This window comes from Nuphar pumila, chromosome 16, assembly GCF_984573655.1.
Source record: "Nuphar pumila chromosome 16, dmNupPumi1.hap1.1, whole genome shotgun sequence".
Classification (NCBI taxonomy): domain Eukaryota; kingdom Viridiplantae; phylum Streptophyta; class Magnoliopsida; order Nymphaeales; family Nymphaeaceae; genus Nuphar; species Nuphar pumila.
This window is the reverse complement of record NC_143264.1, coordinates 84811971-84884059: the sequence shown is the minus strand read 5'-3', so window position 1 is coordinate 84884059 and position 72089 is coordinate 84811971. Positions and strand designations below refer to the sequence as shown.

General features: G+C 38.4%; 1 protein-coding gene across 1 annotated transcript; it reads right to left on the bottom strand.

The window, feature by feature from the left end:
- Positions 1–21882: 21882 nt before the first annotated feature.
- LOC149813934 (putative LRR receptor-like serine/threonine-protein kinase At1g05700) lies at positions 21883–37814 on the bottom strand. The gene is made up of 15 exons (XM_089991229.1): positions 37657–37814; positions 36772–37386; positions 36639–36660; positions 34682–35148; positions 34432–34564; positions 34286–34357; positions 34181–34252; positions 33965–34045; positions 32215–32384; positions 31875–32089; positions 31648–31795; positions 28506–28547; positions 28168–28357; positions 27303–27435; positions 21883–22209 (listed from the first exon to the last, which is right to left on the bottom strand). The coding sequence occupies exons 1-15, from the start codon at positions 37724–37726 to the stop codon at positions 21883–21885; spliced, it is 2757 nt and encodes a 918-aa protein (XP_089847355.1). The 5' UTR covers positions 37727–37814.
- Positions 37815–72089: the final 34275 nt, after the last annotated feature.

Genomic DNA, 72089 nt, shown 5'->3' with positions numbered 1-72089 from the left:
GAGATATTTCAATTATCGGCTAATATGTAATGAAGATGTCAAACATGGGGTGAAGAGCTTTGATATCAGGAATGCACTTGTTGGAAACATGGGAGATATATTCGGTATTCTCGTAAAATTGATAGAAGCTCTCGTCTCCTCAATCACACGGGAGATGTTTCAGCTCATGAGTCCTAAAGGATAATCATCGGCAGCCTTGGGGGCTCAAGAAGGACAATAGATATTTTTAGCAAATCGTTGACAGAGAAAGCAGCTACAAAACATGAGTCACTACAACTGGTGGAAGCTTTGAGCGTGGCCATAACCGGACCTTCATTAAGCTAAAAAGGGGCTCTCAAGCGTGCAGGAATTAGCCTGTTGCTGGTGATTTCTATCTTCATACGTATGAGATGGACATTCTAGCTAAGATTCATGATGTTATTGCATATTAATTAAGGCTGCTGAAGAGGTATGTTCTCCATCGTTGTACTCATTTCATTAGATTATATATCCACTTCCTCCATGTATCACTGCAAACACAATGTTTCAGCATCCATTTATTGCTATTGCCCACTTTCACTCACGCAGCATCATTTCTTCACTTACCACAGTACTGCACCAGCATCCCATACACCATCTCCTGTACTTGCTTAGCATTGTGCAACACACATACCTCCACTTCTTTAACTTCAGCAGATCCATTACCACATAGTCAACATAGTGTATACATCAAATTTTGAAACATCTGTATGCTGCTACCAAATTAGCATCATATCTGTCTCCACCTGCGTAGCCTGCCCCTATAGTAGCTTTCTGCTACCACTGCATCCTGTTAGTAATCAGTGAAAATTTGTCTTAGCACTTTGTTAACATTTGCTGAAAGCCACCCCACAAAAGGCATGTTGTTTACTAACTGAAAATCCAAAAATGCATCATTTGCTATAATCCATACAACCATTTGCTGAATGTAGCTGGAATGAACTCCTTGCTTGTTGTGAGCTTAGGTTCACTTGGCTCATGAAATATGCCCTTCAAGCCATTTTCAGGTTGATGCATTCATGGAAAATGGCATAGCAGCTGCTAACCTGATCTGCCAGCACACATTGTGAATTACTCATAACCAGTTGCAATTGCAGGTTGATGTGGACTGACTTACAAACTGTTTATTTGATGGTCCCTTTGATGTCTTCAGCGTGGACAAAATCTGAAATATGTTATCAGCATCAATTGAAGTTGTTTTGTTGGGGATACCAGTTGTTGCGCGTATCTTTCTGAAATACAGATTGGATGGAATGATATTCTTGTTTGAGGCTTCTGGTCAATACTAGAGAGGAGTTAGGCTTGACATTGTTGTTTTCGGCATCTGCCCTTCAGGAAATAGATAATGAAGAGACTGACCATATTAGAACCAATTCGTGTTTATAAACAGATGTCCTAAGCATGGGCAACCCAACCAATTGTCCATTACTTGTGCTCTACAGACCACACTTCATCTTTCTTTCCCTAAAAGGAAGACGATTTTTCTATGGATGGGCCCCATCCCATTAGGGAGGCTACCTGGTTAACGGTTGTTTCAAGTGGGAAGCTGACCAGGACCATAGGCTGTCATCTCCCGCAATGCAGGCTGCATTATTTCCACCACCAGGAATCAGAAGATTCAAGAGAAACAGAAATCCCTTAGATTCAAGCTATGTTTATCTTGGTACATTCACTTCAGTCCATTCTTTATATCTGTGACCATCTCACAGAACTTGTAGCAATGACAAATTATTGCTGTAATGCTTCATCGATGCAGTGTCATGACACTACCGTGGCATTTATTCACATTTGGTACAACATCTAAATGCTCTTCATTATGTATGCTGTCATTCCAATACACAGTTACATGCACACAACAACCCTCAGCCTGTCAACACTCGACATCTTCATATATCAGCTCATCTGTGCATCAATCATTGGCATGATGTATATTTGTTGTTTATTGTCATCATATATGCATTCTCTCACTAGCACAATATGCCATTTTAGCATCCATTTATTTATCAGCTCAATGCATTATACATTTTCCCATAAACATTCAGCATACGCATTTTCTCATCAGTATATGCACTTCAGTTTCAGTATAGCATCTTGACTCCTTGCTACATCTTACCTCTTGCTTCATGCTAACTCAGTTTTGCAGGGAATATGTAGAAAAGTCATTTTTTGGATTTGTATTTTCAATGTTGTAATAAGTTAGGACTTAAATGAGAATTTATATTCCTAGCTTTTAGATAGAATGTATTAGCATTGTAAATATCATAAATGGCTCATTTTCATACTTTTTGCCTTTATTTCTCAAAATTCTCACAATGGCAACACGAATGGCACGTGCACCATTTCGTAGAAGGTAATTAATTCTAAGTTGATGATTTACATCAATGGCCATAGTCAGGATGTAAACAAGACTTAGTGTTTTTATCTTTTATAAAATAACACTGGATCCACACTGGATCCTTTTAAAAAAAAATCATCATATTTTCTTCAAATATTTTCCTCTTTTATCTGAATTTAATCTAAAATTAATTCAATATATATACCAATGGCCATAGTCAGGGTATATTGAGAGTTAATTTCATTTTAAAATCTATAAAAGCACCAAAAATATTTTATTCTTCACTTGAATTTAAATGTAGTTATCATATGATATATTCAATGACCATAGTCAGGGATATATTATATCTTCAACTTCATTCTTAATTCATTTAAAGAATGGAATAGTTTTTCAAAAACCAATTTCAAATTCTTTAAATTCATTCATCATTTAGGATAGAATTGCATCATATTCTCAAAATTCTTTTCAAAAGCCCAAGTGATTGTTCTTTTCTTCAAATTCTATTTCGAGTTCATCAATTTTATCTCATCTTCGAAGTCCAAATTTCGACTTTGAAATCCAATTCAAAGTTCAATTTAACTTTGAAATTCTTGATTCATTTTTCTAAATTCCAAATTCAAGTTTCAAATTCAAAGTCCAATTTGACTTGGAAATTCGTTCTCAAATCAATTTTGAAATTCCAAAATCCAAAGTTAGATCCTAATCTCAACTTGGATCCAGATTTTGAAGTACCAATCTCCACCTTTTGGAATCTCAGATTGCAGATCCAAATTCCATTTAGGATCCAGAACCCAATCCTACTTTGGATCTCAGACTTCAGATCCAAATCCATCGTAGGATCCAGAATCCAACTCCATCTTAGATCTCAGATTCAGATCCAAAAATCCATTCTAGGATCCGGAACCCAATTCTACTTTGGATCTCAGACTTCAGATCCAAATCCATTTTAGGATCCAGAACCCAATTCTACTTTGGATCTCAGACTTCAGATCCAATTCCATTTAGGATATGATATCCAATTCCATCTCGGATCTCAAAATTCAGATTCAACTCCCATTTTGGATTCTGAATCTAGAATTCAATTTTAAATCTCAAATCTATTTTCCAGACTTTGGATTCAAAATTCCATCTTGAATCCCAGATGTCAAATCAACTCCTATTCTCAATTCCAATTCTCAAATCCAATTCCATTTTCATTTCAGATTTCAATTCTTATTTCCGGGTTCTAAATCCCAAAATTCAACTTTGAACTCTATTTAGAATCCAGACTTTGGATTCAATCTTGAAAATTCCAACCCTCAAATCAAATTCTCTTTCTTAGATTTCCCACATTTCATTCTGATTTCAAGTTTCAAAAGTTAGAATTCAATTCCATTTCATCTCTATTTTTTATTCAAAATCCATTCATGACTTTGAAGTTTCCTTTCTTCTCTTTTATCTCAGTTTCGAGATCATTTTTCTCAAAAAACCAAATTTATTTTCCCAAGCTTCGATTATTCTAAAAACTTAGAACTTTAAATCTTAAAGTTCTGAGTTAAAAACCATTTCTTCACTCTATCAATCAGATTCATCTCAGAAACACTTGGGAATTGTTTAAAACATTTTTCAAAAAGAGCATCCATCTCTGCATTTTCACAAGCATGATTCTTTGTGCATCTAGACTTAGGATAAATCCTTAGATAATTTCTTAGCAAAGCAAAAGGCATAAATTCGACCCTTGGTTCGATTACCCCTGGTAAAGGCGCCAAGAACGGTCGAACCTCGTACCGACGAGCGGATCCCGTCTCCCAGTTTTCCCGCAAATATTTCAAAAAACGGAGGCGAGTTATCTCAAATATTTTTTCAAAATTAAGGTCAAGTGAGACCCGCAAAAGAATTCCTCTTCTCTTCTCTTCTTTCTTTTTCTCTTCTCTCTTCTTTTCTCTCTTTTATTTTTCTCCCTTCAAAAAGGAGGAAAATAGAGGTTAGAAAGGAAAAGAGAAGGAAGAGAGAGAATATTACGAGAGGAAAAATTTTGCGATGACCACACTAGTCTATGTGTCATTTAGCCATTTACTTTGTTGCTTTAGATTAGGTTCATTGCATATAATTTATTTTATTATATTTTGTTTATAAATACTAACAATTTGGTTCTCTTGTAGGATATTGGAGATGATCAGCGTAGAGGAGCTGATGGAGGCATGGAGGGAGGGGCAGATCGAGAAAATGAAGAGGATGATGCCCCGAATCTTGGCGAGGATTAGATTCATGTGTTTAATTTGTTTGACATACTTGTAACTAATTATAACTTGGCAATGACTGTATTTGGTTGTTAAAGTTGTTTAACTTAGAACTTGTGTGAAATTTGTTTCACCTGTATATGTATTTTTTATGTGTACTTCATTTTTTATAAGCAGATTATATGAATTATATAATGAGAAATTTTCTCGAGTTTCATATTTTAAAAAAAAAGTTTATTTTTTTTAAAATTAGCGATGGATTAACGACAGATATTATCCATCGCTAATCCGTCGCCAATTTAAATCAGTCGATGGTTTGCGATGGAATTTAAGTCGTCGCTAATGTCAGTCGCTAAATTGGCGGCGAACATTGGCGACAAATACGTATCCCTCGCTACAGATTAGCGATGGATTAAATTTCGTCGCATAACCAAATCAGTCTCTATTTAGCGATGGATTAGCGATAAATATTATCCGCCACTAAGCCGTCGCTAATTAGCGACGGATAGACGACAGATAAATTCTATCGTAGTTTAGCGACAAACGCTATCCGTCGCTAAGCCATCGCAAATCCGTCACTAAACACGTTAGCGACATATTAGCAACGGATAGCGTCCATCGCTAATATGCATTTTTCTTGTAGTGTGTCGAGAATAGTAGGAAAGGGTACTTAAGTCTTTACAACCGCACCGGATTCCGATGCTAAGTGATGCCGACACACATGGGGATACGAGCTCCACGAGCTCTTATACGTGGCGCTCATTCGGACCCCCGAACATTCACTGTGGCTAACAACGTCTTCGAAGCAGAACACACACCACCCTGCCATTTATTAAGAAAGTTTACAAAAAATCATCCCCAAGATAATTAAAAAAACTATAAAATCAAATAAGATATATTACACCAAGACACTCCAATTGTTTTATTTTTAGAGAACACTAGTATCGTCCAATACCCACTAGCATAGCGTGCATACAAGATCAACAACCCCTGGAGCAATGAACAACCAAGAAAGTTGATGGGCTACTTTTACCTTGCGGAAACAGAACCATACAACACAGAAGCCTGAGTATGTCCATCAACTATATAAAGTTGTTACTATAGGAAGAGCTAGATGCTTCTGATTTCTGTTGGGTACTACTATTTGAAGTTCCAGAAATCAACACTTCATTGCACAGCGCAATGACTTCCCTTAGTTCACTTACTACCCTGTTCATATTTGGCCTTTTGATCCCCTTATCTTGAGTGCACTCTAGTGCCAAGTCTGCTACCTTCCAGAATGAACTGGCAATATACCTCCCATTAAGGTTTGGATCTGCAACGCTCGCATGGTCGCCCTTCAGAAGGTTTGGAAGCACCTGCATAAAACAATTAAGAGATGATTAACCTAAGTGCTTTCCATCGAGAATCATAAATCAAACATCCACATAAATCATCAGAACATGAGCATATGAAAAGTTCAGAAATCATTCATCAAAACTTGAAAGTTTGCACTATATTAAAGCATTTGAAAAAGACAAATAAACCACATCTACTTCCACTTAAAAATTTCCCAAGAAAATTCTATTTCTAGTTTATACAATCTTAAATTCTTATAAAATATAGTTTACTATGAAAAGGCTATGCAATTTCGCAAATATATAACTTTGTGAGGATATCTATGCTTATTGCATTTAGAGTTTCATGCCAAGAAGGGAGCATTTCATTAAAAGCACTGCAAATTTTACATAGCATAGAACAACACTAATGTAACTGAACCACATAACCAATCATTCTTGTGATAATGGTTTCTCTTAGTAGGATCTAAAATTAAATAAACCTTGGAAAAGTCTCAGTGGCCTTTTGAAATAAATAATCATAAAAGCTTGAAATTGCCACTATATTATGGATTTTATGGGACTTTTTACAATAGGATGCAGTTTTTTATTTTATTTTTTTCACTTTTGGAAACAAACTAAGAACACATATTTCCAAAGTACCAAAGTCCACACAACATATAGATTCAGGAGAATAATGTGCTTATTTCAACAAGATTAAAAACTAAGAGTAATTCTACCAGAGAAAGAGTAGCAGAAAATTAAATAGAAACAAAAAATTTGTAAAGTTCATAAAAATTAAGAAATCACAAAAAAAAAGGTAAAAAAAAAAAAGAAATAGTCATGGAACCAGAGTTGTCAGTCGAGAAAGCGGGAGCGTGAAGTGATACAGAAAGCAAAAGCGGAAAGTGAGGCACTTCTAAAATTTTAGAAAACGGAAAGCGCAGGGCGACTTAGAAGCAAACCAGGAAGCATCTCCGAAGTGAATCGGAAGTGAAGAAGGAAATGGCCTAGGATTCGAGTGGAAAACAAAAATATAATTATATATTTTTAATTTATCAAAAAATAAGATTTATGTTATCATTAACAAAATAAAACATGAGTATCTAAGGCAAAAAATAATATATATTGCAATTATCTAACAAATACATCATATTGCAACTTTTAAGCATTTAAAAAATAATACATCAAGAAAAAATCATAATTCACATTTCTATTGTAACTATTTAATAAATGCATGCAAGCATTTAGTAAATAATGCATTAAGAAAACTAATAAATTTGATTAAAAAGAGTATATTTTTCAACGAAAGAATCAAATGACTTGTTATTTGATGTTGTTAATCTTGTGATATCTGCAAAATAAAAAATGAGAAATCAATAAACTCAAAGATTACACAGAGATATGGTTAAATTTTTAAGCTAAGAGTACCTTCAGCCTCGAAGAATGAGGAGGAGCCAATGTACACCCCAAGTATCCCTTAGTGGGTTAGTGAGGTTCCACTGATGTATATAATAGTCTGTGTTTTTATTTTTGTTGTGTCATGTAATACATGTCGATTATGACATAGTTGTTATTGGGATTCCTAGGTTGTATTAAGAAAGAACTCACGAAAAAAAAACTTTAATTGATGGTCTCTTTGTTTTTGTAAAGATGTTGCTTGCCATAATGAATAATAGTTTTGTGATGAGTGTGTTCCCTTGCATATTATTAATGCATATTAAATATGTGTGTATGTGTAAGCTTACCTAATATGTAAATGCAATATGAGGACTTACCAAGGTATATCCAACCAATCAAAGGACTCTCAGGCGAAAAGGCGCTAAGCTACACCCTCACGTACGGAACAAGCTGGTGGTGGCCCAACAATGGGGGGGGGGGGGGGGGGGTTACTACAAGCCCCAACATATCGGTCAGCCCGTAAGCTTCTTGAAGCATGTTCCATCACAGTATAGGGGCTAAAGGTGGAGGAGCACCATCTACATCACATAGGCAAGGGCATGCTAGTGAGGAGAGTGGCATGCTTCGTGGTTATACCACTGAGATAATTATATACAAGTTGCTATAGAATACAAATTGCAGTTGAGCCAAAACTAGGCGATGTCAAAAAATAGTTCTTGGGCGGAAAAGTTCAAGAATATAAGGGTACCAATATTCAATGAAACTCCAAGTGGATAAGTGACAGAGAAATGTATCATGCAAGCGAAAAAGACATTGGATGCAATTCAGTACCCAGAAGATCAAAAAGCTTAGGTTGTGGCCTTCAACCTGATTGGTGTTGCAGAGTACTGGTGGCGATCCATCAGGGATGTCTTGGGTGATAAAGAATTTGTCACTTTGAGTGTCTTTCGAAACAAATTCTATCAAAATGTTTTGTCAAGAATTGAGAGGATGAAAAAGAAAAATAAATTTCAAAAGCTATATCACACTACAAGAAAATCGTGGATTAGCGACGGACTATATCCATCGCTAATCCGTCGCTAAACTGTTTAGCGACGGATTAGCGATGGATAGAGGCCATCGTGAATGTTTGCTCGCTAATTAGCGAAAAAACTTATCTGTCGTTAATTCCATCGCTAATTTGCGACAGCTTAGTGACAGACATTATCCGTCGCTAAATTTAAAAAAAAAAAAATTGATCCCTGGGCGGTATTCCGGCAGCAATAAGCCGGACTTATACCGCGCCCGACAGGCATTGCACAGAATGATCGCTCTACCTCATCGCCGGACTTGTATTGTCCTCCGTGAACTGGTGCTCTCCGGCGTCACCGTCCTCCGTGAACCGGCGTCGTCGTCCTCCGTGAACCGGCGTCGCCGTCCTCCGTAAACTGTCCTCCATGAACCGGTGCTCTCCGGCGTCACCGTCCTCCGTGAACCGGCGTCGTCATCCTCCGTGAACCGGCGTCGTCGTCCTCCGTCAACCGGCGTCGCCGTCCTCCGTGAACCGGCATTCTCTCCGGCGTCCTTCGTGAATCGGCGTCGTCATCCTCCGTGAACCGGCATTGCCGTCCTCCGTGAACCGGCGTCGCCGTCCTCCGTGCTCTCCGGCGTCGCCGTCCTCCAGCGATCACTCTGCATCATCGCCGTCCACCATGAACTGACTTGCACAGTGATCACTCTGCATCATCGAAGTCGGTTTAAATCGAGCATGGTCGATTTAAATTTTGAACGGGGAGAGAGGGAAAATTTCGCGCTCGGTTTAAATCGAAAATTAGCGAGGGATTTAGCGAGGGAATTTTTCCGTCGCTAATCCGTCGCTAATTAGCGACAGAAAAATTCCCTCGCTAAAATGTTTTCTTGTATTGAGAATTAGCGACAAAAAATTTTATTGTCGTTAATCCGTCGCTAATTAGCGACGAATTAGCGATGAAACAACTTTCATCGCTAATCCGTCGCTACTTAGTGACGGATTCATGAAGAAAGTTTTCTCTAGCTAATCTGTCGCAAATTTGCGTCGCAAATTTCCGTCGCTAATTAACAGTTTTCTTGTAGTGTCAAGAAAATATGAGTGTGATAGCCTACACCGCTAAGTTAAACTCTATGTCCTTGTTTACCAAGGCTTCAATGTCTATTGAGAAAAAAATATAAGTTGTATGAGCGATGACTGATGCCTAAAATTCTAAAGTTGGTAGGACCGTTGCAAAAGAGGAAGTTCCAAAAGCTAGTCGAGATGACATCCCATTATGAGTTTTGGAATACATGCACATTGAAAGTAAGGGCAAAAGAGAAACCTAAGTTCAGCGGGGACAATCTAGTTCATTGTCCCATGATTTCTATAAGAAAAAGAAAACAATAACAAGTTTTAGAAGGCAAGGAGAGGAGGTGGTAGAGGAAATGGCAATAAGTAGAAGGTGAGAAGATCTGAACAACAGGAAGCTATAAAAGGCCTGGACATTAGAGACCACCGCAAAAGGACAGTGGCAACTGTAGGACTTGCGGTCTCAAGCACGAAGGCCGTTGCTGAAAAAATATTTATTGTGAAAACCCTGAGTTTTTTTATTTTTAAATATATTTTATTTATAATTTCTTATAAAAAATAAAATTTTTATATTTTTAATTTATTTTTTATTCCCAAAATTTTGCTGAAAAAAACCTGACATTTATGAAAATTTTCAAAATCTCCCGTTTTTTTTTTGCCGAACGCGATTTTGCAGTTTTTAATTTTTGTCACTGTGGCACCAAGTAAGTTGCCCACTTGTGTGGAACCACAGTGTCATCCCACACCCTTTTGACCAACTGGAGGAGCGCTGATTCACGTAGCCACCATCTATCAAACCTAAAGGAAGAGTTTTTTTCTTTAAACCAGACCCCCCCAATAAACAATTAATGCGCCATGGTCAGAGATGGTTTTAGGAGAAGTATTACTGCTTATATCCAAGAATGAAGGGGACACGAGCATCCAATCTAGCAGAGTCTTGACCTGGGCCCTAAGGATGGATCGCTCTGAGTCGTTGCCGAAGTCTTCACGTTCACTAGCAGAGGACAAAAGGCGCAGGTGTATAAAAAGACGATAACATTCCTGTCTCGCTGTCGTGCAAAAATGTGGATCGTTTTGGCCTTTAAGCGAAAGTTTTCCAAAAACAAACAAACAATGACGCTCCTATCGTAACAATGCGTAAATGACCCGTCATGCATACACGCCCCCATAAGATTGAAAGGCAAGTCAGATGTGCCATGTCCGTGTGCTTGCATCCACAATATTCACAGCGAAAAAATTATACAAAAACCGGCAACTTGTCAACTATTCACATAAAGGATTAACAATGTCGTCTACTACATTTACGGTGTTCACGTGTGTTGAACTTAGTAATGTACCAAGTCGTAAGCGTATCTTTGTGATATGGTTTTCCACACACACACACACATATAATGATTTTTTTTTTCAAAAACACAACTAAATATCGAGTGATAACCAATAAAACTAGGTTTTCAAAATTCTTTAGAACACACTACAAAACACCTAAGGAATTACCAAAAAGTTACATCGATTTTTTTATTATTGTTTAAAAATAAATGTGTTGGAAAACCTGACTCAGTCAACCCGATCCAGCTAAGTCAGGGAGGGACCTCCCTCTTCCCCACGTTCTTAGTGGAGGAAAAGGGGAAATCCCATTTAATAGCATTGAAGAGAGAGCGTGGTGTATGCTCTCCCCCGATGATTCACTGAATCTCACGTCTGTGTTCGGGGGTCTGAATGAGCACCACGTATATAAGCACATGGGGCTCGTATTCCCGTGTATGTTGACATCAATTAGCATTGGAGTTTGGTGCGGTTGCAAAGACTTAAGTACTCTTTCTTGCTATTCTTGTCATAAAACGATGGTTTGAGAAAATGACAAAAATGCCCTTTATTCAAAAAAGAAAAACAAACGGTAACAAACATGTCCTCCATCCAGAAAGTCGAGGTTGATGTTGACTCTTCAAAGTCTACACAGCGAAACGAACCTTAATCGTTTCGCCGATGGTGATCCGGCGAAACGATGGTGAGTCGGCGATCCGATGGTGAGCCAACGATCCGATGGTGATCCGGCTTAACGAACCTGAGCCATTAAAAATGTCTGTTTGAACTTTTTATCGTCATCTTCTTCTTCTTCCTTCTCCGTAAAAGACTGTAAAACCCTCTCATTCTCTCTCCCTTCCCTTTCTGCTTCTGTGCACATCCAGCAGACGATCCTACATTGCTCCATCAAACATTGATTGACCTGCACACTAACTGTAGCATCGTTCAACTTGATGAGTTGTGGAGCCTGATTCAGAGTTTTTGCCCTTACAGGAGGGGGGTTTGGGGGCTCTTCCCAGCGTGGGTAGCATCATTCAACTTGATGAGTTGTGGAGCCTGATTCAGAGTTTTTGCCCTTACAGGAAGGGGGTCTGGGGGCTCCCCCCGACGCGGGATTTTTTTGGGGCCTTTATATGATCTCTTTTATAAATTGCTACTCTCTTATCTGATTTTCACTATAAATCGCTATGGTGAGACTCGTCAACACTATAAATCGCTGTGGGGCTCGTTGGAGACCCGAAAACACTACAAATCGTTGTAGGGAGACCCGACAACACTACAAATCGTTGTTGGAAGACTGAACAACACTATAAATCGCTGTGGAGCTCGTGGGAAACCCGAAAACACTATAAATCATAAATCGCTACTCTCTGATCTGATTTCTATTGTAAATCACTACTCTATGGTCTGATTTTTACTGCAAATCGCTACTCTCTGATCTGATTTCTACTATAAATCGCTACTCACTGGTCTGATTTTTACTGTAAATCGCTACTCTCTTATCTGATTTTTACTGTAAATCGCTACACTCTAATCTGATTTCTACTGTAAATCGCTACTCTCTAGTCTGATTTCTACTGTAAATCGATGTTCTCTGATTTGATTTCTACTGTAAATCGCTACTCTTTGATATGATTTCTATTGTAAATCGCTACTCTATGGTCTGATTTCTACTGTAAATCGCTACTTTCTAATCTGATTTCTACTGTAAATCGCTACTCTATGATCTGATTTCTACTATAAATCGCTACTCTCTGATCTGATTTCTACTGTAAATCGCTACTCTCTGATCTGATTTTTACTATAAATCACTACTCTCTGATCTGATTTATAGTGTTGTTCAGTCTTTCAACAATGATTTGCAGTATTTTTGGGTCTCCAACGAGCCCCACAGCGATTTATAGTGTTGTTCGATCTTCCAACAATGATTTGTGGTGTTGTCGGGTCTTCCTACAACGATTTGTAGTATTTTCAGGTCTCCAACAAGCCCCACAACAACTTATAGTGTTGACGAGTCTCACCATAAAGATTTATAGTGAAAATCAGATAAGAGAGTAGCGATTTATAAAAGAGATCATATAAAGGCCTCAAAAAAATTTGGACCCGTGCCGGGGGGAGCCCCTGGACCCCCCTATTGTAAGGGCAAGAACTCTGAATCAAGCTCCACAACTCATCAAGTTGAATGATGCTACCCACGCTGGGAAGAGCCCCCAAACCCTCCTCCTGTAAGGGCAAAAACTATGCTACCCATGCTGGGAGGAGCCCCCAAACCCCCCTCCTGTAAGGGCAAAAACTATGCTACCCACACAGGGAGGAGCCCCCAAACCCCCCTCCTGTAAGGGCAAAAACTATGCTACCCACACAGGGAGGAGCCCCCAAACCCCCCTCCTGTAAGGGAAAAAACTCTGAATCAGGCTTCACAACTCGTCAAGTTGAATGATGCTACCCACGCTGGGAAGAGCCTCCAAACCCCCCTCCTATAAGGGCAAAAACTCTGAATCAAGCTCCACAACTGATCAAGTTGAACGATGCTACAATCAGTGTGCAGGTCAGTCGGTGCTTGATGGAGCAGTGTAGGATCGTCTGCTGGATGTGCACAGAAGCAGAAAGAGAAGGGAGAGAGAGAGAGGGCTGATGTTCATGGCCTTTTCCAAGGGGGATTCCTTTCTCGAATGATCCTACAGTGCAGGGTCTGGGTCATAAATAACCATCTTCAGGGTACTTAAGTCTTTGCAACCACTCCTTTTCTAGAATCGTCATTTTTTTTGGCACCAGTGGAGGAAAGGGTACTTAAGTCTTTGCAATCGCATCAAACTCCAACACTAAGTGATGCTGACAAACATGGGGATACGAGACGCACATGCTTATATACGTGGTGCTTTTTGGGACCCCCGATCATGAGATGCCCTGTTGGGGGGGTAACATATAACCTGCTTCGCATTGAAGAGGGTCCCTCCCTCTCTCCACAAAGCATGGAGGGGAGAGGGGGTTACATGTGGGCCTCTCACCCTCCGATTTTTTATGAAAAAGAGAAAGAGACGGAGCTTGGAGGAAGAAGGAGAGAAAGGAGTCGAACATCGTCCGGCGTAAAGTAAACCCCTTCCCTGTTGTTTTTTTCATGTTTAGAGGGAGGGAAGAGGGACAGATGCTGCCCCTGCAGGGAAGAGAGAGAGAGAGTGACGAGGGGTGACCCTTATCCCTACCGTCCTCTGTGAGGCAAGAGGAAGGGCGGGTTGCCACTCGCCGAAGGTGAGAAAGAGAGGCAAGTTGCTGCCCACTGGAGGTAAGAGAGAGGGGGCCAAGAGACAGTGGGTTGCCCCTGTTTTTACCCGACTCACTCAACCTCTGCTGCCGACAACCACCGTTGTTAGCGGTGCTACCGCGAGGAAAGGAAGGAGGCAGGAGGGCACCCCTGCCTCAACCACCGTGGGATTCAGACCAGAGGGAAAGAGGGGGGCCACAGGCTGAAACAATGGCCTTCGTCTCAAGTTTCTAAGATACCGGTGAACCGATTTTGAACTGGATCGAGTCGGCCAGATGACTCGATTTGGATGCAACCCAGACTGAGTCAAGGTGGTCTGAATCGGGCCAACTCGGTTTGGGTTACACCCAAACCTAGTTGGGTCTTTAAGGTTAAATAATAATAATAATAATAAATATATATTTTATGTATAAAAAATAGAGACGAGGACCCACTACAAGAAAATCGTGGATTAGCGACAGAATCTATCCATCGTTAATCCCTCGATAAACTGTTTAACAATGGATTGGCGACAGATTAGCGATAGATAGCATCTATCGTAAATTTTTGGTCGCTAATTAGCAATAGAACTTATTTGTCGCTACTTCTATCGCTAATTTACGACAGATTAGCGACAGACATAATCCAGCGCGAGTCCGTTGCTAAATAAGTATAGATTTGGTTTTGCGATGGACATTATCCGTCACTAATTCATCGCTAAATTTAAATTGCGACGAAAGCCGAACGATCTGAAAGAGAAGTATACCGTTCAGTGCTTTAATCGAACAACTTTTGGGTCGGTTTAAATTTTGCACAGGGAGAGAGGAAAAATTTTGTGCCCTAGATGGGTCAGTTTAAATTGAAAAGTAGCGATGGAATTTTTTCGTCGTTAATTAGGGATGGATTAGAGACTGAAAAATTCCCTCGCTAATTCCGTCGCTAATTAGCGACAAAAAAATTCTCTCGCTAATTAACATTTTTTCTTGTAATGTTTGGCAACAGAAAAATGTCGTCGCTAATCCGTTGTGACTTAACGACAGATTAGCGATGACAAACTTTCCGTCGCTAGTCCGTCGCAACTTAATGATGGATTAGCGACGACAAACTTTCTGTCGCTAAGTTGCGAAGGAGTTTGAGACATAATTTTTTCGTCGCAAATCCGTCGCTAATTAGCGATGGATTCATGACAATTTTTTCCGTCGCTAATTTTGCAAATATTTCGAATGTTAGCGACAGAGAGTTTTCTCACGCTACTCCGTCATAAATTTTCGTCGCTAATTAGCATTTTTCTTGTAGTGACCATCTCGGTTTTCTATCTTGAATCAGGTCTGGGTCCAATTTAGACCAAACCCATACTGATTTGAGTTTGATAACAATATAGACCAAACCAAAACTAGACCAAGTTGGGTCAGAAGTTGTATATATATATATATATATATATATATATATATATGTGTGTGTGTGTGTGTGTGTGTGTGTGTGTGTTATGAAGAAAAAGGAAGACAATAGCTATCTCGGTTTTCTATTATAGTAAAATGACTATTTTGTCTTTGTTATACCTATTTCAGTAAAACAAGCATAACTTTTCACCACGATGTCAGATTCAGGTGATTTTTAGACCAATAGAGGAATCTATTAGTTAATGCCAATATGCCAGCCACTATGAATTTGAATAAAAGTCTAACAGAATGGATTAGAGAGTGTGTTACACGAAACATGATAAGGTTGGGCATTAGTTTGAGAATTTAGGCAATTTGATTTAAAGGAACATTTACAAATGACTTCCTAGATAATAAATCACCAGTTTTACATATAATGGCATTTGGTTAGGAATAATGGCTATCATGAACCCACTTCTGTAGATAAACAATGAGGGATCAACAATGCTTGAGAAAAATCTAAGAGATAGGATAAAAGTGCCAAACCGATCATATTAGGCTCGAGGAGCCTTCTTTAGCCCATATAAAGCTTTCTTTAATTTACAAATAAAGTCTAGACGTTTAGGATCTTGAAATCCTGGGGGTTGTTCAAGAAACACTGCTTCATTCAGATGACCATGTAAAAAAATATTCTTAACACCTAACTAACGAATATCCCAATTATGAGCCAAACCAACAGTGAGAACAATATGTATAGTGGCTAGCTTTATAATTGGATGAAAGTTTTTATGCAGTCAACATTCAGAATTTGATCAAATCCCTTAGCTACAAGATGTGCTTTTAATCGTTCTATCAAACCATCACTTTTTAATTTCATTTTATGGACCCATTTAATTCGGATTATATGCATTCCAAGCTCTTTATGCATAAGATCCCATGTATCTTTGATATCTAGAGCATAAATCACATCACACCACCCTTTGTGAGCAAGAGTACATTTGAGACTCTTAGGTTCTAGAGGAACGAATAAGGCAACAAAGTATTTGGGATTGGGCTTCACTATTCCATCCCTCATATGAGTGACCATATGATGAACTCTAAAATCAGAACCATGATTGTTAGAGCTGCCTTCTTCACTCCCTTCATCAGTGAATAACTACCAACTATGACTGTCATCAACATTTGAGTCTCTAATCTGAATTCCCTGAGTTAGAATGCTAGCAGAGACATTTGATCAAACACAATATGAGCATATTCTCTTTGTATGACCAACTATTCATCACACACAAACTCACCATGACGTTGCTCTAGAGTGACACAAGTCAAGTTCCTTGGATCCTATTGGTCATTAGACTCAGCTATGGTGATTTGAATCCTCTCTAATCAAATGATCCGACCAATCTTTCAAACTTATTAACTCACTCGTTTATTGGTTTTCTGAGAATAGTAACCCCATTTTTTTATAAGAAAAGTCATTTTAATTAAATACGACATGTCTTTATGTATAAACTTTGCCAGTAGGAGGAAATAAACAACGATAACCCTTGTGATGATCACTATAACCTAGAAATACACATGGCAATGTCTTCGAGTAAAATTTATTTATGGCATAGTCTATAAGATAGGGAAAACATAACATCCTAAAACTCTCAAACTTGTATAGTCAGGCCTTTTGTTAAACACAATCTCATATGGTGTTTTCATTGATAAATTTGGAGTTGGCAAGCAATTGATTATCGAAACTGTAGTTAAAAAAGCTTCAACCTAAAAATGAACTGGAATCTGAGCATGGAAAAACATAGTCAACCCTAGTTCAATGATAGATCTATGCTTTCGTTTAGCCATTCCATTTTGTTCTGTGGCTTTTGGGCAACTTTTGTAGTGAACAATCACATTCGATTTCAAATATGTTCTAAGTTCAACACTTCCAAACTCACCCCCTTTATTTGTTTAAAATATTTTATTTGCTTTTCAAGCTGAGTTTGGACATATTTATGAAATTTAATAAATTTTATACATAATTCAGATTTATGTCTAAGAGGGAATATCCAAGAAAATCGAGAATATTCATCAATAAAAAATGCATACAATCTGAATTTTTGATGAGAGTTAATAGGAGTAGGGTCCCACAAGTCACAGTGAACTTTTCCAAAGAGCTCTGTGTAATGATCATCAATAGAGAGGAGAGGAAGGCGACTCATTTTACCCATTTTGGCAACTTGCACATGTCACACTTTTAATAAACTTTGACTTTATTGAAATAAACTTATTTTTTTCAAGAAAATCAATAACTTGTGCATGCACATGCCCCAGTCGTTGATGTCACACATTCCAACTATAGTTTTTAAACCGTGAAAAAAAGAAAGCTTGCTGCTCACATATGATCATTTTTCTTGAATTGTTTAAGCCACAAAGATCCCCTACTCTACTCCCTGTCACTACTTGCCTGCCCATCCTCTTGTCCTTAATTACAAAGCCATCAGATGAAAACTCAAACAAACAGGACATATCAGAGGTTAATAGACTTACAAATACCAAATTCTTTTTAATATCGAGAACAATCAAAACATTATTTAGTTGAAGAGATTGATCACCATTTTTAATCTTTGTAGACCCAACATGAGTAATATTTAATATGGCACCATTTCCAACCATAATCTTTTCTGAACCAAAATACTTGCAACAAGTTTCGAGGTTACCTTAGTCTACCGTAATGTGAGAGGTAGCTCCAGTGTTAGGGAATCAGGCTTGATCTTGGCTATCTACGAGTTTCATATCAACGAGCACATGTGAAACATCTTCTGCTTCATAGACATGATTAAAATGATGGTTATAATTGATGGCATTGTGATTCATCTTGCCACATATTTGATGCAAAGACTCATCTTTCTTTCTTTGACCAATTTTGGTATTCTATTGATTTAAACCAGATTTACCTTTGTTTGAATTGAATCGACTATCACCCTGGCTGGCTTGGATAAAGCCATGACTCATAGAGCTAAAATTTTGCTTCGAATTGAATCGATTTCGCTGATTGTTAACTTTTTGCTCAATAAAGGCAAAATTTTCATTCACACCTTCCTCATGCATGATGTGCATGGTTTCACGCCCTTGAAGCAGGCCAACCACATCATCATATGAAAGAATGGGTGGCTTTAGTATCATTGTTATAAAAGCATCATGTTCATGACCAAACCCATTCAAGAGCCAAAACACCATGATTTCATCTTTCATGGCTTACAGCAGAACTTGTCAAGCTCTGCCTTTGTAACCCATCTCAGATTTCAGTTGGCTTATAATGCTTGATAGGTCTCAAGGCAAGGACTGATTTGCAAAATGGCACAAGTAAAGACTATTTTGTAAATAGGCAATAAAGCAGGGACCAAATTGCAAAAAGCCCTAATATTTTTAGGCCATTCTTGGCTATTGAATTTGTTATTAGTGGGTTGATTATTTTGACCCTTGTTCTTAAATTTTTTAAGGGTTGATCTGTATTAACGGCCTATAATGTACCGAAATTCCAGCCATAAAAAATTAATGTTTTTGCTAAAAAAAATCCAAAAGTAGATTCTTGCTTATTTAGAATGACACATGATGAGGTCAGATTTGGTAAAAATTACCTGACCATATGAGTTCAAGCGGAGTGTTTAGAATGCAGAGTGTAGCCAATAATTTCCCCATATTTATGTATGTGAAAAGATTTTCTACAATAATTTATACGCATAAATGGCTCAGCTAATCATTTTCTTTTTATTATTAGTTTTTTGGGTCCATACGATCATGTAGATACGATCTATATGGTTTGTTTTGTAAAGACACATTTAAATAATTGGATTTCAACATGTAGCTTTTTTGTGAGTATAAAAAAATTGACAGCTTCAAATGCTTTAAAATTTATTGATTCATAAAAAGATATTTTTCATCGACAGAACACAATGCAAGGGATGATGTCTTGGCCATGCAGCTGAATACATCTACATATATCTACAATGCAAGGGATTGCTTCTTCACTTGTACGGTACCGGAAGATTCTACTCAAGAAATTCCAACGACAGGGATGGCTATATTGGAATATGGATCTCGTATACCAACAATGATCTACATCGAGCTTCAAAATACTTGACCTTATATATATATATATATATATATATATATATATATATATATATATATATATATATATATATATATATATATATATATATATATATATATATGGGATAATATTAGGTATGGGTGGCAAAATCTGACACGACCCGCCAACCCGACTCGTCAACCCCCTTCTTAGCCGGGTTTGGGTTTGGCTTAAACAGGTTCGTGTCGTAAACGGGTCGACCCGCCTAACCCGTTTATTAAACGGGTCGGGTTCCTGTTAGGGGTATGCCAACCCGCCAACCCAGCTGACCCGTTTAATAAACGGGTTAGGCATGCAGGTCAACCTGTTTACACGAACCCGTCATCCTCTCCTCCAGCTACACATTCGACCGCTCCTCCATCCAGCGGTGGCTCGACACCGACCACCGGACGTGCCCTATCACCTAGACCCCTCTCCCTGCCCGCCCGTCCCTCATCCCCAACTACGCCCTCCGCTCCCTCATCTCCCACTTCGCCCAAGCCCACCACATCCCCCTCTCCCGGACCCTCCCCACAACCCCAACAACGGCCGCCGTCGCCGCCCACCAATCATCCGCGGTGGCATCTCAGACTCCCCTCACTCTTCCAAGCTCGATGCCCTCTCCCTCCTCCTACGTCCCTCCAAATACGACCGCAACTTCCGGCAGCTCCTCACGGAGTCCGACGGGACCTCCGCCGTGCTCCTCTGCGCCGCAGACCCCCTCTTCCAGGACGCTGCCTTCTCCATCCTCTTCAACCTCTTCCTCGACGATGACAACAAGGTGGGGCTCGTGGCCGAGGGCGTTGTCGGCCCTGTCGTGTCCGCCCTCCGCTCGGGCGCGCAGGCCGCTTGTGCGCTCTCCGCCACCATCATCACGAGCCTCGCCATCGTGGAGGTGAACAAGGAGACAATCGGCGGGTACCCAGGCGCTATCGGGGTGCTGGTAGAGCTCCTCAGGGATGGGAATTTGAAGGCGAAGAGGGAAGCAGCCACGACGCTCTCGACGCTCTGTTCATTCCCGGACAACAAGCGGTGGGTGGTCGATGCCAGTGTCGTACCCATTTTGCTAGCGCTGGCTGCTGCAGAGGAGTCGATGGAGAACCCCGTCGAGGTGCTCAGCCTGCTCTCGAGGTGCGCCGAGGGATGCGAGGCTATCTGGAAGTGCAGGGGCAGCATTCAGGTGTTGGCCGGGATCCTGTTATCGGGTCGACCCGTTTAATAAACGGGTCGACGTGTCGTGTAATCGTGTTGGGTCGACCCGACCCGTTTATTAAACGGGTTAACAGTGTCGGGTAGGGTTACCCGTTTAATAAATGGGTCGTGTTCGTGTTTGCCACATCCGACCCGTTTAATAAATGGGTCGGGTTCATGTTGAGGTGTTCTGACCCGCCAACCCGACACGATTGCCACCCCTAATATTAGGGCATCAACGGGTCGGGTTTGGTTCAGACCCAAGTAGAACCAAACTTAAGACAGTTTTTTTGGTATGGTATCAGGTCCGGACCCGGATCTAATCGGGTCCACTATAAGAGAAAACCATACCTGGACCCAATAAGAACTACATGAACCAAACCTGGACCATACCCGGTAAAATAATATTTTTTTTTATTTTTACATTGAAAAATTGCAGGACATAATCGGAACTCGGGTTGGGCTTGAGTCTGGCAGACCCCTACCATACAACCATACCATTGGGATTCAAACTTGCAACTTCCCAACACAAGGTGACGTGCACTAACTGCTCCATCCAGACATGCGGAGAACCTGTTGCTTCACATGGCCTTATCTTTCTCAATTGGAGAACATCATCTTTGAAGGCTTTTTTTCTTTTTTTTTTGCATTTTTTTTCTTCTTTAGTTTTTTCATGAGTCTTAACCTTATAAATGTGATCTACATATTTGGTTAGTAGGAATCAACTCTTAGGTCGCCCAATTATGCCACACCTGCAGGTTTTTGGAAGGCTTAAAATTAATGGCCTACAATATACCAAATTTTTTTACTCATAAAATCATGGGTCAAGAAAACTACATACAAAAGCCCATTCCTGGCATTTGGATCGTGAGGTCTGATTGAATTGACATGACTTGAACAGTTGGATGGTCAGATTGCCTGACCAAATATTACCCATTCATGTCCTAGATAGCTATTTGAAGTGCATTAAGATAAAGTAGGCATCTAATTTCGTAACAAAGAGGTCTAGTCTGTTCTTACTACATTTACTCAAAATGTTATTACATTTTTTAACTCATCTTTAAGTTGCCTGAGGCTTTGTGGTATATGAGATTTATTAAAGAAGCTACCAAAAGATCATCTCCAAGATAATTCACAAAAATAATAAAATAAAGTAAAATACGATATACCAAGAGTCTCCAATTATTCTGTTTTTAAACAACAGTAGTATCATCCAATATCTATAAGAATGCATACAAGTTCAACGACCCTGGAGGCAATGAACAATCAAGAAAGTTGATGGGATACTTTTACCTTGCAGCAGGAGAATCATACACGACAGAAGCCTGCGTATGTCCATCAATTATAGAGTTGTTACTATAGAAAGAGCTAGATGCATCTGATTTCTGTTCAACGATATTTTCTGAAACCCCAGCAGTGAAAACTTCATTGCACAACGTGATGGCTTCCTTTAGTTCACTTAGTACCCTGCCCATATTTGGCCTTTCCATCCCCTTATCTTTAGTGCACTCTAGTGCCAATTCTGCTACCCTCCAGAATGAACCGGCATCATACCTCCCATAAAGGTTTGGATCTGCAATTTTCACATGATCGCCTTTCAAAAGGTTAGGACGCACCTGCATAATTCAAATATGATTAGCACCAACTGCTAGCAATCGAGAATCATAAATCAAACATCCAACAGTCATAACGTTTAAAGATGAAATTGTCAAAATTAGTAATTTGTAATTTGAAAGAGGCGTTTTAGATTTTCAAAAAGACACCTTGCTTGTTGAAAGGATGCAATTTTATGACTCTTTGAAATTAACCAAAAAGTATTAGGTTTCTTTTTAAAAAGTGTAACCTTTTGAAAGGACATGATATATTTTTTTGGGGCTCTATATAAAGCCTTCATCCTTCTTGTGTTAGTATGCAATCTCATCTCATTTGCATAATAAAATATTATTTCTTTTTTTAGTGCATTTGTGTGTAAGTGAGAAAAACTTTTAATTTCATCTTTTTCTCAACCTTATTTTTTGTGACCATAGTCATATTCTGCCACATCAATTAGGGTATTCAAAACCCAACAAGTGGTATTAGAGCCAGGTTGAAGGAGACCAACTTACATAAAAATCATGACAGAAAATTTAAACAATTATGTCACCAATCTCTCCCAACTCCAAGTGCCCGTGTTTGATAATGAAAGCTATGGTTTTTGGAGTCTTAAAATGAAGACTATATTCGCCTCACAAGAGCTTTGGGAGATTGTTCACGGCGGTTACGAAGAACCAACTTATGATGCAATTCTTGCATTATAGACCGCTCCAAAACAAAAAGAATTTAAGGATAACAAGAAGAACAATGCAAAAATATTTCTATTTATCCAACTTGGGGTAAGCAATGCTATCTTTTCCCGAATCATGAATACAAGTTCGTCCAAAGAAGCTTGGGTTATTTTAAAGATTGAATTCCAAGGCTCAGAGAAGATTATCTCCATCAAACTTCAAGCATTGTGGAGAGATTTTGATACATTGTCTATGAAAGGCAATGAATCCATTCAAAAGTTTTTTAACAAAGTTGTTGGGATTATCAATAAAAAAAAAAGCTATGACGATAAAATTTAGGAGAGAAAAATAGTTGAAAAAAATTTAAAAAGTTTGTCGTCGAAGTACGATTATGTCATAGCAGCAATAGAAGAGTCAAAAGATCTATCAACTCTATCATTACAAGAATTGATGGGATCCCTCGAGGCACATGAGAAGCGGATTGGAAGGACCGAATCTCAAGTGATTGAGCATGCACTCCAAACAAAGCTTAATATGGATGAAAAAAAAGAAAGCTTCAAAAGAAGACCTTATTTTTTAAAAGAAAGAAATCAAAAGTTTCTCAAAAGTGGCAGCAAAGAAAAAAATTATTCTATTCAACCAAGACAGTTTAAGCAATCAGAAAAATATTGTCATATCTGCAAAAAATTCGGACATGAGTCTAGAGAATGCCGATTCAAATATACAAGATGTTGAATACCAAATTACTCTCAAAATGACTGTTGGCTTCAAGAAAAGTATGAAGCCAATTTCTCAAAAAATGAAAATGAGAAAGATCAAATTGTCTTATCTTGTATGAACGTTGAGCAAGAACCAAGTGATATATGTATGTAAATAGTGGTTGTAGCAACCATATGACTGAAAATAAAAAGTGTTTCATCAAACTTGATGAAACTATCACCTTCAAAGTAAGAATGAGAGATTAAAAATCTTAAAATGTTGAAGGCAAAGGAGTCATAACAGTAAAAACTAAATCAGGTCAGACCAAATTCATTCATGATGTTTATTATATACTTGGTTTAGCATAAAACTTTTTAAGTGCCGGTCAATTGATGAAAAGGGGTACTTAGTAAACTCCAATAATGACCAATGTACCATTGTTGGCAAAAATAGTCAGCAAACAATAGCCAAAGTGAAGATGACTACAAATAAGGTCTTTTTCTTAACTATGAGTTCATGTGAAGGATAAGTACTAAAGGTTGAAAGTTTAGATGTATCAAATCTTTGGCATTTAAGATTTGGACATTTAAATTATCAAAGTTTGAGATTGTTGAAGCAAAAAAATATGGTGATTGGGCTTCCTTATATCGATGGAGAAAATAAAATATGTGAAAGCTGTATATATAACAAATTTAATAGACTTCTTTTCTCAAATTCATCTTGGAAGGTGAAGTGTCCTCTTGAATTGGTTCGTGCAAACATTTGTGGATCGATGCAGATAGAATCTCATAATGGAAGAAAGTATTCTTTACTCTTCATTGACGACTTCAGCAGAATGACATGGATATACTTTCTCCTACAAAAGTCAGAAGCATTCTCTATTTTTAAAGAATTTAAAGCCTATGTGGAAAAGGAGAGTGGGTTCAAATTAAAAAGATTAAGGACTGACCGCGGAGGAGAATTTACATCCAATGAATTTTAGAGCTATTGCAAAATCTAAGGTATCAAAAGGCAACTAAGTGCAACAAAAACATCACAACAAAATGGTGTCGTAGAGCGACGAAATTACACTATTGTTGAAATGGCAAGGAGCATGTTAAAAGGAAAGAATCTTCCAAACAGTTTTTGGGCCGAAGCCGTGAACACAACAATGTATATTTTGAATAGAGCTCCACTAAGTCTATTCACAACAAAACTCTGTATGAGGCATGGTACAAGCACAAACCAAAAGTAAGTCATTTTAAAGTTTTTGGTTATGTTGCTTATTGCAAAATTCTTTCTCAAAATAGAGGAAAACTTGTTGAGAAGGGAGAAAAGTTCATTTGTTGGTTATAGTGACACTTCAAAAGCCTATCGCCTAGTTAAGCTAAACACAAAGGAGTTGGTTATCTCAAGCGATGTAATTTTTGATGAAAAAAGTGAATGGGACTGGGGAACACACTCAGTAGAAGCACCTCAACGAGAGACAAATTTGACTATGTCAGACACTTCTACAAGCAAAGAACATATGGATCCAATAGACTCAAGTGATTTAGAATCAGATACTCCTCATAGAAAGGTTAGATCTCTTGCAGATATATATGCTTCTTGTCATATGGCATTGTTTTCAGTTGAGTCTCAAAATTATGAAGAAGCCATCAAAGATGATATTTGGAAAACTACCATGAATGAAGAGATTTCTGCAATTGAGAAAAATCATACATGAGAATTGGTAGATAGGCTAAAAGAAAAAGATATAGTTGGTCTAAAATAGATTTTAAAAACCAAATTCAATGAAGATGGCTCAATTCAAAAGCACAAAGCCCGACTTGTAGCAAAAGACTATTCTTAAAAATATGGAGTAGACTTTAGTGAAACTTTTGTTCCAGTTGTGAGAATGAAGACAATTCAAGTTGTGCTAGCCATCTCTACCGAGTTGAAAGTTCTTGTATATTAGTTGGATATAAAAATTGTCTTTCTTAATGGAGAACTCAAAAAAGAGGTATATGTTGAGCAATCTCTTAACTTTAAGAAGGAATGACATGAAAAAAAAGTTTATAGGTTAAAGAAAGATTTATATGGCTTAAAGCAAGCACCACGAGCTTAGAATATGAAAATAGATCAATATTTTCAAAAGAAAGAATTTCAAAGAAGCCCAAGCGAACCATAAAGAGAGATGGAGAAGATTTTCTAGTTGTTTGCTTATATGTGGATGATTTGATCACTATTTTTGCAGTAGGTAGTGAATGACCCATACCCATGCCCAAATGGTCATGCTGGCCTCTGACCACCTTAAAGCAACCACTGTAGATTTACTAAAATGAGATTTTTCGTTGACAATAAAATGTTTTGCACTGTATTAAAGCATTTGAAAAATGGAAATAAACCCCATCGACATCCACTTAAACATTGATAAAGTTTCCAAAGAAAACTCTACTCTATTTTATCCAATCTTAAATTCTTAAAAAATACAATTTAGTTCATAAAAGTTAACAAAGCACAAATAAAAAAAATGATGAAAGAAAAGTAAAGAAAATGATCAAACCACATGTCCAGTACTTCCATGAAATGGAAATTTGAATAATATAGCCTTTAATATGTTAAAGCAAAATGGACAAAAACCAAGGGCGGATGGGGGGCGAGTTGGGGCTCAAGCCCCTCCTAAAGTTTTGAAAATTTTAAATCGAAGTGGGAAATGTTTCAATCTAGCATAGATCTATGATTTTTTTTTTTTTTTATGATTGAGGGTATGGATTTAGATTTTTTTCAGATTTCATGAACATTTAATTAGGGTTTTAAGGTTTTTTGAACAATTTTTCTTTTCAATTAGTATTAAGCACAACACCTAAAGTTTTGAAAATTTTCAACCGAAGTGGGAAAATTTTCAATTAACATAGATCTATGATTTTTTTATGATTGAAGGTATTGATTTAGAAATTTTTCAGATTTCATGAACATTTAATTAGGGTTTTAAGGTTTTTTGTGCTATTTTTCTATTCAATTAGCATTAAGCCTGATTATAATAATGACTGTTTTATAATAATTATTTTTTAAAACATAATGTTAGTATAATTTATTAGTAATTATTTTTAAAAAATTTACTATGCATTTTTTGCCCACCATAATTTAGATTCTTGGCTCCGCCACTGACAAAAACAATGATCAAACCATATGTTCACTACTTCCACGATTTGAATATTTGGTATATGGCCTTTAATATGTTAAGTAGTATAATATACACAAATTACATATATAAGCCAGATCAATAGTAAGCAAACGGGAATTACTGACAGATCATTAATGAACATCGTCAAAAGTAACTGGCAGTAAAGCAACAAATATATCCAATAAAATGGCAGTAGCTGAAAAAAACCCAAGAAAAACAAGTAAGTTTCTACGTTAATACATTCTTATTTGTAACCAATTTATTTTGATGAGACAGATTTGTTTTTCAAGTTTACACAATAAGATCAACAACCTTACACCTTATTTTTGTAGCTAAAGTTGTCAAATTAAGAAAAAAAATGAAAATCTGCTCATTTCTTTTCCATGTCCTACTTTCAATGTGTTATTATTCAAAAGCAATTCAGGGAATCAATCCTATTGATTCTCCATGATCAAGCATTGAAGCACGTCATAATTAATGCAGTTTGGCAATAGACTTTTCACTTTTGGAGACATTCTGGAATTCAAGTAAAAAGAGAAAAGGTGCTAAACGTAATAGCATAAACAAATTACTGGACTGAAATATTTGGTTAAATTCATACCCAATCGGTAATATGAATTCTCTCGTATGATGGTTCAACAACAATATGCTGTTTCCCGGAAATGAGTTCCAGAAGTACAACACCGAAACTGTATACATCACTTTTTTCATTCAGCTGATTGGTGGAGGAATATCTGCAGCAAAACAAAGAAAGTCTATTGGCAATTTGGCAGAACAAAGGACAAAACAAGTATGAACAACCAGGACTGCACGTCACCTTGTGTTGGGACGTTGCAAGTTCGAACCCGAAATGGTATGGTTGTATAACTGGTAGGGTCCTGCCCCCCTACCCCACGGAACAACGGCGGACCGACAGGCATGGACAAACCATAAAAAAAAAATTGTTTTGGTTTTTGGGTGTGTGGACAGTGCATCCTGTCCTGTCTGCAGGCAGTACAGGACAGGACGTGCTGTCCCTGTCTATGACAGTCCGCTATTCAAACACCCCCAGTAACAGGGGACTCTACCAACATGAGATATTATTGTAAGTGATTTTCTGGATGATCAGAAGCCTGTATAAAAGAAAAGGGGAAATAAACTGCTACCACTGAATCCATGAGATTCACCATTGTTCCAATAAAACTAAAATTAAATGACAAAAAAAAGGGATTGGCCCCAAAACTACATTTAATGAGGCTGAGAAAAAAATTGGAGGTTTTGTACACTCGAATTAATCATATGGAATAACGAAGACTGCTTCTGTCATTAGAGAAGTGCCGACTCTTCTCTTACATGCGAACTATATACCAACTTAAAAACTCCAAGGTTCAATGGCTACCATTTTGATCAAATTTATTGCAAGTTTCTGTGACGTTGACAAAAAACATCTAGGCAAATTTTACTTGAAGGAAAGAAATAACACTCACTGTGGGTCCAGATAACCAGGGGTGCCAACAACAACGGTAGATATGTGGGTAGTACCATCAGGCATACCAGACTTTGACATACCAAAATCTGCAATTTTGGCTTCAAAGTTATCGGTTAAGAGAATGTTGGCGCTCTTCACATCTCTGTGAATGATGGCAGGTTTGCACCCTGAATGTAGGTAGTCCAATCCTGATTCATAAATCAATGATGAGAGAGAGAGAGAGAGATTGTGTGTCCAATCATGATTCATCATTCACATCTATGGCAGGTTTGCACCTGATGAGTAATTAGTCCAATCCTGATTCATTAATCAATGATGAGAGAGAGAGAAAGAGACCTTGAGCAGCATTGAGAGCTATTTGAAGCCTTTGATTCCAATCTAGATTAACTTGTGTATGTCCTGAAAGGAGACCGTTAGTCTCTGAAAAACAACTTTTCCATCATGTTGCTAAAATAGGTCATAGAAATTATAAATTTCAAGAACATACCATATCACTCAACTTCAACACATGAATAAAATGTCCCCAAAGTTGTAGAAGTGATGAAATACACCTCTTTGGTTATGTATTTCTGACTTTCTCAAGAAAATTACCTTGGCCTACTATACTTTGCTTAAATAGTCAGTAATTTTCCTTGTATATTCCTGATTGGCTATATTTTTATGCTTAACATTACATTCCGTGTTACACTTTTCATCTTATACTGCAAATGAATGAATTTTTTTCTACAAAATTTGCTTATTTAAAAAAATGTCACAAATACCTGCGAGAAATTGCAAGGGAATATCTTGGCATATTTTATAAGTCTGTTTTCTCGAGAAAATCTCATCTCAGAAAATTCTAGCAATTAAAAAAAATAAAGTTCCAAAGATTCAAATCAAAGGGATCACAGAAAATAAAATTAAAAAAACTATATTATCTGCCATTCTCAAGAATTTCCAGCAAGGGTATATCTTGAGATATTTTAAAAAATTTATTTCTCAAGGAACTCTCAGAAAATTCTCAACAAATCTTTTAAAAAATAAAAAAGTATCCAAATCAAAGGAATTACAAAAATAAGTTAAACATAACAAATCTTAACATAATAGTCACAAAGAGTATTAGTGTGGGATTGGTCAGATGGTCAAATATCTAATTCAGTAAGCAATAGGTAAGATCCAATATCTTTGTGAATGTTGTTATGGTTGAGAGAGAGAGAGAGAGAGAGAGAGAGAGAGAGAGAGAGAGTCACAGAATTCGAAGATACTGCTACTTTGAAAGCCTAGATCTAAAAACAGGTCTGTCTTTAATGGGAATCATGGAGTGTATCAAGTTGCTCGGCAAATGCTTTCAGTTCCCTGGCAACCTAACTATTCCAATAATGGCCCATCTATTAACTACCATGTATCAGCTGACTCACAGAACTGTCATGTCAATAACTCAAAAGCCAAAAACAACCATGTCAGTTACTTTTTCATTTTCGTTTTATTATAGTCTGACTGGGTGCTGTCCATCGTTTGGATTAGAACACAAGGCAGCTCCAAAACTCCAGTCATCATATTTAACCCAACACCATGGAATCCATGCACAAATAAAAGAACATACATATTATGTAAATAGTCAGGTTCATCAGAAAACGTCAGAACTTCTCATAGCAAATACTGCACAACCAGACTCCCATTTTGATGTGTGAATAAGTTTGATAGGAACAATGTCTTTCCACTAACCTAGAGTACAAACTTCCTAACCATATCAAACCTGGAGGAAAGGAAGGAGCCACATACAGCATGCTTCCAGCATTCAGAATACCATCAAGGCCACAGAGGCTGGCATAGCCACACCAAGTGAACAAATATTTGAAATAAAAAAACCTGCCTAGCAGGTATTTTATCAAGCTTTCGCTGCACCTTTTGAAATTCTGCATTATTGGTGGTCAATGATACCAGCAATATGGGAATGATTTCAGAAAAGGAAGTTACTTGACATCATAGTCACAAATCTCGTTCTTAAGATATTCTCGGCAAAGGAATTTCTCAGGATTTGTTTTTGAAAGGGATATCGGGATATTTTCAAAAAAACGAGTTTTTCTCAGAAAAAATTCGGAAAAAGCTTGGCAAGATAAAAAACAAAAACAAAAACAAATATACTGAGAGAGAGAGGTTGGTTTAAACAAATGCAATGGGGTGTTTAATTGCATTATACCATACCACCACTTCAATGGGACTATTAGAATAGCCCCATATTGAAGGAAGTGGCGGAGGGATGACCCTCAGATTATAAAAAGGTGGGTGCCTCCCTCTTTGCAGTGTACGGGACTCCCTCTCCCAGTGGGCTTGGCAGCATTCCATGCTTTACAGCATTTAATGCATATTGCATAGGCGTAGTTTGCTTCTTCTTATTGCTTCTTTAGAAAAAAATGCGATACAATTGCGTGATATTTAATGCAAGTGACTTTCAAAATATCATATTTTAACAGTTGAAATTTTGTGTTTCAATTATGTCACTATTTTTTTTGCTAAATTGAGCATGTCGCAGTTAGTGCTCGAGAGCCATAAAAAGGTGTCAGGCTTAAAAGGGCTGAAATTGAGATGCTAAATGTGAACTCAAGTAATCTGCGTGTACATGGAGAAGGTCTTCAAGTGTAATCTTCATCTTGTTGGCTATGGGATGGGTGAGCATCTACTGTTTAGTGACTTCTCGTCGATTCGAATTAAATCTAAGAAATATTTTTCTTTCAAGAAAAAAAAATATCTCGCCGATATTTATGACTATGGTTGACATGAATATAGTGTCATCAAGTTCGGCTAGAGAAGTTGACCTCCAAAAGCACTTCAAGGACTGTCATGACATCTGGATTGTTGATATTGTACAAGACTATGTTAGCAAGGAATGTTGAAAAATAGCTATAAGAAAAAAGTGCCCATGGCATGACACTTACAAGCAAAATATCTGGGCACATACTCCAATGTGGACCATGTAAATTCTAACAGCTAGACAAAAGCTAATAAATGAGTGTGATATTTGCCATATTCAGTTTAATTCTCAAGTCTATTTAGATCTTTTATATTGACTGCACACATGTATACTCGTACATTTGTTTGGAATTCTTATCCCATTACTCTGAACAGAAGGTTCCATGAAAATGGCCGGATCACATATCCCATGTTCCTGTATAATATAGCATACTGTTCTTCACTCCTTTCAAACAAGTGCAATGATGTAAGAGTTTGCTCCAGGGGTTTCAATTTATCCTTGAGGCATCAAAAAGCTAATAACATCTGCCAGCAGCCTCCATGCATGTCATATTGTAGCATTAGGACATAGGTGATTGTAAGACCACAATACCGAATCAAATGTCAAAAAGATAGATCTAATTCCTAAGGACATCCAATTCTGAAGGGAGTTCAAATACAAGATCCATAGGTGTTATTGGCTTGCGTGATGTATGTTTTCTTGATAGCATCATGGAAACGAACTACACACTAAAATAAACCAAATGACAAAGATTAAGGTGCATGAAGTGCTTACCTGATAAAGCTTCTCGAAGATTTCCTCGTGGAATGTACTCATAAATCATGTTTTCACCTTCATCACAGTATCCAAAAAATAATACAAGATTTCTGTGGTGAATTCTTGAGAGCAGATCAACCTACAAAAGAAGCTGCTCGATATCACTCATTTGATGACGAACTTCATAAACAGCAAATAGAAGACGATGCAGCCATCACCTCAGTGTAGAATTCCTTAGAGCCTTGCCTGGATGTATGAGAAAGAACTTTAACAGCCACATTCTGACGATCATGTAAACGCCCATAGAAAACAGGGCCATAACCTCCTTCACCGATTTTCTGACTAAAATTTTTGGTCATCTGAACAACTTCTGAGTATGTGAATACTTGACAACTGCTGGACTTGTCTACTCTCTTTCGGCCTAAAGTTGGTTCTTTACTTGCAAAAACCATAAAAGGAAGATGGAAGTTGTAAACCAGAGTATGACCATAGCAGTGTACGTAATTAGAGGAAATAAAATTTAATGCCAGTGTGGCAATTTGGAAATGAAGCACTTACGAGCTACATTTCTTTTCTTCAACTTTACAGCAATAATTAGAGAGGCTACCAAGAAGAATGATACTAAAGCTGCTGACACACTCGTGCCAATAATGATACTCTTATTGTTTTTCTTCCGATGATGGACGTCGCAGACACCCGATGAGCAAAGCTCTGCGTTGCCCGAAATACTGCACCCAAGTAGAGATCCAAGAGGAGATGATACAAAGTAATGAAAAAAAAATCAAACATAGAAGAGGGTGGGGGTGGGGGTGTGGGGGAATGCTGAGTTGGCAACATGATGTAATCCTTTGAAAAAAAATATCAAATCAAATCATTAGTTTGACGGTCCTTTTGAATTTAGGTGTTATGATGTGCTCTCTCTAATAACCACTCTTATCTCACCCTTCCTCTTTCAAGTGCGTCTTTCTCTCACTCTGCTTTTTTTCTTCTTTCCTTCCTCCCCTCCGCTACTGTATTGCTGTTTGCAGGGTCAGAACATCAGATTGGAGGACTCAATGTAGTAGAACACGAGAGTACCTAAGAAACTAACGTCTGTTAACCTTAGAGACTAATTTGCAAAGGTTAACTAAAAGGCAGGGACTGATTTGTAGAATGGCATAAGTCTAGGACTATTTTGCAAATTGGCAGGCAGAGACCAATTTACTAAAAAATCCCTGAAAAAAACGTGTCCCTATTAAAAGAGGCATAAATTGCAGAAATATATAAAAAAAAACGTTGTAAAATGTGTGTGTGGTAATTTATACATAGGCGCAAAGTTATGTTTAGCGGAATGGATATTAATTAATTTCCAGTTGCAATGTGTGCTACATCAGGTGTATGGATTGCATATTGGCATTCTTGTGATTTATGCATGAGTTGTAACATATCCTAATTAGGGTTATGTGAAATATTATATGTGAGGGATAATTAGTCATCCCCAACGTCATCCCTAATGTCGTAGCCAGTCCTTCAAGATCTCATTGCTTCTAGTTGTTTTGTTCAAATCTAACCTCCTAGAAGGATTTAACATGATGGATTTGATGGAAAAAACCCTTAAATTGCAGTACTTAATGAAAAATAGGATTTTTAAAGGCAGTTGATTTTTGAATTGCCGAAGAATCCTGAACATGTCCGACTTTGGCAATCCAAATGTGGATCTTCACTAAAAGACCATGGAGATCGCATCTATAGGGTCGGATTTGATCAAAACTATAGTCATAAAAAACTACTTGTGCTAATGGGGAAGCTCACTTCGATAGCGGGAAACTCCTCCTTTAAGCTTTGGGAAAACTGCTTTCTAAATATGGGAAACTCGATTATCTTTACTAAAAAGCTCACTTTCTCCTTGTCTTCAAAATCATTTTTTTTTTTGCTTTCCTGTTGGTTTTATATTTGTGTTTATGTCATTTTTTATTTGATTTGGCCCATGCTTTATGTTGTTTTTTATGATTTTCCTTTTTCATTTTTCATGTACATGAATAATCACTCATACTACTTTTTTAACACTTGCCTCCCCGCTTCCGCTTTAACTATGATAAAAACACTTGCAACAATGAGATCTAAAAGAGGGGGCATGATGATAGGGATGTCATGGTGGATGACTGGATCCTGTTCCGTGTGATAGCGCCTCATGTAGAAATAGAGATCAGTTTATTAAATTGGAGTGGAATAACTGAAACATCTTTCAGGCCAAATAAACTGCCCTGTGAGAACTATATACAGAGCAATTCCCCATCATAGCAACATGGAAAGTTGTGAAGAGAATAACCTTAATGTAAGGCTTCCACTTTGGATTTTACGGAGAAGAGCATCAGGCACTGAACCATTGAGATTATTATCTGACAAATTTCTGGATATTAACAAGGCAACAAGGGTAAGTAAACCGAGCATGTCACAAATAAGTCTAAACATACCGCCCAAAAATAAAGGAAAGAAAAGAAAAAAAAGAAAAATAAGAAAAAGAAAAAGAAAGAGGCAAACTTACAACTCGCTCAACTGTGGTAGATTAGCAAGAAAGTCCGGTATGCTGCCCGTCAGGTTGTTTCCTGCCAAATTTCTAGATTGTCTGAAGATTAGATGTTTTACTCACAAACTAACAATGGCGGTAAGATTGGCCAAACTTTTGGGGATCTGACCACTTAATCCACTGTTTGATAAATCCCTGCAGAAATGAATTAGCCACCATCAGATCATGCTTCATATAAACTGCTTATAGTTTCGTATAGGCAAACATACAGTGAAGTAATCCTTGGGGATGTATCATTGCTGCAAACCAACCCTTCCCAAGCATAGCCAAAAGGTAAACAAGGATCTCCTGTCCAGGCCTTAGTGATTTGAAAATTGTTCATAATATCCATAAGAGAGCTGGCTGCACATTCATTAACGAATATTTTAGCAAAATATTGGGTCCTAGACGTACTGCTTACATTTTGCTTTCATGAAAAAGTGTAGTGTGAATCACATTCATCACTCATACTCTACGCACCATCTGCATCATCGGTCAGATAACTGGATAATTGCGTTACAGTATAAAGTTCAATGGCGTTTACGATTGGAGAAAGTGTTGATCTTTTGGTTGGATTATACTCCACAATGTTGGTCTGAGATTGGTAGATGCTGGTGGAGCACACATTTGCAGCTTTTAGATATGAAGGTGTCATGGGTCCATACCAATGTTTGGAATCCAATGTGATGTCAAATTCTCTGGTTTCGTTGGCCTCGAGTTCTTGTAATTCTGCAAAATGTATGCACATGTACAAATAGGCACCTTCAGGTAAATTTAATGGTTGCTGTCGTATTCCTTCACTGGACTTTGGAATGACATCAGCAGTTTGCATCACGACTGATGGTGGCATATATGCATCAGTTGCAGAAGAAACAGAGAGTGAGGTGTTAATAGGGGAGAAGGGTGCAGGAGAGAGCCAAAAACGATCAAAAGCATCATCTGGGTACCTGGATACACAACCATAATTCACACACAGATAAGCCCATTCACCAAAAGTTCACAAGTACCCTTCTTAAAAGATAAATTCATGCAGGTACTACTGATATCGACGGAGAAAAGAAAAATGAAAATGAATATATTACCCTTAAAAATAATGGTATTTCATAATATATTGACAAATATTGCAATATTCATCGCATACCCACCCATTGGATCTTCGTTTAATTTGTGGTATTGATTTTAGATGGTTTGTAGGGTTTTTCTAAGAGGACATGGATTTAGGAATTTTGGTACATTTTAAATTCGTACATTCATTATGATAGGTTTAATTGGTTTGACCATAACACCTTGTTTATGTGTCAAATTTGGGTGATTTTATATTTGTTTAAAAACAAATATCTTCAACTTTAATTCACCTTTTAAATATAAAAATATTTTAATATTTAAGTAGTAAAATATACACTCATCCTATTTAAAAAATAAGATTTTGTTTAGACAAGTTCCCTTGTTATTTGTCATAACTCTTTACTTTGATATTGTATTGACCTCACTTTTGTCACATTTAAAAGCTATTTAAATAATCCTAAAGTTACTGTTTTTGAGGGGCAAAATATAATCGAAGCATGATTTGTCATATAGAAGATTAAAAATAATTTATTTTTGTAGAAATATTAAAAAAAACTATTATGATCAAAATTGAGATATTATACCACCATCATCCATCACCACCGCTACCACGGTTTTTTTGGACTTTGAATCAAATATCTTTAATTAATTAGGGATTTTGTTATTTAATTTTATTAAAGCTTTTGTAATTTAATTTTATTAGGACTTTCCTTTGATTTGATCGGGGCTTTGAATCAAACATCTTGAATTATGGTTTTAGATATTTAATTTGATTAGGACTTATTTTTTTGATATTTTTATTAAGGTTTTGAATAAAATTTCTTTAATTAGGACTTTTGATGCTCAATTTGTTTAAGTCTTTTCTTGTATTTGATTAGAATTGTTTTTTATCTTCTTTTAATCAGGCTTTTTATATTTCATTTTATAGTTTATTTATAATTTTTTTGACTTATCGTTTATTTTTCTTGTAGTTTATGGTTTTTAGATTTATTTCTTGCATTTTAAGGTTTTATGATTTATTTATAGTTTTTGTATTTGTATATAAAAAAAATATAAATTCTTACTTTTTCAGATTACCTAAAATTTAAACATTTTTTTGTACTTGGATCCAGTTGGAGATCCATATTTGAGGCTAAAATCCATAATTTTTTGATAAACTTTTATAATTAGATCCAATATGACACTCATTAATGCATTTATATATTAAAAATTTATCAATTCTTATTTATTCTCAAATTACCTAAATTTTAAATATTTTTAAGTTTTTAGATCCAATATGAGATCCATATCTGAAGTTAAAATCCATAATAAACATGTTAAAACACTCGTATGGTTGAGTGGATAGAGTAGATTCAAAGCAAAGTTATCCTACCCATTATTCATAGGTATCCAAGCTGTCCGCACAGCATAAAACCAAACGCTCAACTTCTTGTCCAATCGAAACTAACGCTGGACAAAGTTGTTATAGAAGAGACACAACAAGCATTCTGTCAATTATGCTCAGCTGTTCCATCCAATCTTGGACGAGCAACCAAATTTAACTGAAACAATATTTGACAGAGTAACAGACCTGGAGAACCTTGGGAACTGTGACCCGAGATCCGATCTAACCAATGTATGCAAAGCCAATGTTCCATTAACAACAGGATAAATAGCATCCCCCAGTATAGGCCGAAGCTCTAAGGCCGAGATGAAAGGTGCACGAGTACTTGTTTTGCAGAGGCAAACATTGAAATAACTCCTCGTCGGCATAACTATGTATTCATACGCATACCAATCTGACGCTGAAGCAGTGACTGTTTGGACAAAGGTGACTCCCAAATACAAGTCGAACTGAGGGAAAGAGTCCAATCCGTCGTAGTTCCCATATAAGAATGAAGTCCGAATTAAATACTTGGTTCCCGGAGTGACTGGCTGCAGCGTGTAACAATTCCTCTTTCCCTTTGGGAAACTCCTAAGTTGCTTGAGGTGTTTCGGCTTTCCGTTAATATAAGGGGTGGAGAAGGAGACGGTTCCAATATCCCCAAATTTCATAAACTTGGAATCAGAGACATAGGTGATATTGGTGGTACTATCCACATAACTTTCTTCCAGACTGCCACAGTCAATGCTTATGAATCCTGCACGTTTTTTTATGGAAAAAGTTCAGAACATAAGGGCTCGATCGAACTCTGTTTCAAACTTAATACACCTTCATGTTTAAAATAGCCAGGACAGGCGGAGAAGCGAGAAAGATGCTTCCACCGAATTGAATACATTCCATCAAACACCTTACCCTCGAAACCTAATTCTGGATCCCCAGGCCAAATCATCGCAATGGCATCATCATGAAAGAATTGTAAGGGGGGGGGGGGGGGGGGGTGCGGGGTTGGGGGTTTCCAAGAGTTTACCTGAAGGCTGCCCTCTGGCAAGAAACAGATGAAGTCCCCAAAAGAGGGAGCAGAGGATCACCGGAAGCATTGCTCTGGTCTCTGAGATCAGACGAGACTCGAATCCATGTCCTCTCCCTTTTCTAGGGTTCCTTTCAATTTAAAAAATCCCGACGAAATTGAATTGAAAAAAACAAATGCTTGGAATTTTGATAGGGATTTCTCTTGTAGGGGTCAATGATAACGATGGAAATTAGACCTCAACAAGTCCGGTTTATCATCTATTACCGTTCTTATTACATTTTTGACTGTTGTTATAAGGCAATAAGGGTGAACCACCGAGGTGGCATCCCATGTGGTAAGCGGGGTCCTGTGTCATTGACAGGATCGAATTCTGGTAGGGGTCCGCCAACTAGTTCAGTCATTAGGCCTAGGGGTGTCAAAATGGTTGGGTTTACCTAGCCTCGTCCGGAACAAAACCCTATTGGATCTGGGTATAGTGATAAATAAGAAGACCCGATTAAGACTCGGGTCCAAACCTAAAGGTCCGATAAATTAATACATGAACCGAGATATAATTTGTGAAATTTTATGTCAGACCTGGGCCCGACCTGAGTTTCGATTAAGACCCATAAATTTTCAATATAAAAATAATAAAAAATATTGTATTATCAGGTATGAAGCATGAGTCTTGACGTTCGCTCTCGGTCGTGGTCCAATTCTTCACGGTCACTACTTGTCAGTATCGATATTGGCCCTGTCATAAGAAATTATTACGTGTCAATCTTTACGTGACACCTATTAAAACTATTAAAATAATGTAAAATTAATAAATATAAAAAAACGTTGTAAAATGCGTGTGTGGTAATTTATACATAGGCGCCTACCATATGGAAAATTTATCTTTAGAGGAATGGATATTAATTAATTTTCAAGTTGCAATATGTGTTACATCAGATTGGCGATTTTCTGAAGCGTGACTTTAGTTTCTTGACGCAACGTTTGATGGCACTCTTTGTGATTTATGCATGAGTTGTAACATATCTTAATTAGGGTTATGTGAAATATTATATGTGAGTCATCCCCAACGTCATCCCTAATGTCGTAGCCAGTCCTTTAAGATCTCATTGCTTCTAGTTGTTTTGTTCAAATCTAACCTCCTGGAAGGATTTAGCATGATGGATTTGATGGAAATGTCCCTTAAATTGCATTTATGAATGAAAATGACTATATTACCTTTAAAAAATAATGCTATTTTATAATATATCGACAAATATTGCAATATTACCCACCCATTGGTTTTTAGTTTACTTTGTGGTATTGACTTTAGATGATTTCACTACAAGAAAAATGTTAATTAGCGACGAAAATTTATGATGGATTTTTTTCATCGCGAATTTGTGATGGAGTAGCGAGAGAAAACTCTTCGTCGATAACATTCAAAATATTTGCAAAATTAACGACGAAAAAATTATGTCTCAAACTCCGTCACAACTTAGCGATAAAATTTTTTTCGTCGCTAAGTCACGACGGATTAACAACGATATTTTTTCGTCACCAAACATTACAAGAAAAAATGCTAATTAGCGACAAAATTTTTTCGTCACTAATTTGTGAGGGAATTTTTTCGTCTCTAATCCGTCCCTAATTAGCAACGGATTAGCGATAGAAAAATTCCCTCGCTAATCCGTCGCTACTTTTCAATTTAAATCGACCCATCTAGGACACAAAATTTTTTCTCTCCCCCCGTGCGAAATTTAAACCGACCTAGTAGTTCGATTAAAGCGTCGAACAACGTGCTTCTCTTTCAGATCATCCGGCTTCCCCGAGAAGCCTCGCAGGTGACGATCGAAATATGACTTCGTGGCAGAGGAATGCGAGGAAGAAGAAGAGTCAGAGTCGCTGCCGCTGGTTGGATTGGGGAGCTCGTCGTCCCCTTCCTCGTCTCCCTGCATCGATCTGTGCCCTAACCTCTTCCTCTCCAACTGAAGCCTCAGAGTCTTAGCCACGCTTTCCTCTCCGCCACCCTCGTCATCCACTAGGCAGGATGAAAAATCGATCGAGAACCGGCCTAGCCTCCTCCACTCATACTTTCCAGTCGACTATCGAACGATCGCAGGTCGGCGAACTCAAAACCGCGACGAGATTTGATCGAATCACGTTTCTTGGACGCTCTTTTATTTTTTTGCCACGTCTAGGGGTTCTCGGTTTGGTAGTCATCTACATCTTCATTGATTTATGTGTTCAAAGTTTCTTCTGATCGCATTGTCGCGTAACTACGGTGCTTGCTTTGTTAACTGAATTTCTTTTGTTGCTTCTTGATGGAATTAAGGTTACTGGGCGTCGGGTGAGTGTGCCACAATGCAATGCAGCAACACGTACAGAGGTAGTCGACCTCATCGAGCTTCTTTGAAAGTCCCATTGTAAAAAGGATTATGTGCGCCTCAAGGCGTATGAGGCGCACACCTCAGGGCTCTTTTTTTTTTATTTTAAATTTTGTGATGGATTAGCGACAGATTATATTCATCGCTAAGTCATCGCCAATTTCAATCAGATAATGTTTTGTGATGACCTTTAATCCATCGCTAACTTGTCGACCAAAAGTTAGCGACGATATATATCCGGATATAATTTGTCGCTACGCCGTCGCTAATTAGCGACGGATCAACGACGAACATAAGCAGTTGCTAATCCATTGCTAAGTAGCGTCAACGTAGCGTCATATAAAGTTTATCGCAATTTAGCGACTAGGATTATGCGGCGGATGCTATCCGTCGATAATTCATCGCTAATCCGCTGCTAAACACGTTAGCGATGGAATTTACAACGGATTAATGACGGATAGCGTCCGTCGCTAATACGCATTTTTCTTATAGTGTTTGTAGGGTTTTTCTAAGAGGGCAAGGATTTAGGAATTTTGGATTTTTACATTTTAAATTTGTACATTCATTATGATAGGTTTAATTGGTTTGACAATAACACCTTGTTTACGTGTCAAAATTTGGTGATTTTTGATTTGTTGCAAAACACATATCTTTAACTTTAATTCACCTTTTAAATATAAAAATATTTTAATATTTAAGTAGTAAAATATACATTCATCCTACTTAAAAAATAAGATTTTGTCTAGGCAAGTCACCTTATTATTTGTCATAAGTCTTTACTTTGATATTGTATTGACCTCACTTTTGTCACATTTAAAAGCTATTTAAATAATCCTAAAGTTACTGTTTTTGAAGGTCAAAATACAATTTAAGTATGATTTGTCATGTAGAAGATTAAAAATATTTTGTTTTTGTAAAAATATTAAAATAAAAACTATTAGGTCAAAATTGAGATATTACACCATACCATCATCCCTCACCACCACTACCACTACCACCATTGTCATTATCATCATTACTACAACCACTATCACCATTATCATTATCACAATTACCACCACCACCATTGTTACCATTGTCCTTTGTTTGTCCTTTGTTGCTCCTTAGTTCCCTTCCTGAGAGTTGAGAAACATTGGTGGTTATAGTCAGTAACTCTGTACCTGATGGAACGGTAACTATGAGCCAAGTTACCAGTAGCCTGCTGAATGAAAAGACCAGAAGAAGATCATCAGGTGCTGCTTCTACCTCCGAGGCACTTGTGGTTGAGAACAGGGGGAGAGGCAAGAGTAAGAGCAAGGCTCCACACTTCCATGGAAAATCTAGAGGCCACTCACACTCGAGCTCAAGGAAAGACGTCGAGTGTTATTATTGCCACAAGAAGGGGCATATGAAGCGGGAGTGCAGGAAGCTCAAGTTCAAGGAGCAGAGCAGAGAAAAGAGCTCAGAGGAAAAACAGGGTACCACAACCGTAGTCACAAAAGGAGAGCTTTTGGTTGTCTGTGATGGCACCAACATAAATTTGATCGGTCAGCAGACTGACTGGGTAATTGACTCTGGAGCTTCGTTTCATGTTACCTCATGAGCTGGTTTCTTTACTTACTATTCGCAAGGTGATTTTAGAAATGTCCGAATGGAAAATGAAGATGTATCTAAGATTGTTAGCATAGGCGACATCTGCTTGAAAATAAGCGTTGGCTGCAAGTTGTTGCTGAAAGATGTGAGGCATGTACCAGACATCTGACTGAATCTGATCTCTGCCGGAAAGTTGGATGATGAGGGCTACAACAACACCTTCAGTGATGAAATATGAAAGTTAACCAAGGGTTCCTTGGTGGTAGCAAGAGAGACAAAGGCTTGTTCCCTTTACACTTTGCAAGTGAAGGTCTGCAAGAGTATTGTGAATGCTGTGGAGACTGGCTTGTCTACAGAGTTATGACATAGAAGGCTTGAACATATGAGCGAGAAGGGGCTGCAAGTTTTGGCCAAGATAGAGCTCCGGGCAGGTACAACAGGTATACCTTTAGAACCATGTGTCCATTGCTTCTATGGTAAATAGAATAGAGTTTTTTTCCATAGAATCATCGTATCTAGAAGATCTCATATTCTAGATCTTGTACATTCTGATGTGTGCGGACCTTTGAAGGTCAAGACACTCAGTGGTGCATTGTACTTTGTGACTTTCATTGATGATCACTCAAGGAAAGTCTGGGCTTATACACTGAGAACTAAAGACCAAGTTTTAGATGTATTCAAGCATTTTCAGGTCATGGCTGAAAGGAAAACTGGCAGGCAGCTGAAGTGTGTTCGCTCGGATAATTGCGGCGAATACCTTGGGCCATTTGATCAGTATTACACCAATCATGGCATGAAGCATGAAAGGATCGTGAGGATGACACCTCAACATAATGGGGTTGCTGAGAGGATGAATTGCATCATTCTTGAAAAAGTCAGATGTTTGTTGTCACATTCTAAATTGCCAAGATCTTTCTAGGGTGAGACAATGAGGACAACAATTGATCTTATCAAATTGTCTCATTCTATTTCCTTGAAGGGAGATGTTTCAGAGAAAGTTTGGACTGGGAAAGAACCTTCCTATAGACACTTGAGAGTGTTTGGTTGTAGAGCATTTGTTCATATTCCAAAGGAAGAGAGGTCCAAACTTGATCCAAAGGCCAAGCAGTGCATATTTCTTGGCTATAGACATGAAGAATTTGACTACAGACTGTATGACCCTGTTGATAAGAAGGTGGTCAGAAGTCGAGATGTTGTCTTCTTAGGAGATCAGACCATTGAAGACATTGGTGAGTCTGAGCCATCAGAGTCCAGTAAAGGTGATCTTATTGACATAGATTCCCTTGACGCACCAGTTGTTCGTGATTCCGTGGAGGAGATGCCACATTCTCATGATGATGCAGAGGAAGAAAGTGCTGATACAAAAATTAAGGGGGAGCCAGTACCTCAAAAGTCACTTCCTCAAACTCCGATAAGAAGGTCTACTAGGGAGAAACAATCATTTAGAAAATACTCATCAAATGAGTATGTGATGATTACAAATCAAGGTGAGCCAGAAACTTTTGAAGAAGTTTTAGATGATAAAAACAATCCTGAGTGGCTTAAGGCAATGAAAGAAGAAATTGATTCATTGCATGAGAATCACACTTTTGATCTAGTAAAGACACCTAAAGAGAAGAAGGTTTTGAAGAACAAATGGGTCTTCAAGCAAAAAACTGATGGAAACAACTCCCAACCTAAATACAAGGCACGACTTGTAGTGAAAGGTTTTGCTTAGAAAAAGGGAGTTGACTTCGATGAAATCTTCTCAGCAGTTGTGAAGATGTCTTCCATCCGAACTGTGCTGGGTATAGCTACAAGCATGAATTTGGAAGTTGAGCAGCTTGATGTGAAGACTACATTTCTGCATGGTGACTTGGATGAATAAATTTATATGGAGTAACCTGAGGGCTTCATTGACAAAGGTAAAGAGCACCTACTCTGCAAGCTGAAGAAGAGCTTATATGGATTGAAGCAAGCACCAAGGCAGTGATATAAGAAATTCGATTCCTTCATGTCTGAGCATGCATATTCAAGAACCTCCACAAACCATTATGTATTTGTAAAGAAGTTTTCAGATGGTATGTTTACCATTCTCTTGCTTTATGTGGATGATATGTTGATTGTGGGCCAAGACATCAACAAGATAAACAAGTTGAAGTTGAAGCTGAAGTTGAGTGAGACCTTTGCCATGAAGGATTTAGGTCCAGCAAAGCAGATTCTTGGGATGAGAATCGTTCGTGACAGATCATATGGGCTGATCTGGTTATCGCAAGAGAAGTACATCAGAAAGGTTCTTGAGATGTTCCACATGGACAAAGCAAAGCCTGTTAATTATCCACTTGCAGGCCATTTCAAACTTAGCTCAAGTCAATGTCCTGCAAATGATGAAGGAATTGAGATGTAGAAAATTTCCTATGCTTCGGCAGTAGCTTCGTTGATGTATGCTATGGTCTGCACTCGACCAGACATAGCTCATGCTATTGTAGTTGTTAGTCGATTTCTGTCAAATTCAGGGAAGGAACATTGGGCAACAGTGAAATGGATTCTCAGGTATCTTCAGGGCACTTCAAAGTTGAGTCTGTATTTTGGAAAGGGTGAACCTATTCTTGAAGGGTTCACAGATTCTGATATAGCTAGTGATGTAGAGAATAGAAAGTCTACTTCTGGGTATTTGAATACTTTTGCAGGGGGAGCAGTTGTATGGCAGTTGAAATTACAGAAATGTGTAGCTCTGTCCACTACAGAAGCTGAGTTCATCGCCATTACATAATCTAGTAAGGAATATTTGTGGGTGAAGAAATTCTTGCAAGAGTTAGGCCTGAAGCAAGATGAGTATGTTTTTCATTGTGATAGCTAGAGTGCGATTCACTTGAGTAAGAATTTCTCGTTTCATTCAAGATCAAAACATATCGATGTTCGATATCATTGAATTCATGATGTCTTGAATGAAAAATTGTTGCAGCTGAAGAAAGTGCATACTGATGATAATACATCAGATATGCTGACCAAAATATTGCCTAAGGACAAGCATGAGAAGTGTCGATTCCTAGCAGGAATAGAAAGAGCCTCTACATAAGTCAGGAAGGGGGAGAATTGTTGGGTTTCCCTCCTTATTCAAGCCCTCCGCTGCACTCCAAGCCTATTTATTGCAGTCTCTTTCAAGCACGTCGCCTGATCTTGTTGAGGACGTTTTCGTATTCGCTGGACAACAATTTGTAAAAGTCCTCTTAACTGAATGATGATTCAGCTGTTCAGAGTTTGTGGATCAGCGATTTATGGTTTGGGCTTGGAGCTGTGTAAGTTGATTTCGTATTCGCCGGACAACGATTTATGGTTATCGCTGGATAGCGATTTGTGTTGTCAGTCAGACAATGAATTATGGTTATAGCTGGATAGCGATTTGTGCTGTCAGCTGGACAACGATTTGTGGTTATCGCTGGATAGTGATTTGTACTGTCAGCCGGACAACGATTTGTGGCTTCAGTTGGAAGTCGGTTCGTGACATCACTACATGGTGATTTGTGACATCACTGCATAGTGGTTTGCGGGTATTGCTGGAATAGCAATAGGCGCTTCTGGCGCTTCGTAAGTTGTGCAAGACATTTAGTCTTTTCACATTTATTATGAGACTCATCCTCTATTTAAGGGATAGATGAGCGGGAGAATAAAGTAGTTTGTGCGCATGCAGAGAGAGAGAGAGAGAGAGAGAGAGAGAGAGAGAGAGTATGAGAAACACTTTTATGGCACCGAAAGAGTGCGGAGAGAACAAGAGCAAGAAGTGTTGTCACACTTCGTTCAGGACAGCTTCGTCAAGCTGGTTCTTCAGATCATTTATTCCTTATTCTTCAGTGAGATATATCTTCTTGTTCATTTGTTACACCTCATGTGTTTGTAAGGCTTATGCCTTTTGTAATCTTTGTTGAAAGATAGTGGAAGGTGTTGACCTATCGGTCGCCGTGGACGTACCTCAGTTAAGAGGGAACCACGTAAATCGTTGTGTGATATTTTGTTTTCGCTGTTGGTTTGGTTTTATTATTTCTTTCACTGTCATCGTCGCATTGTTTCCATCGATTCACACTTGTGGGGAAGATTCAATCCATTTATTTGTTTCCGCTTTATCCCCAACACACCTTACCCTCGAAACCTAATCCTGGATCCCCAGGCCAAATCATCGCCTCATCAAGAAAGAATTGTAGGGGGGCTTCCAAGAGTTTACCTGAAGGCTGCCCTCGGGCAAGAAACAGATGAAGTCCCCAAAAGAGGGAGCAGAGGATCACCGGAAGCGTTGCTCTGATCTCTGAGATCAGACGAGACTTGAATCCATGCCCTCTCCCTTTTCTAGGGCTCCTTTTAATTTAAAAAATCCCGACGAAATTGAATTGAAATAAACAAATGCTTGGAATTTTGATTGGGATTTCTCTTGTACAGGTCAATGGCTCTGTCAATGATAACTAGAAATTAGACCTCAACAAGTCTGGTTTATCATCTATTAGTGTTCTTATTACATTTTGAGGGTTGTATATTTTGATAAATATATAAGGGTGAACGACCGAGGTGGCATCCCATGTGGTAAGCGGGGTCCTGTGTAAAGCTGAAGGCCCAGGATCGAATCCTTCCCCCACATGAGGGCGGCTGTGGTTTTTGTTGGGGTCCGCCTAACCTACCCTAGTCTTCCAAAAAAAAAAATAATACGCAGCTGGTTTTCCTGAGACCGAGTTATTTTAGATTTTTTTAGCCGACCAGGAGGAACCATGAGTCTTGACGTTCGCTCTCGGCCACTACTTGTCAGTATCGATATCGGCCCTGTCATAAAAAAATATTATGTGTCAATCTTTACGTGACACTTATTATAACTATTAAAATAATCTAAAGTTAATATTAAAAAAGTACTTTTTGTACTTTTTATATTAGTTAAAAATTAGATGAATCATTTTTAAAGCGCATCGAAATTTTGCCGCTACGAACCAAAATTGAATTTTGAAGCTTTGATAGATACTGGATAAGTTTGAGGGTCCTTTTGAAATTTAACTGTTATGATCAATGTGGATGTAAATGTTTACGTGTTTTCCTTGGAAATCAGAATTTTTGTGGCATGGTAGGTTCGGAAGCAGATAAGGTCATGCTGAAAATGAGCATTTTTGCTCATGCGGACATCGTGGCTGTCTGTTTGCATTTTGGATGAATGCCACGTGGTTTTGTTGACTTTTCAGCTTTTTAAAATGCAAATCGTATGGCTACGATGTCAGCAAGAGAAAAAACGCTCATTTTCAGCATGACCTGATAAGCTTCGGGTAGGGTCGGACTCTGGCGTGTAATTTTTGGCATCATAATGAAGGCGTTGGCGCATCCCTATCTCACGAGTTGACGCGTAGCAGTAACACCCACGGTGGGGTCAAACGCATAAACGTCTACATCCACCTTGATCATAACAGCTAAATTTCAAAAAGGCTGTCAAACTTATCCAGAATCTATCAAAGCTTCGAAATTCAAAATTTTTTTATACGTACCAAACTTGTTGCTTATGGTGTGCTTTTTTAGTGCATCTAGTAGCTTTTAGCCTAAAAGACCCTTCAAGTACAAGATGATTTTCATGTTTCTTTGTACTCGTCTAACTTGTTAATAGAAGTTTATGATTTCTTATCTTCTATGCTTCTTTTTATGTGATTGTGCACATGCGTGCTTTTTTTTTATTGTGCGTTGAAATGTCATCCTGGTGTTGTAGTGCATCCAGGAGTACAACTGAGGCCTTCACTTTTAGCCTATGACAAGTTGGTATTAGAGTTTTATTGAAGTTTAGGACAAAGATTCGGCATTCTTTATTGAAAATGCCTTCAAAGAAGCATAAAGATATTCTTTCAGGTAATAAAGTTTCTTTTGAAGACGAGTTCATGGTTAATGACCCTATGACAACTCTCATGCTTAATGTCATCGGATTGACAGAGACGGTGACCGACATGAAAATGTTAGTTAATGACATTAATACTAATTTTGAGGTGCTTGATAAAGACATCAAATCCATAGCAGAGGGAGTGGATGATTTCGTGAAAAAACTGGTCTCTAGATATGAACATTTTATTATCTTGACTACTGAATTAAATGTTGTTCGATGAAGGAATGATCAATTATAGCGATAATTGAGGAATATCTCAGTTGGTGAAGCAATGACATATGTTGGTCCATATATTAAGTTGCCTGAGCCCTGTAAAGCACTCGAAACTCGAGAGATCTCAAGAACTTTATTTACTTGATGAACCAATACCTTAAGGTTGTGGGTTTAACGGAAGGTGCAGATTCGTTGCACACTACAACAATGTACCTTACATATAATGCTATACTTATGTGGAGACACTGCAAAAACGATGTTGAGTGTGGGCATCCTATTGTAACTTCGTGAGCAAATCTCAAGAATGAACTATAACTTCTTTTTGTTGAAGAATGAGAGTAGAATTGCCTGTAATAAGAAGTTAACCTTAAGTATTCTGGATCAATTCAAAGCATTCACCTATGCTAGATATTAAAAACAGATTGGATGTTATACTTCATAGTTTTTTAACATAAAAAGATGTTTATTTGAGGTTTTGAAATTTGGTACATTGTACTCAGTTGATTTTTCAATCCTAGGAAAATCTAACATATACAATAAAAAAAGCATAATCCAAAGGTCAATTTCTACTTGAGGGCGAGAAAAAAAAAATAAAAATATTGCATTTTTTTTACTAAAGATGCCAAACTTTGAAATCATGAAAATTGTGCATTTTGAATCCATGGGCCTACTTATCAGTTGGTCTCCGCTTAACCCATTTAATTGGGTTACTAAAACCATGTATCTCAATCAATTCATTGATATGACACCCAATAATCCTTCAATCATCTCAAGTGGCACAAATTGCTAGGACTTGTAAACAAACCACGCTGATTACTTGCTTGGAACCAAGCTTGAACCAGAAGCCGCTTAGCTTAGCTATGCTTGCGGAAATATATGTACTTTGTAAGATGTCTGACACATATAAAGGGAATAATAATTGCTAGCTTTCAGGGTAGAACTCATAAGGTGAGCTTATTTTAATCAAATCTGACCCCATGGATGTATCCAATATAGACAAAATAGCCGAAATTGACCCATGGATCACATTTTTTTGATAAAAAATAAGATTTTTGATGAATGAAAATCTGGTACATTGTATGCCGTTGATTTTTCACCCCCACAAAAAATGACATACACCTCTAAAAAAAATGATCTAGGGACCAGTTTATATTAAATCATGTACATCACATCAAGCGGGTCAGAACTTTCCTTTAATTAAATATTATAGTTTTTTTGCCAGGTGTTTCCTTACCTATTAAATTATTAATTGAAGTGCATTACGAAAAATTATTATCTAGTGTAATAACAAAAATATTAGGCAGTTATGCATAAATAGTTTATAGGCTAGGCAGTTCTTACAATAATCCTATCATTTTCTCATAGGTAAAAGGGGTTTGACAGGTCTTTCATATTTTTCTCTCTATGATCTCTCTCTAGCCATCCACTTGCCGGACCACCGACCGCCTTCAACCGAATAATGGATTCTGACCATCCTCCACGGAGTCACTGTCGGCCATTCCCTTCATCTGGTCAGCTCCCTCCACCTGAACCCCTCACTCTCTCTCTAACCTTCCACTTTCTGGCCTTCCCCTACCTTCGGTCTGCTCCCTCTTTCACCTGAACCCCTCACTCTCTCTCTCTCTCTCTCTCTAAGCAATCACAACGAGGGTGAACAAAAAGAAGCTCAACGCATTTAATTCATTCACAATTTTGCCCGAGGGCTATTACAGTTCAAGCATATGGGCTGCCCCTTCAGGATATTGATTCACCTGAATCAGACAACTTACATCAGACTCAACAAAAGCAAAATAGACTCTAAACACAACTTTACATTATAAGTCACAAGGAAACATGCTCCTCCCTACAAATCATGCGCCGTCCTCAGCGCCATTTGTTTCATGGTAAGCCTTGACTTCAGTCGGGTAGCGGCTATTCATTCGGAATGCAGGCTCCCACGTTGGTTCCACTATTTTCTTCCACTGCATTAGATATTTCTTCGCTTCTCTCAAGTAGTTGACCTTGTGACGAAGGATCTTACTGAGGTGATTCTTGGCTCATTGTGTTTTCAGGGCCCTCTGCATGAAGGGAGCGCATTGTGGCATGCTGCGTTCTGGATCTCCATCGTCTGGATGGAACTGCTTGAGGTTGCACACGTGGAACACCGGGTGCACCTTGAAGTCTGAGGCCAACTCCAGCATATATGCTAGCTTTGTGATGGTGAAGGGTCTCTTATACTTTCTGAGCAGTCCACAGTGCCACCCACGGAAGATGCCTATGCATCATGGATATAACTTGACCAACACTTGATCCCCAACTTAGAACCTAGCGGGCCGACGATGCTTGTCCGCCCACTTCTTCATTCTCTTTGCCGCCTTGTGTAATAATGTCTTCGCTAACTCACTCAGCTCGTGTCAGTCACGAACAAACTGATAAGCGAAGGATGACCTTCCCTTTTCTTGTGCGGTAAGAGTGTGCGGGGTCAGTGGTTGCTGCCCTGTGGCTATCTCAAACGGGTTGTGGCTGGAAGACTCACTCTTCTGTATATTGTAACACAATTGTGTCACGTCAAGCAGCTTCACCCAATTTTTCTGATTGACACTAACAAAATGCCTAAGGTACTGCTCAATTATTCCGTTGATGCGCTCTGTCTGTAGATGGAAGCTTGTTGAAAACAACAAATCAGAGTCAAGTAGTTGAAGTACTTCACGCTAGAACTTACCCGTGAAGCGAGCATTGTGGCCACTCACAATGCTCTTTGATATGCCCCAGTGCTTCACCACATTCTTTACGAACAACTCTGCATGGCACTCTTCAGAAGCTTGGATGAAGGTGGCATACTTTGAGAAATGATCCACCACAACCAAAATAGAACTAAGGCCCTCTACCTTTGGCAGACTAACAATGAAGTCCATGGAGATGCTATCCCAAGGACGTTTTGAAATTGGTAGAGACTCAAGAAGATCAACAACCTTCTGGTTTCTCCCCTTATCTTGCTGGCAAATAAGGCATGTCCACACATACCCCTCAATGTTGTCCCTTATCTGCGGCCAATAGTAGCCGCGCTCAAGAAGTGCTAAGGTCCGCTCCTGACCAGGATGACCGACCCATAGTGTATCATGGCACTCCTTAAGCAGTTCTCAATAGAGGCTTCCCCATCGTGGCACGAAGATGTGTACCCCTTTTGTCATGAGGAGGCCATCTTGTAGCCAAAATCGCCGAGTCTTCCCTACATGTGCCATAGAAACAAGGTGTTGTGCAGTCAAATTCTGCTACGTACCTTCACATATGTGACTCAGCAATGTTTCCTCCAAATGCACTTCAAAAGGCTCCGCACGCGCAACTGCCAGTTCAGCCATACAGCTCAGAGTGTCCGCCACAATATTGGTCTTTCCAACCTTGTACTTCAAGACAAAGTCGAACTCAGCCAAAAACATCTACCACTGAGCTTGTTTAGGCGTCAGCTTCTTCTGTGTTGTCAGGTCCTAAGGCAATACACAATGACGATCATCTCACATTTATGCACTATGTAACGCCTCTCTGCATCCTTCAACTTGCGACTCTTATATGCGATCGAATGTCCATCTTGCATAATAAATCCGCCAATGACAAAGTCTAAGGCATTCGTGTGGACTTCAAAGGGTCTTGAATGATCGAGCAGTCGCAACACTGACTCCCTCACTAAGGCTTTCTTCAAGCCATCGAAGGCATTTTGGCACGCTCCTGTTCAGATCCATACCCAATTCTTCTTTAATAAATCGGTGAGGGGCACAACAATGAGGGAATAGCCTTCGATGAAACACCAACAGTAGTTCGCCAAACCAAGAAAAGATCGCAACTCTGACACTTTGCTTGGCGGAACCCATTCCTGGATGACCCTTATCTTTTGCCCGTCTATACGCAGCAGACCACACCCCATAATGTAGCCAAGAAAGCTGATCTCCTCCTGCTCAAAGAGATACTTCTCTCGTTTGACATAGAAGTCATTTTTTTTCAGCACCTGAAACACTGTTCGCAAGTGCCCAACATGTTCCTCCATGTTGCTGTTGTAGATCACGATATCATCCAGATAAACTACCATGAACTTGTCTAAGTAAGGGTAGAAGATCTAGTTCATTAAAATCTTGAACGTGGCTGGAGCATTCGTCAACCCGAATGGCGTTACTAAGAATTCGTAAGCACCATAGCAGGTGACACAAGTTGTCTTCGGCTCATCACCTTCAGCAATCCTCACCTGCCAGTAACCCAATCGTAGATCAAGCTTAAAAAAGATACAAGCACTGCCTAGCTGATCGAACAAGTCCGCTATCAGTGGCAATGGGTACTTGTTCTTCACTGCGACCTTATTTAAAGCATGATAATCTACACATAACCATTTGGAGTCATCATGTTTTATCTAAAAAAGAACTGGGGCACCAAATGGGGTTTTCGATGGATGAACGATGCCTGCATCCAACATCTCGTCTAGCTGACTTCGCAGCTCCTTCAGCTCAGCTGGCCCCATGCGGTATGAAACCATTAGGAAAGGCTTCGCTCTGGGGGTCAACTCAATCTTGTGGTCGACCTCACGTCTTGGTGGGAGATGCTTTGGCAATTCTGAAGGCATCACCCCCCAAAACTCCTCCAACAGTGGGGCTAGGGTTGGTGGCACTACTGCTTCTACCTTTCCTTCTTCTGCACGCACAACAACTAAGAATGTATGTTCCCCATGCTTGACACCATTCTTCAGTTGCATCGCTAATCATGCATAATATTTCTCATTTTATTAATCATTATTTATGCATGATCCATGTTAAAATCGATTTAAAAACCCAGTTTTATCATTAGTTTCGAGAAATCACTTAGAAATAAAAATTATTAGAAAATCATGTTTTTCAAAGCTTTCCCTGCGTTTTTAATGTTTTTATTAGATTTAGATTTTCTTAATTGTAGTTCAATTAGTTTAGGTTCGTATTAGCTAAATTTTATTCAGTTTAGTAAGTTTTGATTTTTAGAAAAACATGTTTTTCATACGAGGCCTTGTTTTGAAAATTAGCGAAAATCTTCAAACTTTTTTTGAAAAACCTGTTTTAACCTAATTAGATCATTATAAATACATATTTTCCAGCCATGGAGGCTGTTTTTTCAGCAGCCTCTTGCCTCCCCTCCTTCTTGCCTCCCTCTTTTCTCTCTCCCTTGCTTCTCTCTCTTTTGTCGATTTCTTTCTCTTTTTGTTCTCCTCTTCTTTTTTTTCTTCCTCTTTTTCTTCAAGCTTCAAACCCTTTTGTCATTGGCAACCTCTTCATCTCGACATTGTGGATGTTGCTGAATCAACCATCTTCTCTTCTCAACCCTTCTATCGGAGGCGATCCATGACAGGTCATTTCTTTATCCCTCTTTTTTACCATAATTTTAGTTTTTGCATTGCATAAATCATTTTATTGCATTCATCAGATCTTATTCCATCATTGCATATAGGATAGTTTTCACTCTCGTATATTTGTTCCATTTAATTTAGAGTGTTTGTTTTTCTATCATTGCAAAAAAAAAAAAAAAAGAAGAGAAACATGCATATACAAGATCTTACATATCTTTGACCAGGTCACCTTCCCATTCAGAATATTTTATGACTGGACTGATTCGCTGAGTGCGTCAAACCCATCCTGATCAGGTCTGACCGATTGATTGTATAACATGTTGATCAGCGTTTTGCAGACCGATCTGCATTAATCGTTGATTGATCCTTCACAACTGTTGATCAGCTTAGCGTGGGTTAGTCTGTCAACATTGACGCTGTGATATTCATAAAAAAAATTACATCTTTGTGATCATAGCCAAAGTGTCGACAAGCCAGTGTGATCAACAGAATACGCTGTTGAACCTGGCTATACATGCAAGACACACTTGTTATTCAGTCGATTTATTCTAATCAGATTAAGCAACCAACGATTGCTAGAACCACTTATGTGCTTTATTTCAGCAAAGTCGTTTAGGCCTCCATGGTAGTTGATTCATATCATTAAGTCACTTAGGTAGCTTAAAGAGTTAGTATTAGTTGTAATGTTTATTTGGTTCAACCGTTTGTGTTCCTTTGTTTAGTGTTTTATATTAGGTCATGTTAGATAGTTATAGTGTTTAGTAATTTTGGGTAAATTATTTGCTACAGCATGCATATTGATATGTTTGATTGATTCTTGTTTTTTTTTATTATTGTTTGACCTCAAAGTCGTTTAGCTTGGTAATTGGTCTTTGTTATTGTGATTTAGTTAACGTCTTGTATATATAAGTTAGCATAAATTAACTGTAGGTAGTAATGTTAATTTATTCTATATACTAGGTATTCATGTTGTGCATTGACGTTGTGTGTTTTTGTTAAGTAACGTTGGCTGTCGTGTAGCTTAGGTTAGTATAATATATCATTTATTTGCTAGGTTAGACATTATATTAGGTTTGCAATTATTCTTGTTTCATTTTGTCTATACCCTTCATCTGACTTAGTATAGGTTATATGTTAATCAATAATCTTGTAGTTAGTCTCTTCTTATTTGTTAATAAATAGTTTAGTTAATTATTATTATTTGGTTAGTCTAAATTACTTAAATGGTTCTTAATTGTTTAGATTAGATTAGTTTTTTTTTGTTTTAAAATTCATATGGCATCTTGCATTATGTCTCATTCGGTTGTAGTTAATTTTCCTTCTCGCATTTAGTTTAATATTAGTTTTAATTGATTTAAGCTAGCCAATTAGCATAGGACATCATTAGCCATTTTTTTTTAGTTCATGTTCATGTGAAATCAATTAGTTATCAGGTTCAGCTGATTATATTCTTGATTGCTTTAGTTCTCCTTGTTTCTTGAATTCTTGATTTCTTGAATTAGTTAAGTTTAGTTTGTTACATTTGCTTTGTTGAAGTCTTGTTAGTTAGGTAGTTTTGCTATTTTGTCTTTTAGTGTAGTTTATTATTAGTTAGTTCATAGTTTAGTTCATGTTTGGTTTAGTTTAGATCGTATTTTAATTGAATTCTTTTTATCATTAGTTAGTAAATTCTTGTTAGTTTTCCCTCGTACTGCCTTGTTTTGTGTTTCATGTCTTGCAGGGAAGCATTGAAACATGCGGTAGAGCCCTTTTTGTGCCCTCGAAGTGTCCTCTGAGGTCTCCTCGGACTCTCAAAAGTTCCCTTAAGAAGCACTCAGAAAAGCAAAAGTTCAAGAAAACATACATTACCTCAAGAAGGGATAAGAAGACTCGAAGCACTGAAGCCTTTGCTTTTATTTTTAGATTAGGTTTTCATTTTTAATTCAATTAAATTCATTTGGTGTTTGTAATAAGCCATTTATATTTATTTGTTTCCATTTATTTATTTTTAGATTTGAAGCATTGATAACTTATCATTCATTTTCATGTGCAAACTCATTCATAACACGATACATTCATTTGAAACATGTTTTCATGATACAATTTCATATGGAAGGTATAATCAAATTGAAAATAACTTCATGCAAGCATGAATACAGTCACATCAAACATTGCAATACATTCAAAACATTAATATCAAAACAATGTTAAACATATACCTGCAGTAAACACACTCCAATATCCTGCTAACTACTACCATGACTAGCATGAAATCCGAACTCCAAAAATAATAGCACTTCTATTTTCATACATTAAAATCATGCTCAGCATGATCTCCAAACTCCATTAAAGCAGTCCTAGATATCCACAACTGAGTGAGTCTGTGAACAAAAAATTGTTGCATCTAAGAAATTAAATAACATGTGATGCGCTTGCATCACTTACTCACCACAGGTATTTACCTGATTTGCATGTTATTGCCTTTGCATTTTCGTCTTATTTCTTTTTCCATTGCATTTTTGGCCGCATGTGATGTTTAGCACTAAGCATCGCGTAATTAGTTCAGCTACGCACATGCAAAGCACATTTATATACTACAGAAGTAGCAACACATCAAGAGGCGGTAGGGGCTTTGCCACCGCTTGGCATAGAGAGAGAGAGGCGATATACCTGGAGACTCATCGGTGAAGGAGATCCGATCACAGGTTGACTGCGTAGCGAGGTAGAGGTCGGGGTTACATCGAGCAAGCAAGGTGAGAAAGGGCGGGGACGAGAGAGGGGCAGGGGCATCGACCCCTGCCAAAAATAAAAGAGGGGCAGGGGCCGATGGCCCCTGTCGGACCATGAAAAAAAGGGGGGGGGGGGGAGGGGGTCCGTTTCACCGACCCGCTGGGTGACAGAGGGCAGAGAGAGAGATTGAGAGAAAAGACACTACAAGAAAAATGTTAATTAGCGATAGATTTTTTTTGTCACAAATTTGCGATAGATTAGCTAGAGAAAACTATCTGTCGCTAATATTCGTATGATTTATGAAATTAGCGACGGGAAAAAATTTCAGAGCTAATCCATCGCTATTTAGAGATGAATTAGCGACGATAGTTTTTTATCGCTAATTCTCAATACAGGAAAAACATTTTAGCGATGGATTTAGCGAGGGAATTTTTTTCTCGCTAATCCGTCACTAATTAACAATGGAGTAGGGACAAAAAAATTCCCTCGCTAAATCCATCGCTAATTTTTGATTTAAACCGACCCATCTAGAGCACAAAATTTTCCCTCTTTCCCCATTCAAAATTTAAACTGACCTCTCCATCACTCGATTTAAACCGACTTCTTCGTGGAGGGCGACGAAGTTCGAATGACTTCTTTGTGAAGGCCGCAAAGCAGTTCGTTGCGGCTAGGTTGATGCCATCGCTGACGAGGTCATTGACGAGGTCATTGACGCTGCAGAGGTTCTTTCGGTGGCCATTTCCTCGATCGTCGTCGGTGAAGCATATCAAGGCATCCCTGGCCAAGTGGCAGGGAAAAGGGAAGCAGAAAAGCAGAAGGGCTGATATCGGAGAACGATGATGAGGCAGAGCGGCCGCTGGACAAAAGTTTCACGGAGGATGGCAGGGTTGATATCAGAGAACGACGATGAGGCAGAGCGACCGCTGGACAAAAGTTTCATGGAGGACGCCAGAGAGCACGCCGGTTCTGTGCAGAAGACCCCGCAGTGGCGGGTCGGTCTGCTCGGGTCTAAGACCCAGAGCAATGCCTGTCGGGTGTGGTACAAGTCTGGCTTATTGCTGCCAGAATACCGCCTGACAGGGAGCAATTTTTTTTTTTTAAATTTAGCGACGGAGTAGCGACGGATAATGCCCATCGCAAAACAAAATCTGTGCTGCTTATTTAGCGATGGACTAGCAACAGATCATGTTCGTTGCTAATCTGTCATAAATTAGTGACAAAAGTAACAACAGATAAGTTTTGTCACTAATTAGCGACCAAAAATTTGCAATGGGCGCTATCCATCGTTAATCCGTCGCTAAACAGTTTAGTGATGGATTAGCGACGGATTAGCGATGGATATCGTCCGTCGCAAATCCACGATTTTCTTGTAGTGAGAAGAAGGGAAGGGAAGAGACGTACCTGGGGGAGGAGGTCGCCGACGTCAGCATCGATAGACAAGAAAGAGGGAAGGAGAGAGGAGAAAGGTGGTGTCGACGAAGCTGTCAGAGAGGAAGGCGATCGTCGAAAGGGGAAGAAGGGAGGGCAAGCAACGAGGAGAGAGAAAGCTGCCGGTGTGCGATGAATGATACAGAAGGAGAAAAGAAAGGGGGCTCGCATTAGGGTTTTACGAGAACTTTAGCGACAAAAAAATTCCATTGCAAACATCATCACCAATTTGCAACAAAGTAGCGACGAAAAAACAATGTCGCTCATCTGTCGCGAAGTTTCGACGAAGTGTGAGACAAAATTTGTCCGTTGCAAATTTGTGATGACATTTGCGATAAAATTTTTTCGTTGCTAATTCCGTAGCTAATTCCAATTTTAGGGACGGATAGTTTTCTCTCGCTAATCTATCACAACTTTGCGATAGGTTATTTCCGCCTCAAATTTATGTCTCTAAATAGCATTTTTCTTGTAGTGGGGGATGAAGGCAGGGATGAAGGTTAAAACCTATCCTCGTGCGTGGATGGAGGCAGGGGATGGATTTAAGCTTTTCCCCGCACCACCCCATCCCCGTCTCAATCCCCGCCTAGCCCCATCCCCGATCGTTTAAGGGATGACTATAAACTAAGGGGAAATGGGCCCCACTCTGCCTCACCCCCATTTGAACCGAAGATGGAGGACATGAAGCGGGGATTGAGGCAGGGGTGGAGGTTGAAATCCATCCCCGTGCTGGGATGGAGGCGGGGACGAAGGTTTGGATTTTGAAACAGGGCAGGGGTGGAGACTCTGTCCCCCACCCCCATCCACTGCCATCCCTACATGAGTCTTGACGTTCACTCTCGGTCGTGGTTGAAGTCTTCATGGTCACTACTTGTCAGAATCAATATCAACCCTGTCATAAAAAAATATTACGTGTTAATCTTTACGCGACACTTATTAAAACTATTAAAATAATTTAAAATTAATATTAAAAAATACTTTTTGTACTTTTTTATATTGGTTAAAAATTAGACGAATCATTTTTATAGCGTATCAAAATTATGCTAATACGATTTATATAGGCCAAAACTGATTTTTAAAGCATACTGGATAAGTTTGACGATCCTTTTGAAATTTAGTTGTTATGATCAACATGGATGTAGACGTTTACGCATTTTCCTCAAACGCTGGAAATCAGAATTATAGGGCCGGACTCCGGTGTGTCATTTTTTACATCATAATGATGACGTTGGCACATCCCTATCTCACGAGTTGACGCATAGCAGTAAGACCCACGATGGGGTCAAACGCGTAAACATCTACATCCACATTGATCATAACAGCTAAATTTCAAAAGGACCGTCAAACTTATCCAGTATCTATCAAAGCTTCAAAATTCAATTTTTATTTTTATACGTACCAAACATTTTTCTTTTGGTGTGATTTTTAAGTACATATATTAGCTTTTGGCCTAAAAACCCTTAAGTTTGAGGTGATTGTCATGTTTTTTTGTATTTGTTAACTTGTTAATAGAAGTTTATGATTTATTTATCTTTTTCTATGTTTATCTTACGTTTTATGTGATTGTGTACATGCGTGCCCATTTTTATTGTGCTTACGCTCTTGACGACGTTTAGCTCAATTTTTATTGTGTTGCTTGAAATGCCATTATGGTGTTGCAGTACATTGCCTTCACTTTTAGCTTATGACAAGTTGATACACGAGCTTTGTTGAAGTTTGGGACAAAAATTCAACTTTCTTAGTTGAAAATGCCTTTGAAGAAGCATAAAGATATTTTTTTAGGCAATAAAGTTTCTTCCGAAGATGAGTTCATGGTTGATGACCCTATGACAACTCTCATGCATAATGTCACCGGTTTGACAGAGACCGTGACCAACATGCAAATGTTGGTTAATGACATTAATTAATACTACTTTTATGGTGCTTGATCTAGACATCAAATCTATAGCAGAGGGAGTGGAAGATTCTGTAAAAAAAACTGGTCGCTAGATATGAAGACTATTATCTTGACTACTGAATTAAATGTTGTTAGATGGAGGAATGATCGGTTAGAGCGACAATTGAGAAATATCTTAGTTGGTGAAGCACTCGAGAGATCTCAAGAACTATATTTACTTGATGAACCAGTACCTCGAGCTTATAGGTATAATGGAAAGTGCAGATTCGTTGCACACTACAACAATGTACCTTACGTATGATGCTATACTTTGGTGGAGACGCTGCAAAAACGATGTTGAGTGTATGTGTCCTGTTGTAAATTTGTGAGCAAATCTCAAGAATGAATTGGGTGACTTCTTTTTGTTGAAGAATGAGAGTCGAATTGCCCGCAATAAGATGTTAACCTTAAGTTAACCATGAGTATGTCAAAGCATTCACCTAAGCTAGACATTGAAAACTTTTTGAACATAAAAAGCATGTTTCTTTGAAGTTTTGAAATTTGGTACATTGTACTCCGCTGATTTTTCAATCCTAGGAAAACCTGACATATACAAGAAAAAAGCATAATCCAAATGTCAATTTCTACTCAAGGGCCAGAAAAAAATAAAAATATTGCATTTTTTTACTAAAGATGCCAAACCTTGAAATTGTGGAATTTATGAATCCATGGGCCTACTTATTCAGAGGTCTCCGCTTAACCCCTTAGCTTAGCTCTGCTTGCGGAGGTTTGGTAAACTCGTAATATGTATTTTGTAAGACGTATAACACATATAAAGGGGATACTAATTGCTAGCTTCCAGGGTGGAACCCATAAGGTGAGCTTATTTTAATCAAATATGACCCCAAAATAGCCGGAATTGATCCATGAATCACATTTTTTTGAGAAAAAATAGGATTTTTGATGAACGAAAATCTGGTACATTGTATGCCGTTGATTTTTCACCCCCCAAAAAATCGGACATACACCTCTGAATAACACGATCTAGGGACCGGTTTATATTAAACCATATACATCACATCAGGAGGGTCAGATGTTCAAACTTTCTTTTAATTAAATATTGTTGTTTTTTTGCTAGGGGTTTCCTTACCTGTTAATTGAAGTGCATTCCGAAACATTATGCAACTTGTGTAATAACAAAAATATTAGGCAGTTATGCATAAATAGTTTATAGGCTAGGCAGTTACAATAATCCTGTCATTTTCTCATAGGTAAAAGGGTTTTGACGGGCCCTTTTCATATTTTTCTCTCTACGATCTCTCTCTAGCCCTCCACCCACCAGACCACCGACCCCCTTCAACCAACAATGGATTCTGGCCACCCTCCACGGAATAGCCGTCAGCCATTCCCTTCATCTGGTCAGCTTCCTCCTTCACCTGAACCCCTCAGTATCTCTCACTAACCCTCCACTTGCTGGCCATCCCCTACCTCCGGTGTGCTCCCTCTTTCACCCAAATCTCTCTCTCTCTAACCCTCCACCCATCGAACTACTTTTATAAGTATTTTTTGGATGTGTTTTTTTCTCAATCAACATTAAAGGCGATTTCATGCTTGATTTTAGTTAAAATTTTAGGGTTTTATTTTTTTTAGTTAGTTGAGTAATGTTTGTTAGGATTTAGGAATTTGATTTCATGCTTGATTTAGGAATTTTAAGGTTCTATGAGTGTGTACACAAGTTGAACGGTTGTAGATGTGTTTTTTTATTTATTAAGGGAGCATAAATTTAGGTGCTTTTAACAATATTAAAAACTTAGATGTATCTTTGTATTATCATCAAAACTTGTAGGTGTATTTGTTGAAAATTTTGCTTCTAAAATTAATGAATTTCTATATCCTCCAATTCGTAAGTTCTTCTGTTATTTATTCTAGTTTATCTTTAAGTTGGGGTCTAGGCGACTTGGTCAAACTTGAGCAAGTTCCAAAGTGAAGAATGGCGCTACCGGCCATGGTCTACATTTACAAGAGAAATTCCAACGACAGTGATGGCTATTGAAATATGAATCTCGTATACCGGCAGTGGTCCACATCGAGCTTCAAAAAAACTTGACATGATGAGATGAGACAACATTTGCTACCCTCTTGGGTAAGGAACCCCTTACTTGAAATTAGTAAGGGGAAGGTTGTTTTAACCAAAATCTGACCTCATGGATGTCTTGGTCAATACAGTAAGAATCAATTCTTCTAATCATAGTTTTTGAACTATTTGGTATATTGTGGGTCATTGATTTTTCAACCTTCGTATAATCTGAGTAAAGAAAGTTCAGTTTCTATTAAACCCTGAAGTGCCAGATGTATAAAAAAATTGAAAAAATTCAAAATATTACATTGTTTTACTAAAAGGTTTTTTTTCACCCAAGAGGGTAGCAAACATTACCATTGAGATAGGGATTATACCAAGTGATAATAGTTGACGTTGCAAATTTTGGCCAGTTCCGTATGCATATGCATGTCAAATCGTAATCCTTTCTCACATCATCTTTGGTCATGAATTGCAGACATAGATTGACTGACTTAGAAGATGTGTCCTTTTTTATATTAAATCTAATGGCCGTCCACTTGCAGAAGGGGTCTAATCCAATGGTTGCCATGGCACGATTTGGGGCTAAGCATCATTAATCATAAGCAATACGCAACGAGCAACGTCCCATCACAAGCAACGTTGCAATACGCTCTTTACCCAAACACATGAGTGTCCCTTTTCTAGAAGAAAAGAAATCATCTCGTGTTCACATGATCTGGGTTTGAAATGTCGTGCCCACAAGGCTCTCAAATCAGTTTCACTCATCCCTTATGTCAACTCTATCTTTGTACCCTTTTCTTTCTTGAGATTTACAAGTTGTTTTTGTATGTTTTTGTACAGAAATGAATATAACAAAAAATACGCGGAAGCAATATAAGATCTAATAAAAACACAATCAAATCACAACACAAGAGTTTACGTGGTTCAGTCAATACGACCTACATCCACAGGACACATAGAGAATAATCCACTATAATAAAAGTAGAGATTACAACGTCCAATAACTTGCCCAAAGCTAAAAAATATAACAACAAAAGAATCATAGGAAGGAAGACATGAATACAAGATTACCTCCCGAGTGCACAACCCAAGTCAAAACCCACATCACAACCAACACCTCTCTCTAAGGATCAATGCACGATGACAAACCTTCTTCCCTCTTGTTCTTCTACTCTCTCTCTTACTTTTTTTCTCTTTGCACATTGTCACTTTGCTCACTGTGCTCTGCCCTCCTCCACTTAGCACACAACCTCTGCACCCTTATTTATAGATGGCATAGAGCCTTCTAGATGTGAGCCTTCTAGACTCACTTCAGAAATCGAAGGGGTTTTGACCCTTCAACTTCTTCTGTATTAATGAAAATCAGTGAGTGGCTATTCCACTTCACCATATCATTAATGAGAGATAGGGCTGGACCCAACAGTTTTGATCAAATCAAACTTCACATGACATTTAAATCATCAAAATCAGACTTGTATCCAACCCATCTATAAGGTCAGATTTGATAAAAACAACTTGCTTCACAAGAATTAAAAGGGTACGAAGACGGGGGATGACATAGATTCGGGATGAGTGGCCAATTGCAAATGAGCCAGGCCTATTAAAGGAAAGACTTAAGCCCTGACCCTACCCATGCCAATACCCGTGACTTATCTGGCCGACTCTAAACCAAGGTCAAGTGGGCTCGGTATGAAAGCTGGCTCATTCTGAGTGGAGTACTTGAAGCCCATTGGGCTAATGATGTTCATCTCCAAATTGCAGCCAGACAATGCAACAGGCAGAATAATCCATTTATTTGTGCCACTGAAAGCATGTATCTACACCGATCATAGATATGGATAGGCACTAATCCTTTCATCAGCAGGAGGTTCTCAAGTGACAAATTGCTTGGGCTTGTAACGAACCAAGCCGCTTGTAACTTTCTACTCGACGACTAAACTAAGCTCATATTGAGCAAATCTAGTCGTGCTACAACAATTCATCAAAGCTCATTTATCAGCATTCTGACAGCGCTGCATGGTACAGATGCACGTTTGCCTTGTTACCTCTAGTCAAATAGACAAACTTGAGGGTATTTTTCTTCCAAGTCAGAAGTGGGAGACATTTGATTCGAAGGAGAGAGTTGGGCAAATAATCCTCTGATCTGCTATCCTCACTTCCTTTTTGTTTTGTTTTTTGTCGGATGAAATATCTTGAGATCTTAAATCCTCTGAATTAAAAAACTGAGGCATTTTGAAGCACCGAAGCTGTTCTGAAATTGGCTGGGTATGCTTTTTGACTTCTTTTTTTGTTTTGAAATTGGCTGGGTATGTTAGCTATGAGAATGTGAGACTTTGTAAAAAACCAAGCAATAAAAAAGAAAAGAAAAACCCTTAAATATGCATTTTGGAAAATAGCATCTGCTGGTAATTCACTCAACAGACCTCTCACTTTCTTCCATTGGAATATGCAGCTTGGGTGCTCCCAGATTTCCATAAGAAATGCTCTATTTCCACATGATGCAAGTATTTACTTTGAGAACCAACTTCTTTCCAAACCCTTATTTTTAGAAGAGAGTAAGTTACAAAAAGCTACTCAACTAATCAGCTGCTTTCCCACGACCTATAATGTACCGAAATTCCAGCCATAAAAAATCATGTTTTTGCTGAAAAATCCAAAAGTAGATTCTTGCTTATTTAGAATGACACCTGATGAGGTCAGATTTGGTAAAAAATTACCTGACCATATGAGTTCAAGCGGAGTGTTTAGAATGCAGAGTGTCGCCTCAATGAATCCCACGTTTGTGTTTGGGGGTCTGAATGAGCGCCACGTATGTAAGCACGTGGGGCTCGTATTCCCATGTATGTTGACATCACTTAACATTGGAGTCTGGTGCGGTTGCAAAGATTTAAGTACTCTTTCTTGCTATTCTTGCCCTAAAACGTTGGTTTGAAAAAATGACAAAAATGTCCTTCATTCAAAAAAAGGAAAACAAATGGTTCAAAAAAAGGACAAACATGTCCTCCATCCAGAAAGTCGAGGATGATGTTGACTCTTTAAAGTCTACACAACGAAACGAACCTTAGCTGACAATTCAATGGTGATCCGACGAAACGATGGTGAGTCGGTGATCCGATGGTGAGCCGACGATCCGATGGTGATCCCGCGAAATGAACTTGAGCCATAAAAAATGTTTGTTTAAACTTTTCATCGTCATCTTCTTCTTCTTCCTTCTCTTTAAAACACTGTAAAACCCTCTCTCTCTCTCTAAAGAAGAAATCAAGGGAGGCAAAGAGCCAGCAATCCGATGGTGATCGTCATCCTCTTTCTACTAGCAGTGGCCGGAATGCTGCTTTCGTCCAGCGGGAAATCGACTATGGCGGCTCCTCCTCCACCTTTGGGGGATACTTACAACAGAATCTTCCTTCGGTACACCTACAATGAAATACAACCTCCAGCTTCCCCATCATGACAAAAATCGCAAAGCGAAAAAAAAACAAAAAAAACGTGGAAAAGGGTGTTACAAAAACCTCAAGCAAGAAACAACTGAAAGAAACATGAGAACCACGATTAAACAAAACACTTTATTGCTCTTTTTCGATATTTACAAGAGGGAAAGAAAATAAAAAAATTATACAAGGCCCCCAAAAATTTTTAGTATCGATTTACAGTATAAATCAGATCAGTGAGTAGCGATTTACAGTAGAAATCAGATCAGAGAGTAGAAATTTACAGTAGAAATTAGACCAGAGAGTAACGATTTACAATAGAAATCAGATCAAAGAGTAGCGATTTACAGTAGAAGTCAAATCAGAAAGTAGCGATTTACAGTAGAAATCAGATGAGAGAGTAGCTATTTACAGTAAAAATCAGATAAGAGAGTAGCGATTTATAGTAAAAATCAGATCAAAGAGTAACGATTTATAGTAAAAACCAGATCAGAGAGTAACGATTTACAATAGAAATTCGATCAAAGAATAGCGATTTACAGTAGAAATCAAATAAGAGAGCAGCGATTACAGTAAAAATCAGATCAGAGAGTAGCGATTTATAATAGAAATCAAATCAGAGAGTAACGATTTACAATAGAAATCAAATAAGAGAGTAGCGATTTACAGTAAAAATCAGATTAGAGAGTAACGATTTACTGTAGAAATCAAATCAGAAAGTATCGATTTACAGTGAAAATTAGATCAGAGAGTAGCGATTTACAATGAAAATTAGATAAGAGAGTAACTATTTACAGTAAAAATTAGACCATAGAGTAGCAATTTACAATAGAAATTAAATCAGAGAGTAGCGATTTACAGTAAAAATCAAATCAGAGAGTAGCGATTTATAGTGAAAATCAGATCATAGAGTAGCAATTCAAGAAAATCAGATCAGCGGGACCCGCACCGAGGGGAGCCCCCAGACCCCCCTCCTGTAAGGAAAAAAACTCTGAATCAGGCTCCACAACTCATCAAGTTGAATGATGCTACCCACGTTGGGAGGAGCCCCCAAACCTCCCTCCTGTAATGGCAAAAACTCTGAATCAGGCTCCATAACTCATCAATTTGAATGATGCTACTCATACTGGGAGGAGCCCCCAAACCCCCCTTCTATAAGGGCAAAAAATCTGAATCAGGATCCATAATTCATCAATTTAAATGATGCTACCCACGCTGGGAGGAGCACCCAAACCCCCATCTTCTAAGGGAAAAAACTCTGAATCAGGCTCCATAACTCATCAATTTGAATGATGCTACCAACGCTGAGAGGAGCCCTCAAACCCCCCTCCTGTAAGGGCAAAAACTCTGAATCAAGCTCCATAACTCATCAAGTTGAATGATGCTACCCACGCTGGGAGGAGCCCCCAAACCCCCCTCCTATAAGGGCAAAAACTCTGAATCAGGCTCCACAACTCATTAATTTGAATGATGCTATCCACGCTGAGAGGAGCCCTCAAACCCCCCCTCCTGTAAGAGCAAAAACTCTGAACCAAGCTCCACAACTCATCAAGTTGAACGATGCTACAATCAGTGTGCATGTCAGTGCATGATGGAGCAATGTAGGATCGTCTGTTGGATGTGGACAAAAGAAGAAAGAGAAGGGAGGGAGAGTGAGAGGGTTGATGTTCATAGCCTTCTCCACAGGGAATTCTTTTCTCGGATAATCCTGCAGTGCAAGGACTGAGTCTTAAATAACCATCTTCGGGGTACTTAAGTCTTTACAACCACTCTTTTTCTAGAATCGTCATTTTTTTTTGCACCAATGGAGGAAAGGGTACTTAAGTCTTTGCAATCACATAAAACTCCAATGTTAAGTGATGCTGACAAACATGGGGATACGAGACGCACATGCTTACATACGTGGTGCTTTTTGGGACCCCTGAACATGAGATGTAGCTACTTGCCCTGTTCGGGGGGAGGGGACATATAACCTGGTTTGATATTTATGTATATGAAAAGATTTTCTACAATAATTTATACGCATAAACGGCTCAGCTAATCTTTTTTTTATTTTTTGGGTACATGCGATCATGTAGATACGATCTACAAGATTTGTTTTGTAAAGATAGATTTATGGGCTAGGCAGTTCTTACAATAATCCTATCATTTTCTCGTAGGTAAAAGGGGTTTGATGGGCCCTTTTCATATTTTCTCTCTCAATGCTCTCTCTCTAGCCCTCCACCTGCTGGACCACCGACCACCTTCAATCGATAATGGATTCTGGCCACCCTCCACGGAGTCACCGTCGACCATTCCCTTCATCTGGTCAGCTACCTCCTTCACTTGAACCCCACACTCTCTCTCTCTAACCCTCCACTTGCTGGCCATCCCCTACCTCCGGTCTGTTCCCTCCTTCACCCAAATCTCTCTCTAACCCTCCACCCATCGAACTACTTTTATAAGTATTTTTTTTTGTGTTTTTTCTCAATCAACATTAAACACAATTTCATGCTTGGTTTTAGTTAAAATTTTAGGATTTTATTTTTTTTAGTTAGTATATCTGTGAGTAATGTTTGTTAGGATTTAGGAATTTGATTTCATGCTTGATTTAGGAATTTTAAGGTTCTTTGCGTGTGTACACAAGTTGAACGGTTGTAGATGTGTTTTTAATTAAGGGAGCATAAATTTAGGTGATTTTAACAATATTAAAAACTTCGATGTATCTTTTTATTATGATCAAAACTTTTAGGTGTATTTGTTAAAAATTTTGCTTCTAAAATTAATGAATTTCTATATCCTCCAATTCGGAAGTTCTTCTGTTATTTATTCTAGTTTATCTTTAAGTTGGTTTAGGCGACTTGGTCAAACTTCAGCAAGTTCCAAAGTCAAGAATGGCGCTACCGGCAGTGGTCTATATTTACAAGAGAAATTCCAACGACAGTGATGGTTATTGAAATATGAATTTCGTATACCTTCAGTGGTCTACATCGAGCTTAAAAAAACTTGACATGATGAGATGAGAGAACATTTGCTACCTTCTTGGGTAAGGAAGCCCTTACTTGAAATTAGTAAGGGGAAGGTTGTTTCAACCAAAATCTGACCTCATGGATGTGTTGGTCAATATAGTAAATATAGTAAGAATCAATTCTTCGATCATAGTTTTTGAACTATTTGGTATACTGTGGGTCATTGATTTTTTCAACCCACGTATAATATGAGAAAGGAAAGTTCAGTTTCTATTAAATAGGGATGGCAGTGGGGCGGGGCGGGGGACAAGGTCTCCACCCCTGCCCCGCCTCAAGATTTTATCCTCCACCCCCCGCCTCCATCCCCAGCATGGAATGGATTTTATCCTCCATCCCCGTTTCATGTCCTCCATCCCCGGTTCAAACGAGGATGAGGCGGGGCGGGGCGGGGATATTGCAGAAAAAAGTGGTCGGGGTGGGGGTGGGGTGGGGATGAGGCGGGGATCGTGGCGGGGACGAGGCGGGGCAGGGAAAAGTGCACGTCCATCCCCGCCTCCACCCCCGGACGGGGATGGATTTTAACCTTCGTCCCCGCCTCCATCCCCGTTTCATACCCTTCATCCTGGGTCCAAACCGGGCGAGGCGGGGCCCCGCTTTCCCCGGGTCCACTGCCATCCCTACTATTAAACCCTGAAATGCCAGATGAAAAAAAATTAAAAATATCACATTGTTTTACTTAAAGTTGTTTTTTTGCACCCAAGAGGGTAGCCACCGTGACCACTGAGATAGGGATTATACCAAGTGATAATAGTTGACGTTGCAAATTTTGGCCAGTTCCGTATGCATATGCATGTCAAATCGTAATCCTTTCTCACATCATCTTTGTTCATGAATGCAGAGCTATAGATTGACTGACTTAGAAGATGTGTCCTTTTTTATGTTGAATCTAATGGCCGTCCACTTGCAGAAGGGGTCTAATCCAATGGTTGCCATGGCACGATCTGAGGTAAGCATCATTAATCATAAGCAATAAGAAACGAGCAACGTCCCATCACAAGCAACGTTGCAATACGCTCTTTATCCAAACACATGAGTGTCCCTTTTCGAAAAAAAAAAAATCATCTCATGTTCACATGATCTGGGTTTGAATGTCAAGTGCCGACAAGGCTCTCAAATCAGTTTCACTCATCCCTTATGTCATCTTTATCTTCGTACCCTTCCTTTTCTTGAGATTTGCAAGTTGTTTTTGATCAAGTCAAACTTCAAATAACATTTAAATCACCAAAATCAGACTTGTATCCAACCCATCTATAAGGTCAGATTTTGATAAAAACAACTTGATTTAAAAGGGTACGAAGACGGGGGATGACGTAGATAAGGGATGAGTGGCCAATTGCAAATGAGCCAGGCCTATTAAAGGAAAGACTTAAGCCCTGACCCTACCCATGCCAATACCCGTGACTTATCTCGCCGACTCTAAACCAAGGTCAAGTGGGCTCGGTATGAAGCCTGGCTCATTATGAGTGAAGTACTTGAAGCCCATTGGGGTAATGATGCTCATCTCCAAATTGCAGCCAGACAATGCATTTACTTGTGCCACTGAAGGCATGTATCTACACCGATCATAGATATGGATAGGCACTAATCCTTTCATCAGCAGGGGGTTCTCAAGTGACACAAATTGCTAGGGCTTGTAACGAACCAAGCGGCTTGTAACTTTCTACTCGATGGCTAAACTGAGCTCATACTGAGCAAAGCAAGCCGAGCTGCAAGAATTCTTCAAAGCTCATTTATCAGCATTGGAGCAGCGCTGCATGGTACAGATGCACGTTTGCCTTGTTACCTCTAGGCAAATTGACAGACTTGAGGTTATTTTTCTTCAAGTCAGAAGTGGGAGACATTTGATTAAATAATCCTCTGATCTGCTATCCTCACTTCCTTTTTGTTTTGTTTTTTGTCGGATGAAATATCTTGAGATCTTAAATCCTCTGAATTCAAAAACTGAAGAATTTAGAAACACTGAAGCTGTTCTGAAATTGGCTGGGTATGTTTTTTGACTTTTTTTTTTACTGTAAATTGGCTGGGTATGTTAGCTGCGAGAATGTGAGACTTTGTAAAAAACCAAGCCGTAAAAAAAAAAAAAACCCCTTAAATTATGCATTTTGGAAAGTAGCATCCGCTGGTAATTCACTCAACAGACCTCTCACTTTCTTCCATTGGAATACCCAGCTTGGGTGCTCCCAGCTTTCCACAAGAAATGCCCTATTTCCACGTGATGCAAGGTATTTAATTTGAGAATCAACTTCTTTCCAAACCCTTATTTTTAGTTACAAAAAGCTACTCAACTAATCAGCTATTCTCCTAAGTTCAAGTTTTCTATGATCACACCCTTTAATTTGACCAACTGGACAAGCTCTGATTCACGTAGCCACCATCTATCAAACCTAAAGGAAGAGTTTTTTCTTGAAATCAGACCCCCAAGAAACAATTAATGCGCCATGCATGGTCAGAGATGGTTTTAGGAGATGTATAACTGCTTATATCCAAGAATGAAGGGGACACGAGCATCCAATCTAGCCTCTTGAGGCCAAAGACTCCTCGATAGAGATATGAAGGTGGTGGTGAGAAAGATAATGAGCCCATTCCTTTCCCGTCCTTCGTAGGAAAAAGAAGAGAGCGGGTCATTTTTTTTTTGCGTCGACCAAGATGAACCATGAGTCTTGACCTGGGCCCTAGTTGAAAAGGGGTGTTTGACAGATGAATCGCTCTGAGTCGTTGACGAAGTCTTCACGTTCACTAGCGGAGGACAAAAGGCGCAGGCGCAGGTGTATAAAAAGACAAGAACATTCCTGTCTCACAGTCGTGCGAAAATGTGGATCGTTTTGGCCTTTTAGTGAAAGTTTCCCAAATAAAAACAATGATGCTTCTATCGTAACAATGCGTAAATGACCCGTCATGCATATACGCCCCATAAGATTGAAAGGCAAGTCAGATGTGCCATGTCCGTCTGCTTGCATCCACAATATTCACAGCAAACAAATTATACAAAAAACCGGCAACTTGTCAGTTATTCACGGTGTATGTGGGAGGAGGCCAACCTGGTCTAGTTGGTCAAAGAGAATATATATATATATATATATATATATATATATATATATATATATATATATATATATATATATATATTTGATTTGTGTATATGTATAAAATTTGAATTTGGGTCAGATCTAATTCAGAATTTGAGAATGGGATCAAGAGGGTTGGCTGAATCTCTCATGATTCTTGATATCCCCGTTTGATAGGTAAAATGAATATTTTGTTTTTGTTCTACTTTTTTCGATAAAGCGAGCATAAGTTTTCACTCCGATCCAGATTCAAGTGAATTTTAAGCCAATAGATTTCTCTTCCAAAGAAGAATCTATTAGTTAATGCCAATATATCATACCCCGTGAATTGGGATCAAAGTCTAACAGAAAGGCTCGGGAAGTTTATTACACAAAACATGAGATTGAAAATGATGTTTTCAGTGATTTGTGATTTCTGTTTGTGTACAAATCTGAATTTGTAGAAAGACTAAGGCTGAGCCTTAGTTTGAGAATTTGGGCAATTTGATTTAAAGGATAATTCACAAATGACTCCTTAGATAATAAAACACAAGTTATATGTATAATGGCATTTGTATGCTTTGATTTCTCTTGTTCAAGAGTATGCAACATACTTGTGAATAAAAGTATTAGTTGCATGCTTAGAAATCTATGTTTAAAAGATTGTTGGGCATTAAGGTTATGGGGGTAAAGTTTCAATTTCTAAGAATAGAGGTTTGTTCTGAAAAATACATGCTTGTACCTTGAGAGGGGTCATCATGTCGTGACATAAATTATCATGCTGGGTCTTTATGATGGATTGTTATCCATAGAATTGTTATAATTGCATGCTAAACACTAGTTAGTGAATGTACATTTAACTTGTAGAAAACACTAACATTGAGAAAAAAACAAAAAAGAAGTAAATAATCAACCTAGAGTAACAATGCAGAAAGAGTTAGGAACTCTACCATAGGGCAACTTGCTTTAGTGATAACAAAATACAAGTATGAGGGTCAATAAAAATGACTCTTTTTCACCAAGATAAAATCTCGCCGCTATTGATAAAGCAATAACGATGAGATTTTTGTCTTCGCTAATTAATATGTAATAGCAAGGACTTAAATATCTTGTTGTTACTAGTTTACTACTGTCATGAATCTTGATGTTATTAGATTATTAATAACAATGAGCTAGATATCTCCTCGAATGCCTTGCTTTTTCGCATGTCTCATCGTTATAGGTTTTTAGCGACAGTTATGTCATCATTATAGAGTTTATAAATAATGACAAGATTACTTGTTATTAGATTTTGTCATTGAAACACTTTATGGATATATTTAATGGTCAGAAGATCTCACTGTTATAGATCAATAACGATGACACTCATGTCATTGTTATAGGGTTTTAATATATAACAGTGATAGTTATGCCATCGCTATAGAGGTTATAAAATAGGTCCAATGAGCCCTTTTCATATTTATCTCTCTTTTTGCGATCTCTATCTCTAGCCTTCCACCCGACGCTGG

Excerpts from the sequence above, each read along its gene's own strand:
- LOC149813934 (XM_089991229.1), bottom strand. The coding sequence starts at position 37,726 with ATGCTTCCGGTGATCCTCTGCTCCCTCTTTTGGGGACTTCATCTGTTT. Across the intron at positions 34,358-34,431 it reads TCCCCAAGGATTACTTCACT|GGATTTATCAAACAGTGGAT; the intron begins GTATGTTTGCCT and ends TCATTTCTGCAG. Across the intron at positions 32,385-33,964 it reads AGTGGAAGCCTTACATTAAG|TATTTCGGGCAACGCAGAGC; the intron begins GTTATTCTCTTC and ends ACTTGGGTGCAG.